General features: G+C 36.5%; 1 non-coding gene across 1 annotated transcript; it reads left to right on the forward strand.

Annotated features, from left to right (window-relative positions):
* Positions 1–39,550: 39,550 nt before the first annotated feature.
* On the forward strand, positions 39,551–39,657 carry LOC128280076 (small nucleolar RNA R71). The gene has a single exon (XR_008270257.1). It is a non-coding gene; the product is annotated as a small nucleolar RNA R71 (small nucleolar RNA).
* The last annotated feature ends 32,432 nt before the right edge of the window (positions 39,658–72,089 follow it).

The following is a 72,089-nucleotide window of genomic DNA, read 5'->3' on the forward strand; positions in this document are numbered from 1 at the left end:
ATGATCTGAAAAAGATGTATTGGTGGCCGGGAATGAAACGAGATATTTCTAAATTTCTATATAAATGTTTGATACTTTAACAAGTAAAAGCTGAACGTCAGGTGCCTTCTAGATTATTACAGTCAGTTATGATACCAGGATGGAAATGGGAAAGAATTACCATGGACTTTGTATTAGGATTACCCCTGTCTCTGAAGAAGAAAGATGTTATTTGGGTAATTGTTGATCGATTAACAAAGTCTGCACACTTTATTCCTGTACGTATGGATTTTTCCTTGGATAGGTTGGCTGAATTATATGTTTCTGAGATTGTCAGGTTACATGGAATGCCAGTCTCTATTATTTCAGATAGAGATCCTTAATTTACATCCCGATTCTGGAATAAACTGCAATAAGCCTTGGGTATAAAGTTACATTTCAGTATCGCATTCCATCCTCAGACTGATGGATAATCCGAACGTGTTATACAAATTTTGGAAGATATGCTTAGGTGTTGTTTGCTAGAATTTGAAGGTAACTGGGAAAAGTATATGCCTTTAGTTTTATTTGCATATAATAATAGTTATCAGTCCAGTATTAAAATAGCACCATATGAGGCTCTGTATGGTCGTAAATGTAGAACTCCATTATATTGGGCAGAGCTCAATGAGAAAAAGATACATGGAGTTGACTTGATCCGTGAAATAGAAGAAAAGGTAAAGGTGAGATAGTTTGAAAGCAGCCTTTGATCGTCAAAAGTCTTATGCCGATCTTAAACGAAAAGAAATAGAGTTTCAGGTCTGTGACACGGTATTTTTAAAAGTATCACCTTGGAAGAAGGTTCTCCGGTTTAGCCATAAAGGAAAACTGAGTCCACAGTTTATCGGGCCATATGAGATTATTGAAAGCATTGGACCTGTTGCTTATCAGTTGGCATTACCCAGAACTTGATAGAATTCATAATGTTTTCCATGTGTCCATGTTACGACGATATAGATCAAATCCTTCACATGTAATTTCTCTGACAGAAGTTAAGATTCAGCATGATATGACTTACAGTGAGGAACTGATTAAAATCCTAGCACGTTAAACAAAAAAGTTAAGAAATAAAAAAGGTAGCATTAGTGAAAGTTATTTGGCAACAACATGAGATTGGAGAAGCTACCTGGAAACTAGAGGATACCATGAGAAAGTAATACCCGAATTTTTTTACTGGTAAGATTTTCGAGGACAAAAATTCTTAAGGGGGAGAGTTATAACAACTTATTTTCAGTGAAATCAGAATAGTGATTGCAGGAGCACAAATCCGAGCTAGAAAAAAAATTATTTTAATATTATTGCATGGTCCGCATTATGATAGGAATGTTATATGAAAATTCTGAAAAAAAATTTACTGATTATGCGTTTAATTAGGGAAAGGACCAAATTGTATAATACAAAAGTTGAGTTCTAATAGTTATAAGTACCAAATAGCTATGGAATTAAAAATTTAAGGTGCTTATATGGTAATTAGACCATTAAAGAAAAGTTAGTAGATATTTTTTATGAATTATCCATGGAAAATTAGAAAAAAGTAAGGACTAAATTGGAAAGTATGGATAATAAATAGTTAAAAAGAAATAATATCATTTTATATCATCCTTATCCCCAAAAATTTCATGGAGACACTACGAGAGAGAAAGGAAACTAATCAAGCTTAATTAGGTATGTTTTCTTGTCCCGTTTTTAGTAATTGTTATATTTTTAAGATCAGGATAGTCTAATCTATTTATTTTGGGGATTTATTTGCAAAGATATCAAAGTATAGAAATTTTTCCATGGATGAATATGCTAAAATTTTAAAATTTATGGTAGAAAATGAAAGGTTGTTGATAGACAAACAACTTTTACAAAGTGAATTTTGATGAAAATATGATTTAGGGATTAAATTGTAAAAATGTAAAAGTTATGGAGGAATTCTGAATTTTGTGACTACATGTGCTGTAAATGTTATTTGAAAATTTTAGTTAGGCCTGGAATAAGGATTAAATTGCATGAATTTCATTTTTCGAGCTTAGGGACGAAATTGAAATTTATGAAAAGTTTAGGGGCAAAATGGTAATTTTGCCTAGGGTGTAAATTGAATCCAATTGAGTATGAAATGGATTAAATTGATGATTAAATTCATTTATATAGATCCAGGCAACTCAAATTCGAAGCTAGATCGAGGAAAAGAAAAATTTCAGATTAGTAGATTTTCATACACAAACAAGTGTCGAGGTAAGTTCCTGTAACTAAATTGTGTTTATTTATATGCTTGAATTGAATATGGTATGTGATTGTACAAATTATATAAATGTAAAAAATTTGAAATAATCATATGTTCAATCATATCCGGAAAATATTAAGTTCCGTTTGAATAATGAAATTCGATGGATATATGTGATTTTTCATATTACATGTGGTCTTGCATATGTTGCAGACAGAATATAGCTCGGATGAGCAATCCTGTTAAACCCCTCTCGAGTATCCTATTAAACAGTTCTTGCAAGCATCCTGATCGGTAGTGATTTTGCATGTGTTGTGCACTACCGTAACTCTTTGTGAGAGTCCTGTTACATAATTCGATCGGTTGTGATCCAGCATATAATGTAGACACAAACGCAGATCTACGTGAGTGTCCTGATATAAACTCTTATGAGCTTCCTGACATGGCTCACTTGAACTTTGTGTTACCTTATCTGGTGCTTCCTGATAATAACTCTTTAGAGTTACCTGGAAAGCTCTATGAGCTCTTTGATTAAAACTCTTATGAGTTTCCTGTTTAGGTTGGATAAGCGTTCTGTTACATGACTCACATGAGTATTCTGATATATGGCTTGAGAGTGTGCTTCTTGATTATGTGCCCTAATGGGTACCCCTGATTATGAATTGACGATTTATAGTTTTGTACACCTTTTGTGTACTACCTGAGTATCCATCGATATTTCAATAATTCAACGGACAAAACTTCTAACATAAGAAAGTATGAAATTAAAAGATGATAACACTTTCTTTCATTTTCTTTTGTTTTGTTTTAAAGTTAACTACAATTATACCATTATCACACATTTTAATCTATTTCCCTTTAATTACCGTCCACCAAAAAATGAAATGGTTTAATTACCATAAAAGTCTTCCTTTCTTTAATAATTAAACCACTTAATCCATACAATTCAACTATGACATGATTTTTTACCTTTTGCAATTTAGTCCTTTTTTTCTTAAATTAACTAGGTAAACATTAAAATTTCTTAACCAAATTTTAATATAACCTCGATTTATAGAAACGATATCCCAATACCTCTTTTTCAAGAACCACTTGACTTTCAAGATTTACCACTTGAACTTAATTACTCATTCAAATAACATAATTCATCAAATCAAATTTATTATAAAACTATATTTGAGTCGTAAATGTTACTAATATTTACGAAATTATTTTTCAAATTTGGGACCCCGAAACCACTATTTCTGACTCTCTGAGAAACAGGCTATTACAAGTGGAGAGAAGATGAAATTTCATCATCTTTTTTCACCGTCCACTTGAAGAATAACAAAGAACCCCTATGGTTGAAGCTTAAAACATTCGTCCACGCATTAGACTAAGGTAATCAAGCATTTTTTTTCTTGTAATTTTTATAAATTTATGATCATGGAAGCTTGATTTAGCTAGCCGATGTATCAACTTGTTCAATTTTTAAGTTTTTAACAAGTTGTCATTATAGAGAAATTGATTAATTAGGCTTGATTTTGATTATTAATAAACATAGATCATGATAAAGACTAAATTGTAAAGCTAATTAAGCTTGTAGATAACTTTGTAACATTAGGGACTAAATTGAAAGCCTATAATGAGATTATGTTATAAATAGAAAATATAGAGTCCTTAATGAAATAATGTGAAATCAAATTTAGATATGATGTTAGATATCGAGAAATATGCTTATCCCGAGTATAAGAACTAAATTGAATAAAATGCAAAATGTGTTTGGCTTTGTATTTGAATTTTAGCTGAACGTAAACTAATATTATTTCTATTATTGAATTATCTAACATAGCTACAAACGACATAAGACCATCATGAGAGAAAGAAAAAGTGAGAGTCGCTGACGAGTGACGAGAGAAATTCATTTTGTATTTTTATAATTCGAGATCATTATATTTATATGTTGAGGTAAGGTTATATTGTCGTATGAAATTATCTGTCTTGAATGATATCAAATGTTGAGAAATTGAACTAAATTGAATATAGTATAATTTGTGATACAAAATGAAAATGAATATTGTATGAACTATGCTATATGGTACCAGATACATATACATATGAGTTGATGATCAGATGAATTGAGAATGATTATATATGGATTGCTTTATATAATGTAATTGGAATATTGGTACCCTATCAACTGTTTGAGAAGAGTTGGATATAGTTGGCATGCCATAGGATTAGATTTGTGTACGAGATTATGCTTCGATTTTACCAATGAGGCACGGAGCGGATTATTACTTCAGAAGCTTTGATGAGGCACTAGGTTTCGTATAGTGTGTTGGTTGGAGGATCTGTGTATCCATCATACTCTGAGTAAGATTAATAGGGATTAAAAAGTAAAAAGTCAATAAATAATAATGAATTGAGATGATATAATGATATGGTACCATAGGTACATATATTAGAATGTGAATTATGACAACATGTGAAAAACCATACGAACAGGTTTATACGAGCCTGGAGGACCGATATTGTAACACCCCTTACTCGAGTTCGACGCTGAAACAGGATACGAAGTGTTACCGGACTTAAACACATACAAACCTTCATTTCCTTGATATGAAATCTCGCTCCAAATTAAAACTTTTCACAATACCTTAATGTCCCTACTACAGGCTTATGAGGCCCTGACACGCTTTGGAATTGATTCGGGACTAATTTGTGCACTCTAGAAAACTTTGTAAAATTTCAAGCTGACAGGGGCACACGTCCGTGTGGAAGGGCAACACGCAAAGTCTGCAATACGATTCTCAAATGCTCGGCATGCTCAGTTTCATCTCTCAAATATATCAATATATCATCACCGAACACAACAACAAATCGATCTAGATATGGTCTGGAAATCTGATTCATTAAATCCATAAAGACAGCAGGTACATTCGTTAGTCCGAAAGGTATAACTAAAAATTCATAATGATAATACCTCGTTCTAAATGCAATCTTTGGAACATCAGAGTCTCCTACTCGTAACTGGTAATAACCCGATCTCAAATCTATTTTTGAAAACACAATAGCCCCTTTCAATTGATCAAACAATTCATCAATTCGTGGTAGAGGATATTTGTTCTTGATCGTCACTTTGTTGAGCTATCTATAATCTATACACATTCTCATAGTACTGTCCTTCTTTTTCACAAACAACACAGGAGCACCCCAAGGCGAGAAAATCTATCGTGCGAATCCTCTATCGGTTAGTTCTTGCAACTGAGCTTTTAATTCTTTTAACTCTGTCGGAGCCATTCTGTACGGAGCTATTGATATCGGCGTTGTACCTGACTTTAACTCAATGCCAAACTTAACCTCTCGGATCGGTGGTAAACCCGATAACTCTTCAGGAAACACATCGGTATACTCACACACAACTGGAACTGATTCAATCTTCTTTGCAGTCACTTTTGTATCAAGCACATAAGCAAAATAAGCTTCACAACCCTTTCTCACATATTTCTGAGCTAATATGAAAGAAATCACTGCTAGCAAACCATTCAGATCATCTGACTCAATTCGAATAATCTTATTATTCTGACATCTCAAATCTATCATCTTTCTTTTGCAATTCACAACAACATCATGCAACGTTAGCCAATCCATACCCAGAATTATATCAAACTCATCAAATGGTAACAACATCAAATCGATGAGAAATCAATTATCTCGAATCAACAATGGACAGTTCTTGCACACTTTATCAACCAAAACACACTTGCCTAAGGGGTTCGATACTCTAATTACAAATTCAGTAGACTCTACAAGCAAAGCCTTACTGTATACTAAATTCACACATATATACGAATGAGTTGATCCTGGATCTATCAATGCAATAACTTTAGTATCATAGAGAGTAAAAGTATCGGTAATGACATCTGGAGATGACGCTTCTTCTCGAGCGCGAATAGTGTAGGCTAGTACAGGTGCTCTAGCATCAGATCTCGCAGTAGTGTCTCATGTCACACCTCTACCACCACTCAGATTTCCAACATTACGAGATGGTCTCCCTCTAACTTTACTGTTACTCTGTCTCGTGTTCTAAGCACTATCTTTTTCAGCTAACCCGGCAATCTTTAATAAAGTGATCTCTTGAACCACAACTAGCAAGTTCTATTATTGTTTTCACCCAGTAATCTCTAAAATACGGTCTTCCACACTGTTGACATTCAGGTTTCATATCTTTTATGTTACCCACACTCAATACCGATGTGGCTTGAGCTTTAGGGTTGGTGTATGATTTCTTGCGATCTCTATTTTGATATCTCGTTGAAACTGTCAATCGGTTAAAATAGTCTCTAGATTTCTTCGACGAAGAATGATAAGATTTATTGATTGATCTCTTCCTCAAATCTATTGCCTCTGAATCAGCTTTTCTCTTTTCTTTGCTGAGATCTTCGGCTTTACAAGCCCTCTCAACCAATACTACAAATTCCTTCAGTTCAAGTATCCCAACTAATAGCTTTATATCTTCATTCAACCCGTCAACAAATCTCTTACACATGATTTCCTCAGTAGACACATACTCCCGAGCATATTTGCTTAACCGTACGAATTCCAAAAACAGTCATTCGGCCCTGCTTCAATTCTAAAAACTCTTTATGTTTCTGATCGAGGAATCTCTAACTTATGTACTTTTTCTAGAACTCGGTCTGAAATAATTCCAGGTAACCCGTTCTCTAGGAACTACCGATGTCAATGTTTTCCACCAGTGATATGCATTATCTCTAAGCAAAGACAATACACATTTAATACATTCATCTGGAGTACAGGAAAATTCATCGAATACTCGGATAGTGTTCTTAAGCCAGAACTCAGCTCTCTCAGCATCATTATCAACTGTTTCTTCAGCGCTGTGTTTATGCATTTTATCCACTAACGGCTTACTCAATCGAGTCAGATCTAACTCTTGTGGCATAACTGGGACTTGTTGAGGAACAGGTGGGGGTGGAGGTTGTTGAGCAACTGGATTCATTCGTATGAATTCCCTGAACCACTCACTCATCATTTAGAAGAAGGCTTGCTTAGCCTCTCCCCATTGACTACTAGATACAAGTCTAGAATCAGACTGCATTGCCCCTTGAGCGGGAGTGGGTGCATTACTTTCAACATCGTCGGCTATTGCTTGTTCGGGATCCATTTGCTATATGAGAAATACATTTTAACTCTCAGGAATCATCACACTATCGCAGTTTATATATATGGCATGTATAGCTAGACTTTCACTCACTATGTTAGTTCTAGAATCCACTAAACCGTAGCTCTGATGCCAATTAAATGTAACACTTCTAACCCATATCTAACGTCAAAATAGGGTTACGAGACATTACCTAATAATTCATCTCATTCACATACATTTATACGTTCATAATCAAAATCCATTCACAATATCACAAGCTTCAAAAGTACCAACAAGATGATCGATAGTGTGATGATGCTTCCCGATGATCCTCAATGTCCGAGCTAGCTTCGATACTCTATAAAACAAAGACAAATATCACAGTAAGCTTTATAGCTTAGTATGTTCATACCAAATATACTCAACAGTTCATATAATATACAAATCATCAATTAATAAACAATTAGTAGTTCTCCTATTATCATTCAAATCTAATCCATGACTCTTTATCATATATATACAAATTCATCAAGCTTCATACACATACTATCAACTACCACATAGGTATCATAAGTACTTGTACTTTTCGTATTTATTTATTACATTCTCACCTCTTTGTTCAACACATTAAATCATTTAGAAATCGTTCAATGCTCAAAGAACTCACACACTTAGTGCATAAATGATTAGCCGAAGCTATAACGATATCACACATTTAGTGCCATTACACTAAACCAAAGCTATCTTGGTATCGCACACTTAGTGCCTCATATAGCCGAAGCTATTCCAATTCGCACACTAAGTGCTATTTATAGCCGAAGCTATTTTGAAATGCACACTAAGTGCCAAACATAGTCGATTTGTCATCGTACACAATCGTAGTCACATATATACAATTTATGCATTATTAAAGTATTAAAAACATAATTGTAACTTCATTTATCACGTACGAACTTACCTCCTACTCGAAATTGACTCTTTTACTCCTCAATTCATTCGATTTCATCCAAAACACACAATTTGGGACATTATACACATTAACCCCTATAATTTCACATTTTCCCAATTTAGTCCCTATTTCATAAAAACATAATTTACAATAATTTCAACTAAACCCAAGCTAGCTGAATATCTATAGGCTCCATATCAACCCATATTGATCATGTAACACCCATTACCCGTATCTAAGGCTGGAATAGGGTACGAGGCATTACCAGACTTAACCATACACATAGGCGAAAATTGGGCCATAAAATTTTAATTAATTCAAAACTTTTCGAACACATGCATAGACTCATATTTAAAGACATATAACATGGCATAAATGAGCACTTACACATCCATAATCATGCAATAACATGTCATTCACTTTAAACATATTTGCTTACCATCCTGTATATAATATACATTCTTACGTTAACTAGAACTAGACATGCTAAATCTTATTCTCATTTTATACCATCATAATGTAGTTACCAATTTGTCTATTAAACATCCATATTCAAGGCAACATTACTCATTTCCATTTAATTCATGATCCACTGGCCTGCATTTAACTTACCTGATGTATTACCAATCATGCATAACAAACAAAGCTAACTATATCATCACATCAAAATATAGGACATGGCATGATTAATTAAACTTATAAACCATAATGGATAAGGACCACATCTCATGATCATATACGATAACCCAATGCAGAATGATACGTATGGTCAAAGTCATAATAATAATACATATCACAAACCAACTTCCTATACATGTTACTCACTTGATATTTCTAATATTTGAATTAATTCTCCCAAAAATGATAGTTTGATAATGTGATTTTGCCTTCGACGATCTCCAACCTCGAGCCAATCTGCCAATACTAAATAAATGGAGAGGATGGGTAAGCTTTACGCTTAGTAAGTCCATATGAAATTAATAAGCAATTACTAACATGCTTTTCAAGATAAAACACTATAATTGTACAATTACACATGTTCAGGTTAAGTTGTTTTATCAAGTTACAGTTACTAAATCATTCATATCTGGAGCTACAAAACTCCAAATTTAGTTTTGTTAATTTTTCTTGAAACTAGACTCATATACCTTTCTCCCATAAAATTTATAGAATTTTTGGTTTAGACAATTAGTACAGTTTATTCATTCAAGTTTCCCCTGTTTCGCTATCCAACAGTTCTGAACTCTCTTCACTAAAAAATATTTTTCTCATATTTCAGGGCTCGGATCATGTTCTTGTCCATTCCTCCTGAAATTAGACTCATTGAGGATTTTATTCATATAAATTATAACGCATAATTATTTTTTTAAAATTTTTAACAATTTTTCCAAGTCAAAACAGGGGATCTCGAATTCATTGTGACACTGTCTCACAAAAATTAGAATATCACATAATATAGAACTCTTTTTCTCCCCCTGTTTCTTTTATATGAAAATAGACTCATTAATATTTAATTTGATAATTTTTTTGAAATTTAATTAAATTTACACAATTTTTGGTGAATTTTCAAAGTCACACAACTGCTGCTGTCCAACACTGTTTTACTACTAAAATTCACTCTTACATAATTTCACTTAATCCATTTTGTCTTATCGAAGTTCACTCAAATATCGAGCACATTACTCATAATTTTCATAAACATATACCTTCCCTTATTCATCATATAATCATGTTCACATGTATTTTTACTTAATCGGTTTTCCCGTTGAACTCTTCGGAATAATAACTGATACCCAGTTGCCTGCACATATTTTCACACTTGTAGACAAGGCTATCTGGTATGCATAGTAGCCTCCACTTAGTACTACACATGCGACCAATTATCCGGCACACGTAGTAGCCTACACTTAATACTACACACGTGACCTAACCATCTGATACACGTAGTAGCCTACACTTAGTACTACACACGTGAACGAATTTATTGGGTACGCATACTAGCCTACACTTAGTACTACACATGCGACCAATTATCCGGTGCACGTAGTAGTTTGCACTTAGTACTACACACGTGACCTCACAATAGATCATTCGTATTATTTCTATTCCGAAGGCTCAACCGAGAAATTCCTCACTTTCCAACATGTTACAAATTTATTCATAGTCCTTTTTCAATTTGCAATTTACAACAAATAATCATTCTATAGGCAGCCACATTTCATATGATAACAAAATATAATCAAATAAAAAGAATTGATAAATTATCTACGTACAAACTTGTCGAAATATCATCATGTACAACCCATGTAATAGTAATTTAACATTCAATTCATGTAACAATAATTTGCCATTCAATTTCACATGACACAACAAGCATCACATGTTCCATATTATACACACCATCCATCAAATTCTCTTAAACATATTAAATCATACAATTTATGCCATAATAATAGAAAATTACAATTCAAGTATGGTATTGCATTATTATTAACACACGAACTTACCTCCTATACGAAAATGGCCATTTTTACCATTTTGTCCACAACTTGGTATTGTACCGATTTTAGCCCAAATTTCAATTTTCCTTGCTCTATCATTACAAATATAGCCTAATTAGGACTCACATTATTCAAATTGACCAGAAATCATATTTTGGAAAAATTACAATTTTGCCCCTAAACTTTGTCAAAATTACATTTTTTCCCTTAGGCTTGTAAATTAAACTTCATACTATTTTCTTGTGTTTTATGACATGCTGATCATTTTTCCCTTCTATAGCAACATCGAATTCACACTCTAACATGTACTTATGAACATTAGATATTTTTAACGATTATGTCGTTTTACTCGTTTTCACATAAAATCGCTTAGTAAAAGTTGTTTAACACAATTTCAAGCTTCATATTCTACAATAAAACATCAAAATAAACACATTTCACCTATTGGTATTTTTCCAAATATAAACCCTGGGTTAAATTATTGCTAGAATAAGCTTAACCAAGTTACCGGGATTTCAAAAATGTAAAGAACTTTAAAAACGGGGCTAATAAGCACTTACAATCGAGCTTGGGAGTTTGAACAAACCTTAGACATGGCTGCTGCTGGTAGAAATGGTTGAATGAAGAAGATGATAGCTAATTTGGCTTATTTCCCTTTTTTACTTCTTTTAATTATTAGTTTACCAAAATACCCCAAACTTAAAAATATTTTATTACACCCATTTCATGTCTATTTTTGTCAAGCAATTAACTAGTGGTATAATTACCATTTAAGGACTCTCAATTTAAAATTTCATAACAATTAGACACCTCTAGTATGTAGAACTCAACTTTTGCACTTTTTACGATTTAGTCCTTTTGACTAAATTAAGTGCCCGAATGTCATAATTTTCAAACGAAATTTTTATGAAATTATTCCGTGAAATTGTAGACCATAAAAATATAATAAAAAATAAAATTTTCATCGTCGAATTTATGGTCTCGAAACCACTGTTCCGACTAGGCCCAAAATTAGGGTGTAACAGATCAATATTTCACACATTTAACCACACATTTGACACTTTTCACAAATTAGTCCTTTTATGCAATTTCACTAAAAATCACTTTACAAAACATGATAATCTATCAACAAATACTCATTTTCCATCATCAAACATTCAAGAACTCAAGCATTCATCAATGGCAACTTTCAAAATCATCAATACTTTCAAAAATGGAAACATGGGCTAGCTAGTACTCAAAGCAACTATCACAAAAAATATAGAAATCATCAAAAACCGAGCAAAATTGGACTTACAATTAAGCTAAGAAATGGTTTAACCTTTCAAACCCTAAAATGGTATTCTTTCCTCTTGAATTTCAGCAATTGATGATGATGATAACAGTTATAGTTTGTTTGTTTTATTTAATATCATAATAATCATCAATTTACCAAAATAACCTTGTTAATAAACTATATAAAACACTTAATATAAGCCCATATTTGTCCACTCATAAATAAAATGGTTTAATTACCATTTAAGGCCATCATATTTAAAAGCCAATGCCAATTGACACCTTTAACTAATAGAATGCAACTTTTGCATTTTTCGCGATTAGATCATTTTTACCAAATTAAGCTATTAAACGATAAAATTAGCTCCCGAAATTTTCACACATATATATTCACATACTATAAACACAAAAATTAATATTAAAATAATTTTACAAACTTGAATTTGTGGTGTCGAAACCACTATTTTGATTTAGCTAAAATCGAGCTGTTACAACTCTCCCCCCTTAGGGATTTTTGTCCTCGAAAATCTTACCAGCGAATAGGTTTGGATAATGCTTTCTCATAGCATCCTTGGTTTCCCACGTGGCTTCTTCTACTCTGTGTCAATGCCATAACACTTTTACTAAGGCAATTTTCTTATTTCTCAGCTCTTTGATCTCATAAGCTAGAATTCGGATCAGTTCTTCATTATACGATAAACCTGACTGAATCTCAACTTCAATCTGGGAAATAACATGTGAAGGATCAGATCTGTATCATCTAAGCATTGATATATGAAATACATTATGAATCTTTTATAACTCAGACGGCAATGCTAGTCGATAAGCCACTAGTCCAACTCGCTCAATAATTTCATACGGCCCGATGAATCTCAGACTCAATTTTCCTTTACAACCGATTGGAAGTATTTTCTTCCACGGAGATACTTTCCAAAACACTTTATCTCCGATCTGAAACTCAATATCTCTTCTTTTTAAATCTTCATACGATTTTTGATGATCCGAAATTACTTTTAGACTATCACAGATTATTTTTACTTTCTATTCAGTATCTCTGATCAGATCAACCCCATGAATCTTATTCTCGGTTAACTCAGTCCAGTATAACGGTGTTCGACACTTCTGACTGTATAAAGCTTCGTACGATACCATCTTAATGCTTGATTGAAAACTATCTTTATGCTCAAATTCAATCAACAACAAATATTTTTCCCACGTACCTTCGAATTCAAGAATGCAACATCTCAACATATCCTCGAGTATCTGAATAACTTGCTCGAATTGACCATCCTTCTGCGGGTGAAATGTGGTACTGAAATATAGCTTTGTACCCATCACATCTTGTAGTTTCTTCCAAAACCTTGATGTGAATCTCGGATCTCTGTCCGATACAATGGAAATAGGTACCCCGTGCAACTCACAACCTCGGAGATATATTACTCAGCTAACTTATCAAGCGAGAAATTCATACGTACAAGAATGAAATGAGCTGATTTCGTTAATCTAGCAACAACAACCCAGATTGCATCTTTATTACTCGGAGATAAGGGCAAATCTGAAACAAAATCCATAGTCACTCTATCCCATTTCCATTCAGGGATCATAATCGGTTGTAATAAACCAGATGGTACCTGATGTTCAGCTTTTACTTGTTGACAAATCAAACACTTAGAAACGAATTCTGAAATGTCACGTTTCATACCATGCTGATGTAATGTCTCGTGATAAGTTTTATATTTATGATTGATCGTACTTGAAAACTAACTATTATCATGATGAAGGCAAGCGCACCTATCGAGCAGTATAATAGTTTATAGCAAGATCGGAATGTCGAACCCAGGAACTAAAAGTACTAGTATTAACTTTCATTTTATTATCTAGCCTAAAAATAAGGGGATTTACTTTATCTAAACTAATTAACTAAACTAAGAATGCACAGGAAGAAAATTGGGGAAATACTTTTGGGAAAAATGATTGATTTGGACAATACCCAAGGAAAAATCCACCTAAACTTCACTTGTTACTTGACTCTGAACTAGACAATTTATTCACTTGACTTGATCCGTAGAAATCCCTAAGTTATATTATTATCTCTCTCGAGACTAACAACGTCTAACCCTAGGTTGATTAATTGAAATCTCCTTCTAATTAAAACCCCTAGTGTTGCATTAACTCAATCTATGGATTCCCTTGTTAGGTTTGACCCTAATCCGGCAGATTTATGTTGCCCTATGTCTAGGGGTGCAATCAATTCCATTTAATTATGCTAGGTCTACTCTTAGATAGGGACTTTTGCTCCTCTGAATAAGCACATCAAAACTTGAATCAATATCTTGGAATATTAAAACAAGAATTAAGAACACATAATTAAGAATAAATCAAGTATTTATCATATAATTTAGAAAATAATAACAAGATCTGTCTTAGGTTTCATTGCCCTTAGGTATTTAGGGGACTCAGTTCATAAGTGTAAAAGGAAACATCTCAGAAGAATAATAATAACAAAACATAAAGAAAACCCAAAAAAACCTAAAGGAAATTGAAGGGAGATCTTCAGTCTCGAAGGAGAATCTGGCTTCTGAGATGGATCAATCGGCTTTCTTCGAGTAATTCCTTGCCTCCTACTCCGTGTGTCTTTTCTGGGTACCTCCTAGGGTGTTTATATAGGCTTTAGAATGCTTCAAAACCCTCAAGAATGGCCTTTTCCGAATAGGACTAGACTTTGGCTCGACAAGGAAATGCCCGTGTGACACGCCCGTGTGAGGTGGCTTAGGCCGTGTTTAGAGTCTGCTAAATAGACACGGGTGTGTGAACTACCCGTGTGAGGATGTCCAGGCCGTGTTGATTTCCCATGTTGACCCATTTTCTCCGTTTTTGGTCCGTTTCTTGCTCTTTTTACTCTCCATTGCTCACTTAAGTATAATACATAAAATTAAAAGATTAGGTGCATCTAATTCCACAAATCTAATGATAATTCATCCAAAAATATACTAAGCATGGGATAAAAATATATATAAATTACAACTTATCAAATACCCCCACACTTAAGCGTTTGCTTGTCCTCAAGCAAAATCCTCAACTCACAATCAAAATAAATTCTTCTCAACTTAAAATTATCATCAATAGTATCTCAAAATAATCCATAAGTAATCATACATTGAAAATTCAACTCGAAGAACATCAAAGTTTCAAACATTCCAAGTTGAGCATTTTATCACGAAAACATAGTTGTCTCCCCTCACCTTTGATTCGAAATATCACAGAGTTTCAGATCCTCACTAAAGATTCACTCAAATCACTCGAGGTGTTTAAGGACAAGAAATTTAGCACTCAACAGTCAATATGAAAAGTTATTACTATAGGCTTGAGTGAAAATCAAATCCCCACCACTATATATTGAGATGATACATCAATCAAAAGGTCTTTAAAGGGTTTAACGTGGCTTTGGTTAGGGGGTGTGGTCACAAGTTGAAAGAAAAGGTTAGAATCGAGATTGAATTGAAAAATTACCTAACTAGAAAAATACTAAAACTGACAAATTACATTCTTAATTAGAAGATCCTAAAATTGAGCTTTTCTTCATGGAATATGGAATTAAATACTCAAAAACAAAAAATTACTACTAATATGTATGTATTTTTTTTTAAGAATAAATCAAAATAACATAGAACTTTGGTAACTATAAAACATAGCTAAGCAATTTATTCAAATCAAATCTCGACAAAAATAGGGATCAAATGAGGGGCTTTCAACAATAATGGGCTATGGGTTAATATTGAGGGTAAATCAATGAATGGCTTGTTAGGCTCAAGGGGTTCACTAAGGGTTAATTATGAGGGTTGACTTTTATGGAGTAAGTGGGTTAAACCTAAGTGCCTTTATCATCTTGACATATCAAATCAAATGGTGTGGTCTTGACATGCATAATCGAAGTAAGTTCTAGAATAACAAATCAATATTGATGCACTCATAGCAACAATAAAAGTGAGCATGAAAGAAATAATATATGCTTTAAAGGCTCAAGATCTCACAAAAATTATGGGTATTTGATGTTAATCCTGTGAATTTCAACTTCAAGATAATACCTAAGCTTGGGGAAACAACCTACAAATTTTTAATTCTCAAAAATCAACTTATCATGCTTGATTCTCTAATTCCTTAAAGTTTAAACAATCAATGCATAAATGCCTATGTTTTAATTCAGGACATATCAATAAAAATCATAAATCAATCAAAATTCATTCTAATAGTGATATGAGTGAGAATAAGGCAAAATTTAGGGATTTTTTTGATAATGATATGAATAACCCCCCCACACTTAAGATATACATTGTCCTCAATGTACAAAGATAAACTTACTGAAAAATATAGATATAAGATCAGAAGATAGGGAAAGAAGTGAAACTTCCTGAATGTTAGATGGAATCCTTGAATTGGAGTTATGGAAAGTAATCGGCTAAGACAAGGCTGAGATTGGAGAAGGATACTCCGGTGGTAGTAGAGGTTGTTAGTCTATAAGTCCTGCGCCAAAAGAATATTATATCTAGTGGTAGCTATGGTCGTAGTCGAGCAGGACATGGCAGTCGTGGAGAACCTTTTCCAATGGAGTTGCAAATTCCTAAGTAATAGTGAGCTTTGGAGCTCTTCATAACTACGATAGAATCATTAACTCTTTAGGAAATATAAAGTAGCATGATTACTCGTAAAGAAATGACCAAAAATATAAATTACTTAATATAAATTATAAAACCTAAAGATGAAGTAAAAATGCTCTTAAAAATAAAATAAAAAGTAATTTAAAAAGGTGAATAAAGATAAAAGTAAAAAAAATAAAAATAAAGTAAAGTCTTTAAAAATCCTCATCGCCGGATGGTTCGCAAGGAGGGGATGGTGATGAGATGTGAAGGTGCTGACAAATCTGATGTAATTTTGCATCAATGTAATCGAAGCGCTGAATACATTGCTGCTCGAATCGAGTGAGGCACTCAGAGATGTCAGAGAGTGAAGCAGCCACATGAACTGGACGATGAATAGGTGGTGGCTGAGATGGTGGATCCTCATGGGGTGGAGGGACATAATCAGTAATGTCCTCTAGGTCCTCCTATTTGGCTGACTGGACGAGGCGGTACTGGGGAGGATCAAATCAATGTCGTCGCTCGATCATCCTATATGGAGCATACTCGAGATGCCCTGTGGGGATATCTGACCGATGAGGGTGAGGGAGGATGCTTACGTCGCCGTGTTGAGGAGACCGAAGTACCGTGCCAAAGTCACATAAGGGCCGGTGGAATGACTCCCTTCTTATGCCATTCTGTTTGATGTCGAATGGCGAGGGTGATGAAATAAGCAAGGTCGAATACGTGCCTATGTGCCATGCTCCATAAAAAATAGGCATCATTAGTGTTGACGATGCTAGTGCTCTCTCGCCGTCCTGTCAGGGTGTAGGCTAGGATGGCGTGTAGGTATCTCAAGGATGGGACAAGAGCTGATGCCTTGGAGCGGCTAGGGTCATAAGTGGTTGAAGTAGGGACTAGGGCCTTCCAGCAATTTGAAGGCGAATAGTGGATGTGGTGATGGAGGCTGTCGAAGTCTTCGTCCTCCATGAATTCCTCCGTGTATAGTCCTAAGGCGACACTGAACTCAGGCACACTCAACTGGTGAACTAAATCGCCGAGACAGAACTGGACCGTTCCAAGATCATCGAACTCTGTCATAACGACTTGAAGATGGAAGTTTGAACAGAGTTCGAGTGTGAGCTCGAGGTACGTCGGCTCGATGATCTCGAAGAAGAGTCCCTACGGGTCAGTAGTTAGGAGAGCCAAGACTACGTCAGTGAGTTGGATCTACTCTAGGGTGGTCCAATCAATGCAACGGCCCACATCTAGGGGTCGGGCCCATAGTATTTGGAATAGTTCCTCCTGGGGTCCCGATGGAAATTGGAGGAATGGGTGCTTGATTTCGGTGGTAGAACCCGAGGAGGATGCTGCTCCTTTTCGCTTTTTCAATGCGGGGACAGCAATCTTCTTGCCTCTAGTGTTTGTCATAGTGTGCATTAAAGATAAAATATTTCAATATCAATAAACTAAAAACAAACACAGCATCAAGCAAACGTATCGAGAAGGTTATAAATAAATTATGTAACTTTTATTTCGGTATGCCCCAACGCTTACAAATGTAAAAAAAAAAACTCACAGTATATGAATCGAAACTAAGTGTATACCAAATTAATTGAAACTATCCAATGCACTTAATGGTGAAGAATAAGAAAGAAAATCCTAACATAATTAACTACTAGCGAAACTAAAAACCATCAGAAGAACCTATTATTTAGGACAGTAAATAAAATAAAAAATCAGAATAAAAATCAAGCTATTCTATACTTGTTACTAGAATGAATGTAATAACAATAGACATAAATAAGAAAGAATACTAATAATAAAACTAAAGTTAAAGGAATAATAATCAAAAGAAAAAGAATAAAAAAATAGGGTAAAGTAGAGAATAAAGAAGTTAAAGAACATGGGAACCAACGGTTGGTGGTGGTCGGAGGGTTGGCTGGCGCTACGAGCATTGGTTGTACGAGGGTGATGTGGGTCGGCCACAGGGCATGGGCATTAAGGCCGTGAGGTGCGCAAGGGTGAGAAGAGAGTAGAGGGGAAAGAGATAGGGGAGAAAATGGAAAAGAAAGGGGAGCTAGAGCGGCCGGTCGGTGGGGGAAAAGAATTGCGGCGACTAGGGTTAGGGTTTTTGAGGAAGGGGATGATGAATAGTGGGGGTTTATATAGATTTTGAGGTACACGGTCGTGCGGCAAGCCTGTGTGCCCTTATTTCAACCTGTGTGTTTCGTGATTTTCAAATTTGGGCGCATCTGAAATTCAGCCCATGCCCATGTTCCTTGGGCGTGTTGGTTCACACGGCCGTGTCGCACGACCGTGTCCTACTTCGTTCGCTTCTCCCACGCCCGTGTTATTTTTACAGTTTTGACCATGGGTGGTTGGCACAGGCATGTCGCATGCCCTTATTAATTTCTCAATTTCTACCACGGCTTATAGACACGGGCGTGTCACACGCCCGTGTTGATTTGGCAAAATTTCCCACGGCCACGTCGCACAGTCGTGGCAATGTATCGAGTTTCGTGTTTTAGGAAAAATTTTACTCTATTTTCACACGGTCATATAGCACGGCCGTGTCACTGCCCGTGGTATGAGCACGGCCTAAGGCACGCCTGTGTGCTCGGCCATATGGATTTGGAAAATCTATGTTCAAGGACTAAGTTAATGATTTAGATGTTAAAAACTAAAATTTTAAAGAAATCAACACTGTTAGTACTCGAGTTGCCTCCCGAGAAGTGCTTATTTATAGTCTAATCTCAACTTACCTCAATTTCATGTGATTACGATGGATTAAGGAGTTGAAACTCCTCACCGCTACTGTCAGTTTTATCAAAATAAGGTCTAAGTCAAGTATTATTTACCTTAAAATTTTCGAATACAGTATGTGTTACCTCGACTGTACTATGTGGGAAGATGTTTATTACCGTGAAGGGAGTCGCTTTGTCCATATTGTGCTTTAAAGTAGCAATTCGGGGGTCATTTTCATCTAAAAATACTTTGTCCCCAACTTTAATTTGCTTTGTTTCATCCCTATGGTCATTGTGGTGTCGCCTTGATTTTTCGTGTGCTTTTAGTTTCTCCTTGATAGGTGTTCACCATTCATCTAGTTCATCAATCTGAAGTCTTCGTTCTTTATAGATAGGTCCTTTGTTGTTACTTGAACATGGCTCATGTATTCTCCTCGAACGTGTTTCCTGCAAAGAAGGTTGCACCACATGATTAGTATTACTAGCATGATTTATACAACCACCTTAATATTCGATGTGTTATTCAAATTACGAGCTTGAAGAGTGATTGTTTCATCACCCACATGAAGTGCGAGTTCACCTATACCAACTGTAACACCCCAAACCCGTGACCGTCACCGGATTCGACCACGAGGTGTTACCGGGCTTACTTCCCTTATTTCCCTCTTGGAAATTATGAAATTTTTGTTTCAGGCAGGCTAGCTAACTGCGTCACTGTTACCTTAAAAATCATATCTCGAGTTCTAGAAATCGAAAACCAATTCCGTAAATTTTTCCTGAAACTATACTCATATATCTATCCATGGATTTATTTCTAGAATTTTTAGTCGGGCCAATTGGTACAGTTTATTAGTTAAAGTCACCCATGTTACAGGGGTCGACTACACTGACCTTCGCGCATTACAACTTGAATATCTCTCTGTACAGGGATTTAATACTGATGTCGTTTGTTTCTAATGAAACTAGACTCAAAATGGAATCTTCACATATAAGGCATGACTTCTAATTCTTTCTGGATAATTTATAGTAAATTTTCAAAGTCGAGACAGGGGATCCAGAAACCGTTCTGGCCCTGTCTCACGAAACTTTAATATCTCTCAGTATACTGCTCATATGGTCGTTTCGTTTTGTCCATATGAAAATAGACCCATCAAGCTTCGAGTACATAATTTTCTTAGCAATTAATTCCACTTCTACTATTTTTGGTGATTTTTCTATCTCATATCACTGCTGCTGCCCGCAACAGTTACTGCAGTAGACTATGCCAATTTCATGAATCTTTCCTTGGCCTTACTAATCATTCATCATACATGGCACAACTATGGCCACCTTATCAAAATTAAGGTTTCTAAGACCCGTGGCTATAGGTTCTAGCATCCCATTCAAACGACCACATAGGCCATTTTCACATGGCTTAAAGTTTACAACCCAAAATTCAACAAAACAAAATAGCCCATACATGCCAAATGTTCTCCTAGGTTGACTAAGAAGACAATACCAAAATTGCTCGCCGGTGTGATGACTTCAACGACGGTTCCAAGCACGCAAACAATATGAGTCCAAGAGACCTAAAAGGGGTGACAAGAAAATACCGAGTGAGTTTATAACTCAGTAAGTCATAAGCATTCAACCACCATCCATTAATAAAGTTGTCACAACATGAAACAATAAACGAGGCTAGGTACTCATCCATACCGAAACTATACCATAATTCCTCGGACCTTTCGGTTCAATCTCATACCAAGTCATACATCCACATTTCATATTCTACACAATAAGATATTTGAGGCATTTTCACACACTAACTCATTTTCACCACAATCATACAATTGCAATCATCACATAGATTTAAAGCTTACCAAGCTCAACCCCGAGCATGAACATATTGCCTATTCGTCATGAGCTCAAGGTACTTACCCGATCCGCTGTCCATACTCAACTCGATGGAGACACACCCTCCATATAATTGTTCGATCGGAGATATTTATATATATATATATATAAATACACTACGATGCTTAATACTCGATTTCGCACACTTAGTGCCATGCGATTTAAGCACGCACACATAGTGCCATACCCTTGAGCTCGCACACTTAGTGCCATATATTTCCAGCATGCACACTTAGTGCCATATATTTCCAAGACGCACACTTAGTGCCAATCTCGTCACCGTACACACGTATTGCCCGCACACTTAGTGCCGAAAGCAAACTTTCTACACATTTCACTATTTCTTTTACATTCAACAATTGTCATCACTCCATACACATACAATTTCATTTATATATATAAAGCATCCCATTAAACACAATTGCATAGATTTTACAATCATTTAAGCAATATCAAACATATGTGCTTAATGACTTACCTCGGATGTTGTCGCACGTCTTCAACGGCTATTCAATTACTTTGTCTTTCCCCTAGTCCAACTTTGATCCTTTGAGTTCTTGAGCTAAATCAAACAAATTTACTTCTCAATCAAACACACACATACGGCAACCATATTTTGCTTTTAACACATTTGATCACTTGGGTGACCTATTTAACTTTCAAGCATTCATTTCAATTCTTAGTTAAATAATGCGAATACCATTAACTACTAATGCCACACACTCACATATGCATAAAATTAACCCTACATGACCTATAGCTCATTCGGTCATTCGTCTTTCAAGCTTATCAAGCTTCATATCATGCTTCCTTGGCGAATATACATATAAGCACAATGTAGCATTTTATTCACTTCATGACACATTCGGCCTTGGCGTAATTTTCATTAAAATCCTATTAGCCACTTTTTAATGCCAATGTTACAAGAAAGGTTACCCAAATTCACATTCGCAACTACACATACACAAGCCAATTTTTCTTCCTATCATCAAATTTAACACGAATCACAAACTTAAACCCTCAATAGCTACTATGGCCGAATAGATCCTTTCTATTCCATTTAACTACCATAAATTTAAAGTATTTAAATCAAGTTCATGAGTTTTTAAAGCAAGAATTAGGCCAACCTACTAACCTTAACACCCACATTCGGCAAGTGACCACATACACACTCGCATAGCCGAATTTCCATATTACCAAAATCCTCAATACACATATTCCCCTTATTCAACTTCAATTTAAGCTCCCTACTCACAAAACACAAGGAATAGAAGTCATCTTCTAAGTTTCCTACCTTAGCCGAATGGCCAAATCACCACAAGGATCTAAATTCACACATGGGCTCAATCAAAGACCTATCCATCAACTAAATTTTTATGAAATCTCAAAGAATTTACTTAAAACTTACCTCAATCAAACAAGTAGAAGACCGAATACCTAGCTTCTCCCCCCTTTTCTCTTCCTTTAGTTCATGGCAAGAAGAACAAAACATAACCAAATTTCTCCTTTCTTTCTTTTATCAATTTCCCTTCTTCTATTCGGCCAAGACACCCAAGGATGAGCAACAAAAATTTTTTTCTTTCTTTCTTTGCTTAGTCACGGCAATGGGGCATCCACACACATTATTTCTTTTTTTTTTTTTCATTTCTTTATTTTCCTTCCATAATGCACTAAGCCAACATGTCTAGGACATGTTTTCTTTGCCCATCATCATGTCATGGCCGGCCACTAACCTTAGGAAATGGGTTATTTGACATGCAACTCCACCTTTGTGTTAACATGCACTAAGAAGCCATTTAAAATTAGCCTATCATATTTCACCATGTTTCACATTGATCCCTATTTAATAATTTCTCATAAAATTGGTAAAATTAGAGAATGAAACTTCCACATATGCATGCACACACATAGTAAGCATAGAATATAACAATTAATTATTTTTATGACTCAGTTTAGTGGTCCCGAAACCACTTTTCGACTAGGGTCAATTTAGGGCTGTCACAACTCTCCCCCACTTAAGAAATTTTCGTCCCGAAAATCTTACCAGTAAATAGGCTCGGGTATCGCTCTCTCATAGAGTCTTCAAGTTCTCAAGTGGCTTCTTCAATTCCATGTTTACGCCACAACACCTTCACTAATGGGATTTTCTTATTGCGCAACTCTTTTACTTGGCGCATCGAATCGAACCTCTTCTTCATAACTCAAATTAGGCTGAACCTCGACCTCAGATGGAGTAATTACGTGTGTCGGGTCAGACCTATATCGTCGAAGCATCGAGACATAGAAAACGTTGTGAACCTTTTCAAGCTTAGGGGGTAACATTAATCGGTACGCTACTGGCCCAACTCGTTCGGATACTTCATACGGACCGATGAACCTCGTACTCAATTTGCCCTTACGGCCAAATCTAAGCACCTTCTTCCAGGGTGAGACTTTGAGAAATACCTTGTCTCCAACCTGATATTCAATGTCTTTTCTTCTCAAATCCGCATACGACTTTTGGCGATCCGAAGCAGCTTTCAAACTTTCACGAATTACTCGAACTTTCTGCTCGGCATCCTTAATCAAATCAACCTCGAAGACTTTACTTTCACTAAGTTTAGTCCAGAATAATGGGGTACGGCATTTACGACCGTATAAAGCCTCGTGAGGCGCCATCTTAATACTTGATTGAAAACTATTGTTGTAAGTGAATTCAATCAAAGGTAATTACCGTTCCCATGAACCACTAAACTCAAGGATGCAACATCTCAACATATCCTCGAGTATTTGAATTATCCGTTCGGATTGACCATCGGTTTGGTCTCTAATTCGACTACTAGCACCTCATCGGGTGGAACGGATAGATGAGCATCCATCGCTCTTAAAGCAAACAGTGCCTTGCGACTTAAAGCATCGGCCACCACGTTGGCCTTTCCCGGGTGATAATCAATGATGAGTTCATAGTCTTTCAACAACTCAAGCCAACGTCTTTGTCGCGAGTTTAAATCTCTCGAGTCATCAAATATTTTAGACTCTTGTGGTCCGAATAAATGTGACACCTTTCTCCAAACAAGTAATGCCGCCATATCTTCAAGGCGAACACTATGGCTGCTAGTTCAAGGTCATGGGTCGGATAGTTTCTCTCATGCGGTTTTAGTTGTCTCGACGCGTAAGCCACAACTCGACCTTCTTGTATCAACACATTACCTAACCCAAGCAAGGATGCATCATCAGATATGACAAACTCTTTCTGGGACTTGGTTGTACTAGTACTGGGGCCTCGGTTAAACAGGTTTTTAGTCGATCGAAACTTTCTTGACACATTTCGACCACTCGAACTTAACATCTTTTGAAGTAGTTTTGTCATCGGTGCAACTATCATCGAAAAACCTTTCACAAATCGTCGATAGTATCCGCAAAGCCCCAAAAGCTCCTAACCTCGGTAACATTCCTTGGAGGTTTCAATCGACTATGGCTGAAATTTTGTTGGGTCCACCACGACACCCGATCACGGACACCACGTGCCCCAAAAAGCTAACCTCTTTCAACCAAAATTCACATTTACTGAACTTTGCGTATAACTGCTTATCTCGTAAAATTTGCAACATTAGCCTCAGGTGCTCAGCATGTTCGGTTTCATCTCTCGAATAGACCAAAATGTCATCGATAAATACAACTACGAACCAATCCAAGTATGGCCTGAAAATTCTATTCATTAAATCCATAAATACCGCAGGGGCATTAGTAAGCCCAAACGGCATCACCAAGAATTCGTAGTGACCGTACCTCGTTCTAAAAGCGATTTTGGGGTATGTCCGATTCTCGGACCCTCAACTGATAGTACCCCGACCTCAAATCTATCTTTGAAAACACTGAGGCTCCCTTTAATTGATCAAACAAATCGTCAATTCGTGGCAATGGATATTTATTCTTTATCGTCACTTTATTGAGTTGACGATAGTCGATGCACAACCTCATGGTTCCGTCCTTCTTTTCACAAACAATACAAAAGCGCCGCATGGAGAAAAACTTCGGTCAGCGAAACCTCTATCCGTCAATTCTTGCAATTGAACCTTCAATTCCTTTAATTCGTTAATGCCATATGATACGGGGCTATTGAAATCGGCGTAGTACCGGTACAACCGATGCGAATTCCACTTCTCGAACCGATGGCAATCCGGTAACTCCTCGGGAAAAACATCGAATACTCGCAAACCACTGGTACCGATTCGAGTTTCCTTTCCGTCTCTTTACTTTCCAACACATACGCAAGGTATGTTTCACACCCCTTTTTCACATACCTCCGAGCGGTCATAGAAGATATTATCACTGGCGCTCCTTTTAAATCGATGACTCGACTCGGACTACCTCATTATTTGCACTCCTCAAATCAATGGTTTTCCTTTTGCGATCCACCATCTGCATCATGTACGATCGACCAATCCATACCAAGAATAACATCGAATTCATTAAATGGTAGAAGCATCGGATCGGTAGGAAAACAGGATTCTCGAATTATTAGGGGCATCTCTTGCACACTTTATCAACGAGCGCGTATTGACCCAAAGGGTTTGACACTCGAATTACGAACTCGAGAGACTCAACGGTAGAGTCTTCTTTGGATGCTAAGGTTTCACATACATATGAATGAGTAGAGCCGGGGTCAATCAATGCAATCACACTAGTATCAAATAGAGTGAAAGTACCAGTGATAACGTCAGGGGAGGTTGCCTCCTTTCGTGTGCGGATAGCATATGCTCTAGCGAGAACACGAGTCTCGGATCGAACAACCGTATCGAGGCCCTCTCGATTACCACCCCTACCTCCTGAAATCCTCGGGGTCTACCTCTAGCCGTCGTCCCACTAGATCTTGCACCTTGCATCTTATTCTTCTCATCTAGCTCCGTGCAATCTCTAATGAAGTGGTCCTTGAACCGCATCCATAACAGCCCTATTAATGACTTACCCCAACATTCACCTATGTGTAGTCTTCCACATTGGGGCATTCGGGCTTTTCTTGACGATTATTGCCCACACTAGCTACCAAGTAGCTCGTGAGTCCATCGATGGTCGTGCTCTAATGGAAATCCCGATCGCCCTCGACTTATTTGTGTCCTCTCGAACTTCTTTACGGTAGAAAATGGAGCTTTACCGTCGATCTTTTACGATAATCTCTAGCTTCAAATTCGGCCTTCTTCTTCTCCTTCCGAGCTCTTCCGCCTTGCGAGCTCGTTCAACTAGTGTTACAAATTCTTTTATCTCCAAAATACCCACCAGTAGCTTTAAATCTTCATTCAATCCCTCTTCAAATCTTTTGCACATAGCAACCTCATCAACCACACACTCCGAGCATACCGACTAAGTCTTACGAACTCATGTTCAGTATTCGAACAAATCATACTGCCTTGCTTAAGTTCCAAGAATTCCTTACGCTTTTGATCGATGAACCGTTGACTAATGTATTTCTTTGAAATTCGTTTGCAAGAAATCCCAAGTAACTTGTTCCTTTGGGACTATGGAAATTAAGGTCCTCCACCAATAGTAGGTGAGTCTCAACAAAGATATAGCACACTTAAGACATCCATCGGGTGTGCATGACGATTCATCAAACACTCTAATGGTGTTATCAAGCCAGAACCTCGGCCCTTTCGGCATCATCAGTAACTATGGCCTTAAACTCCTCGGCCCCACGCTTCCTAATCAAGTCCACAGGTGGTTTACTCAGCCTCACGGATCGATGAATCGGAGGCATTGCGGGCTCTTGGGGTGGAGTATTTAAATTCGGGAATGGTTGGACAGTAGGGTTGGTTCGGGCATATTCGCGACCCACTCATTCATCATGGTGAAGAAGGCTTGTTTCGCCCCTTCATTTTGATTATTCGCGGATGACTGAGGCTCAACAGGCGGTGTCCCTTGTGCGGGAGCAGCCGCTACACTTTCAACGTCATCCACCAAGGGTCTCTCTACCCCGGGTTCCATTGCTAATCAAAACAAAAATTTCAACCGTCAGAAGTCATCACATTATTAAGCACTAACAATTTGGCATGTATAGCTAAACTCACACGCGCTATGGTAGTCCTAGAACCGACTAAACCATGGCTCTGATACCAATTAAATGTAACACCGCAAACCCATGACCGTCACCGGATTCGACCACGAGGTGTTATCGGGCTTACTTCCCTTATTTCCCTCTTGGAAATTATGAAATTTTTGTTTCAGGCAGGCTACCTAACTGCATCACTGTTACCTTAAAAATCATATCTCGAGTTCCAGAACTCGAAAACCAATTCCGTAAATTTTCCCTGAAACTATACTCATATACCTATCCATGGATTTATTTCTAGAATTTTTGGTCGGGCCAATTTGTACAGTTTATTAGTTAAATTCACCCATGTTACAGGGGTCGACTACACTGACCTTCGCGCGTTACAACTTGAATATCTCTCTGTACAGGGCTTTAATACTGGTGTCGTTTGTTTCTAATGAAACTAGACTCAAAATGGAATCTGCACATATAAGGCATGACTTCTAATTCTTTCTGGATAATTTATAGTAAATTTTCAAAGTCGATACAGGGGATCCAGAAACCGTTCTGGCCCTGTCTAACGAGAACTTTAATATCTCTCAGTATACTGCTCATATGGTCGTTTTGTTTCGTCCATATGAAAATAGACCCATCAAGCTTCGAGTACATAATTTTCTTAGCAATTAATTCGACTTCTACTATTTTTGGTGATTTTTCGATCTCATATCACTGCTGCTGCCCGCAACAGTTACTGCAGTAGACTATGCCAATTTCATGAATCTTTCCTTTGCCTTACTAATCATTCATCATACATGGCACAACTATGGCCACCTTATCAAAATTAAGGTTTCTAAGACCCGTGGCTATAGGTTCTAGCATCCCATTCAAACGACCACATAGGCCATTTTCACATGGCTTAAAGTTTACAACCCAAAATTCAACAAAACAAAATAGCCCATACATGCCAAATGTTCTCCTAGGTTGACTAAGAAGACAATACCAAAATTGCTCGCCGGTGTGATGACTTCAACGACGGTTCCGAGCATGCAAACAATACGAGTCCAAGAGACCTAAAAGGGGTGACAAGAAAATACCGAGTGAGTTTATAACTCAGTAAGTCATAAGCATTCAACCACCATCCATTAATAAAGTTGTCACAACATGAAACAATAAACGAGGCTAGGTACTCATCCATACCGAAACTATACCATAATTCCTCGGACCTTTTGGTTCAATCTCATACCAAGTCATACATCCACATTTCATATTCTACACAATAAGATATTTGAGGCATTTTCACACACTAACTCATTTTCACCACAATCATACAATTGCAATCATCACATAGATTTAAAGCTTACCAAGCTCAACCCCGAGCATGAACATATTGCCTATTCGTCATGAGCTCAAGGTACTTACCCGATCCGTTGTCCATACTCAACTCGATGGAGACACACCCTCCATATAATTGTTCGATCGGAGATATTTATATATATATATAGAGTACGCACACACGATTGCTTAATACTCGATTTCGCACACTTAGTGCCATGCGATTTAAGCCCGCACACATAGTGCCATACCCTTGAGCTCGCACACTTTGTGCCATATATTTCAGCATGCACACTTAGTGCCATATATTTCCAACGACGCACACTTAGTGCCAATCTAAATCACCGTACACACGTATTGCCCAAGACACTTAGTGCCGAAAGCAAACTTTCTACACATTTCACTATTTCTTTTACATTCAACAATTGTCATCACTCCATACACATACAATTTCATTTATATATATATAGCATCCCATTAAACACAATTGCATAGATTTTACAATCATTTAAGCAATATCAAACATATGTGCTTAATGACTTACCTCGGATGTTGTCGCACGTCTTCAATGGCTATTCAATTACTTTGTCTTTCCCCTTGTCCAACTTTGATCCTTTGAGTTCTTGAGCTAAATCAAACAAATTTACTTCTCAATCAAACACACACATACGGCAACCATATTTTGCTTTTAACACATTCGATCGCTTGGGTGACCTATTTAACTTTCAAGCATTCATTTCAATTCTTAGTTAAATAATGCCGAATACCATTAACTACTAATGCCACACACTCACATATGCATAAAATTAACCCCTACATGACCTATAGCTCATTCGGTCATTCGTCTTTCAAGCTTATCAAGCTTCATATCATGCTTCCTTGGCGAATATACATATAAGCACAATGTAGCATTTTATTCACTTCATGATACATTCGCCTTGGCGTAATTTTCATTAAAAATCCTATTAGCCACTTTTTAATGCCAATGTTACAAGAAAGGTTACCCAAATTCACATTCGCAACTACACATACACAAGCCAATTTTTCTTCCTATCATCAAATTTAACACGAATCACAAACTTAAACCCTCAATAGCTACTATGGCGAATAGATCCTTTCTATTCCATTTAACTACCATAAATTTAAAGTATTTAAATCAAGTTCATGAGTTTCTAATGCAAGAATTAGGCCAACCTACTAACCTTAACACCCACATTCGCAAGTGACCACATACACACTCTCATGGCAATTTCCATATTACCCAAATCCTCAATACACATATTCCCTTATTCAACTTCAATTTAAGCTCCCTACTCACAAAACACAAGGAATAGAAATCATCTTCTAAGTTTCCTACCTTAGCGAATGGCCAAATCACCACAAGGATCTAAATTCACATGGGCTCAATCAAAGACCTATCCATCAACTAAATTTTTATGAAATCTCAAAGAATTTACTTAAAACTTACCTCAATCAAACAAGTAGAAGACCGAATACCTAGCTTCTTCCCCCCTCCTTTTCTCTTCCTTTAGTTCATGGCAAGAAGAACAAAACATAACCAAATTTCTCCTTTCTTTCTTTTATCAATTTCCTTCTTCTATTCGCCAAGACACCCAAGGATGAGCAACAAAAAATTTTTTCTTTCTTTCTTTGCTTAGTCACGGCAATGGGGCATCCACACACATTATTTCTTTTTTTCTTTTTTCTTTTTTTTTTCATTTCTTTATTTTCCTTCCATAATGCACTAGGCCAACATGTCTAGGACATGTTTTCTTTGCCCATCATCATGTCATGGCCGGCCACTAACCTTAGGAAATGGGTTATTTGACATGCAACTCCACCTTTGTGTTAACATGCACTAAGAAGCCATTTAAAATTAGCCTATCATATTTCACCATGTTTCACATTGATCCCTATTTAATAATTTCTCATAAAATTGGTAAAATTAGAGAATGAAACTTCCACATATGCATGCACACACATAATAAGCATAGAATATAACAATTAATTATTTTTATGACTCGGTTTAGTGGTCCCGAAACCACTTTCCGACTAGGGTCAATTTAGGGCTGTAACAACTCTCCCCCACTTAAGAAATTTTCGTCCCGAAAATCTTACCAGTAAATAGGCTCGGGTATCGCTCTCTCATAGAGTCCTCAAGTTCTCAAGTGGCTTCTTCAATTCCATGTTTATGCCACAACACCTTCACTAATGGGATTTTCTTATTGCGCAACTCTTTTACTTCGCGCATCAGAATGCGAACCGGCTCTTCTTCATAACTCAAATTAGGCTGAACCTCGACCTCAGATGGAGTAATTACGTGTGTCGGGTCAGACCTATATCGTCGAAGCATCGAGACATAGAAAACGTTGTGAATCTTTTCAAGCTCAGAGGGTAACATTAATCGGTACGCTACTGGCCCAACTCGTTCGGATACTTCATACAGACCGATGAACCTCGTACTCAATTTGCCCTTACGGCCAAATCTAAGCACCTTCTTCCAGGGTGAGACTTTGAGAAATACCTTGTCTCCAACCTGATATTCAATGTCTTTTCTTCTCAAATCCGCATCGACTTTTGGCGATCCGGCGACTTTCAAACTTTCACGAATTACTCGAACTTTACGCTCGGCATCCTTAATCAAATCAACCCCGAAGACTTTACTTTCACTAAGTTTAGTCCAGAATAATGGGGTACGGCATTTACGACCGTATAAAGCCTCGTGAGGTGCCATCTTAATACTTGATTGAAAACTATTGTTGTAAGTGAATTCAATCAAAGGTAATTACCGTTCCCATGAACCACTAAACTCAAGGATGCAACATCTCAACATATCCTCGAGTATTTGAATTATCCGTTCGGATTGACCATCGGTTTGGTCTCTAATTTGACTACTAGCACCTCATCGGGTGAAACGGATAGATGAGCATCCATCGCTCTTAAAGCAAACAGTGCCTTGCGACTTAAAGCATCGGCCACCACGTTGGCCTTTCCCGGGTGATAATCAATGATGAGTTCATAGTCTTTCAACAACTCAAGCCAACGTCTTTGTCGCAGGTTTAAATCTCTCTGAGTCATCAAATATTTTAGACTCTTGTGGTCCGAATAAATGTGACACCTTTCTCCAAACAAGTAATGCCGCCATATCTTCAAGGCGAACACTATGGCTACTAGTTCAAGGTCATGGGTCGGATAGTTTCTCTCATGCGGCTTTAGTTGTCTCGACGCGTAAGCCACAACTCGACCTTCTTGCATCAACACACAACCTAACCCAAGCAAGGATGCGTCACTGTATATGACAAACTCTTTACCGGACTCCGGTTGTACTAGTACCGGGGCCTCGGTTAAACAGGTTTTTAGTTGATCGAAACTTTCTTGACAGCATTCCGACCACTCGAACTTAACATCTTTTTGAAGTAGTTTGGTCATCGGTGCAACTATCATCGAAAAACCTTTCACAAATCGTCGATAGTATCCGGCAAGCCCCAAAAAGCTCCTAACCTCGGTAACATTCCTTGGAGGTTTCCAATCGACTATGGCGAAATTTTGCTCGGGTTCACCTCGACACCGATCACGGACACCACGATGCCCCAAAAGCTAACCTCTTTCAACCAAAATTCACATTTACGGAACTTTGCGTATAACTGCTTATCTCGTAAAATTTGCAACATTAGCCTCAGGTGCTCAGCATGTTCGGTTTCATCTCTCGAATAGACCAAAATGTCATCGATAAATACAACTACGAACCGATTCAAGTATGGCCTGAAAATTCTATTCATTAAATCCATAAATACCGCAGGGGCATTAGTAAGCCCAAACGGCATCACCAAGAATTCGTAGTGACCGTACCTCATTCTAAAAGCGGTTTTGGGGTATGTCCGATTCTCGGACCCTCAACTGATAGTACCCCGACCTCATATCTATCTTTGAAAACACTGAGGCTCCCTTTAATTGATCAAACAAATCATCAATTCGTGGCAATGGATATTTATTCTTTATCGTCACTTTATTGAGTTGACGATAGTCGATGCACAACCTCATGGTTCCGTCCTTCTTTTCACAAACAATACAGTGCGCCCCATGGAGAAAAACTTCGGTTCGGCGAAACCTCTATCCGTCAATTCTTGCAATTGAACCTTCAATTCCTTTAATTCCGTTAATGCCATACGATACGGGCTATTAAAATCGGCGTAGTACCGGTACAACCGATGCGAATTCCACTTCTCGAACCGGTGGCAATCCGGTAACTCCTCGGAAAAACATCGAATACTCGCAAACCACGTGTACCGATTCGAGTTTCCTTTCCGTCTCTTTACTTTCCAACACATACGCAAGGTATGTTTCACACCCTTTTCACATACCTCCGGCGGTCATAGAAGATATTATCATTGGCGATCCTTTTAAATCGATGAGACTCGACTCGGACTACCTCATTATTTGCACTCCTCAAATCAATGGTTTTCCTTTTGCGATCCACCACTTGCATCATGTACGATCGACCAATCCATACCAAGAATAACATCGAATTCATTAAATGGTAGAAGCATCGGATCGGTAGGAAAATAGGATTCTCGAATTATTAGGGGCATCTCTTGCACACTTTATCAACGAGCACGTATTGACCCAAAGGGTTTGACACTCGAATTACGAACTCGATAGACTCAACGGTAGAGTCTTCTTTGGATGCTAAGGTTTCACATACATATGAATGAGTAGAGCGAGGTCAATAAATGCAATCACACTAGTATCAAATAGAGTGAAAGTACCGGTGATAACGTCGGGGAGGTTGCCTCCTCTCGTCTGCGGATAGCATATGCTCTAGCAGAGCACGAGTCTCGGATCGAACAACCGTATCGAGGGCCCTCTCGATTACCACCCCTACCTCTTGAAATCCTCGGGGTCTACCTCTAGCCGTCGTCCCACTAGATCTTGCACCTTGCATCTTATTCTTCTCATCTAGCTCGTGCAATCTCTAATGAAGTGGTCCTTGAACCGCATCCATAACAGAGCCCTATTAATGACTTACCCCAACATTCACCTATGTGTAGTCTTCCACATTGGGGCATTAGAATTTCTTGACAATTATTGCCCACACTAGCTACCAAGTAGCTCGTGAGTCCATCGATGGTCGTGCTCTAATGGAAATCCCGCATGCGCCCTCGACTTATTTGTGTCCTCTCGAACTTCTTTACAGCGAAAATGGAGCTTTACCCGTTGATCTTTTACGATAATCTCTAGCTTCAAATTCGGCCTTCTTCTTCTCCCTTCCGAGCTCTTCCGCCTTGCAGGCTCGTTCAACTAGTGTTACAAATTCTTTTATCTCCAAAATACCCACCAGTAGCTTTAAATCTTCATTCAATCCCTCTTCAAATCTTTTGCATATAGCAACCTCATCAACCACACACTCCCGAGCATACCGACTAAGTCTTACGAACTCATGTTCATATTCAGACACCGTCATACGGCCTTGCTTGAGTTCCAAGAATTCCTTACGCTTTTGATCGATGAACCGTTGACTAATGTATTTCTTTGAAATTACATTTGGAAGAAATCCCAAGTAACTTGTTCCTTTGGGACTATGGAAATTAAGGTCCTCCACCAATAGTAGGTGAGTCTCATAACAAAGATATAGCACACTTAAGACATTCATCGGTGTGCATGATAGTTCATCAAACACTCTAATGGTGTTATCAAGCGAACTTCGGCCCTTCGGCATCATCGAGAACTATGGCCTTAAACTCCTCATTACGCTTCCTAATCAAGTCCACGGTGGTTTACTCACCTCACAGGATCGATGCTCGGAGGCATTGCGGGCTCTTGGGGTGGAGTATTTAAATTGGAATGGTTGGACAGCGAGGTTGGTTCGGGCATATTGCGCGACCCACTCATTCATCTTGGTGAAGAAGGCTTGTTTAGCCCCTTCATTTTGATTATTCGCGGATGGCTGAGGCTCAACAGGCGGTGTCCCTTGCGGGAGCAGCCGCTACACTTTCAACGTCATCCGCCAAGGGTCTCTCTACCGGGTTCCATTGCTAATCAAAACAAAAATTTCAACCGTCGAAGTCATCACATTATTAAGCACTAACAATTTGGCATGTATAGCTAGACTCACACGCGCTATGGTAGTCCTAGAACCGACTAAACCATGGCTCGATACCAATTAAATGTAACACCCCAAACCCGTGACCGTTCGGATTCGACCACGAGGTGTTACAGGCTTACTTCCTTATTTCCCTCTTGGAAATTATGAAATTTTGTTTCAGGCAGGCTAGCTAACTGCGTCACTGTTACCTTAAAAATCATATCTCGAGTTCCAGAACTCGAAAACCAATTCTGTAAATTTTCCCTGAAACTATACTCATATATCTATCCATGGATTTATTTCTATAATTTTTGGTCAGGCCAATTGGTACAGTTTATTAGTTAAAGTCACCCATGTTACAGGGGTCGACTACACTGACCTTCGCGCGTTACAACTTGAATATCCCTCTGTACAGGGCTTTAATACTGGTGCCGCTTGTTTCTAATGAAACTAGACTCAAAATGGAATCTTCACATATAAGGCATGACTTCTAATTCTTTCTGGATAATTTATAGTATATTTTCAAAGTCGAGACAGGGGATCCAGAAACCGTTCTGGCCCTGTCTCACGAGAACTTTAATATCTCTCAGTATCCTGCTCATATGGTCGTTTCGTTTCATCCATATGAAAATAGACCCATCAAGCTTCGAGTACATAATTTTCTTAGCAATTAATTCCACTTCTACTATTTTTGGTGATTTTTCGATCTCATATCACTACTGCTGCCCGCAACAGTTACTGCAGTAGACTATGCCAATTTCATGAATCTTTCCTTGGCCTTACTAATCATTCATCATACATGGCACAACTATGGCCACCTTATCAAAATTCTAAGACCCGTGGCTATAGGTTCTAGCATCCCATTCAAACGACCACATAGGCCATTTTCACATGGCTTAAAGTTTACAACCCAAAATTCAACAAAACAAAATAGCCCATACATGCCAAATGTTCTCCTAGGTTGACTAAGAAGACAATACCAAAATTGCTCGCCGGTGTGATGACTTCAACGACGGTTCCGAGCACGCAAACAATACGAGTCCAAGAGACCTAAAAGGGGTGACAAGAAAACACCGAGTGAGTTTATAACTCAGTAAGTCATAAGCATTCAACCACCATCCATTAATAAAGTTGTCACAACATGAAACAATAAACGAGGCTAGGTACTCATCCATACCGAAACTATACCATAATTCCTCGGACCTTTCGGTTCAATCTCATACCAAGTCATACATCCACATTTCATATTCTACACAATAAGATATTTGAGGCATTTTCACACACTAACTCATTTTCACCACAATCATACAATTGCAATCATCACATAGATTTAAAGCTTACCAAGCTCAACCCCGAGCATGAACATATTGCCTATTCGTCATGAGCTCAAGGTACTTACCCGATCTGCTGTCCATACTCAACTCGATGGAGACACACCCTCCATATAATTGTTCGATCGGAGATATTTATATATATATAGAGAGAGAGTACGCACACACAGTGCTTAATACTCGATTTCGCACACTTAGTGCCATGCGATTTAAGCCCGCACACATAGTGCCATACCCTTCGAGCTCGCATACTTAGTGCCATATATTTCCAGCATGCACACTTAGTGCCATATATTTCCAGCACGCACACTTAGTGCCAATCTCGTCACCGTACACACGTATTGCCCACACACTTAGTGCCGAAAGCAAACTTTCTACACATTTCACTATTTCTTTTACATTCAACAATTGTCATCACTCCATACACATACAATTTCATTTATATATATATAGCATCCCATTAAACACAATTGCATAGATTTTACAATCATTTAAGCAATATCAAACATATGTGCTTAATGACTTACCTCGGATGTTGTCGCACGTCTTCAACGGCTATTCAATTACTTTGTCTTTCCCCTTGTCCAACTTTGATCCTTTGAGTTCTTGAGCTAAATCAAACAAATTTACTTCTCAATCAAACACACACATACGGCAACCATATTTTGCTTTTAACACATTCGATCACTTGGGTGACCTATTTAACTTTCAAGCATTCATTTCAATTCTTAGTTAAATAATGCCGAATACCATTAACTACTAATGCCACACACTCACATATGCATAAAATTAACCCCTACATGACCTATAGCTCATTCGGTCATTCGTCTTTCAAGCTTATCAAGCTTCATATCATGCTTCCTTGGCGAATATACATATAAGCACAATGTAGCATTTTATTCACTTCATGATACATTCGCCTTGGCGTAATTTTCATTAAAATCCCTATTAGCCACTTTTTAATGCCAATGTTACAAGAAAGGTTACCCAAATTCACATTAAGCAACTACACATACACAAGCCAATTTTTCTTCCTATCATCAAATTTAACACGAATCACAAACTTAAACCCTCAATAGCTACTATGGCGAATAGATCCTTTCTATTCCATTTAACTACCATAAATTTAAAGTATTTAAATCAAGTTCATGAGTTTCTAATGCAAGAATTAGGCCAACCTACTAACCTTAACACCCACATTCGGTAAGTGACCACATACACACTCTCATAGCCGAATTTCCATATTACCAAAATCCTCAATACACATATTCCCCTTATTCAACTTCAATTTAAGCTCCCTACTCACAAAACACAAGGAATAGAAATCATCTTCTAAGTTTCCTACCTTAGCCGAATGGCCAAATCACCACAAGGATCTAAATTCACACATGGGCTCAATCAAAGACCTATCCATCAACTAAATTTTTATGAAATCTCAAAGAATTTACTTAAAACTTACCTCAATCAAACAAGTAGAAGACCGAATACCTAGCTTCTTCCCCCCCTTTTTCTCTTCCTTTAGTTCATAGCAAGAAGAACAAAACATAACCAAATTTCTCCTTTCTTTCTTTTATCAATTTCCCTTCTTCTATTCGGCCAAGACACCCAAGGATGAGCAACAAAAATTTTTTTCTTTCTTTCTTTGCTTAGTCACGGCAATGGGGCATCCACACACATTATTTCTTTTTTTTTTTTTTTTTTTCATTTCTTTATTTTCCTTCCATAATGCACTAGGCCAACATGTCTAGGACATGTTTTCTTTGCCCATCATCATGTCATGGCCGGCCACTAACCTTAGGAAATGGGTTATTTGACATGCAACTCCACCTTTGTGTTAACATGCACTAAGAAGCCATTTAAAATTAGCCTATCATATTTCACCATGTTTCACATTGATCCCTATTTAATAATTTCTCATAAAATTGGTAAAATTAGAGAATGAAACTTCCACATATGCATGCACACACATAGTAAGCATAGAATATAACAATTAATTATTTTTATGACTCGGTTTAGTGGTCCCGAAACCACTTTCCGACTAGGGTCAATTTAGGGCTGTCACACCAACATGAATAATAGTTTTAGCAGTTGCTAAAAAGGGCCGTCCTAAAATCAAATGTATGTTACTATCCTCTTCCATATCTAGAACAACAAAGTCTACTAGGTATATAAATTTATCGATTTTAACAAGAACATCTCCAATGATACCCCTAGAAAATCTAATGGTTTTATTAGCCAATTGAACGCTCATCCTAGTTTGTTTGGGTTTCTCAAGACCTAGCTGTTTAAACATTTTATAAGGCATAACATTAATGCTCGCCCCTAAATCAGCCAATGCATTATTCACGTTCAAACTACCAATTAAACAAGGAATCGTAAAACTCCTTGGATCTTTCAACTTGTTGGGCAGCTTATTCTATAGAACGGCTGAGCAAACTATGTTCAACTCTACATGTGACGCCTCATCCAACTTCCTTTTATTTGCTAAAAGCTCTTTTAAATATTTAACTGCGTTTGGCATCTGCGAAAGAGCTTCAATAAAAAATAAGTTAATGTGTAATTTCTTTAATAGTTTAATTACCAAATTGTTCGTCCGTTGGTCTTTCCTTGTCGCACTGGGGTATGGCACACGAGGTTTGTACTCTCTTTTTATTGGTTTTTTCTCATTGTGGTCCGTCTCACCTTTACCCTTCCTTATCTCGAACGGTAATTGCATTGAGTTGTTCCCTTGGGTTCGATTCAGTATTACTCGACAAGCTATCTTGTGGTCTTTCAGAAACCAGTTTGGCGAGTTGGCCTATCTGGGTTTCGAGCCCTTGAATCGACGCTTGTTGGTTCTTAAGTGCTATCTCAGTATTCTGAAAATGAGTTTCTGACATCGAGATAAATTTCGTTAGCATCTCCTCAAGGTTCGGTTTCGTTTCCTACTGGTAAGGTGGTTGTTGAAAGCCTGAGGGATGTTGTGGCCTTTGATTTCCTTGGCCACCCCACGAGAAGTTGGGATGGTTCCTCCAACCTGCATTATAAGTGTTACTATATGAGTTATTTTGAGGTCTAGAATTATTATTACCCATATATTGAACTTGTTCCTCCTCGGTGCTAGGGTTGAAAAATTGATATTCTGTGTGCACTCCTCCTCCATTTGCTTCGCACCTCATCACTAGATGTACCTGAGTAGAATCATATAAATCGTCAATCTTTTTATTTAAAAGTTCTACCTGGTTAGATAGCATAGTAACTGCGTCGAGGTTGAAAACACCGACTGCTTTTGTTGGATTTGTTCTCATGACTTGCCACTGATAGTTATTCAGTGACACCTCTTTAATAAATTCATAAGCATCTTTAGGTGTTTTGTTGTTTAAAGTTCCACCAGCGGCTGCGTTGATGAGTTGTCTTGTTGAGGGGTTCACACCGTTGTAAAAAGTCTGAACCTGTAACCATAAAGGTAACCCATGGTGAGGGCACCTTCTCAATAGATCCTTGTATCTTCCGCATGCATCATAGTGTGTTTCTAGATCCATCTGCACAAAAGAAGAGATATCATTCCTCAAATTAGCCGTTTTAGCCGGCGGAAAATATTTAAGTAAGAATTTTTCAGCCATTTGTTCGCAAGTAGTGATTGACCCTCATGGTAACGAGTTCAACCACTGTTTAGCTTTGTTCCTCAGTGAAAAGGGAAACAACCGAAGGCGAATGGCATCGTCAGAAATGGAATCGTCAGAAATGGCATTGATATTAAAAGTGTCGTAAAACTCCAGAAAATTTGCCAAATGAGTGTTTGGATCCTCATCCTGCAAACCATCAAATTGAACAAACTATTGTATCATTTGAATTGTGTTAGGTTTCAGTTCAAAATTATTTGCAGCAATAGCAGGTCTAACTATACTCGATTCGGCTTCTGTTAAAGTAGGTTTAGTATAATCATACATAGTACAAGGAGCATGATTCTAATTTATTTGATCTGCAGCAACCACAGGAGGAAACTGATTATTCTGATTTTCAGCCATCTCCTCGGCTATATTATGGATATCTTCCTCTTGTCCTTCCTCTATGTTTCTTAGGTTTTGCCTTATTTCTCTTCGATTTCTGCGAGCTGTGCTTTCAATCTCACTATCAGAAAGTAATGGTCCTGACGAGTTTCTTCTAGTCATAAACTATAAAAACCTGTCAAAAAAACAAAAGAAAATTTAGTAAAATTAACAAAACTAAGATAAAATTTAAATTGCAATAAAATAAATAGCTAAAGTAATAAAAATTAAGCGTTCCTAATATTTTAGTTCCCTGGCAACGGCGCCAAAAACTTGATGTAATGCTCGTGATACGTTTTATATTTATGATTGACCGTACTTGAAAACTAACTATTATCACGATGAAGGAAAGCGCACCTATCGAATAGTGGAATAGTTTATAGCAAGATCGGAATGTCGAACCCACAAGAACTAAAAGTACTAGTATTAACTTTCTTTTTATTATCTAGCCTAAAAATAAGGGGATTACTTTATCTAAATGAATTAACTAAAATAAGAATGCACAGGAGAAAATTGGGGAAATACTTTTGGGAAAACTGATTGAATTGGACAATACCCAAGGAAAAATCCACCTAGACTTCACTTGTTACTTGACTCTGAACCAGACGATTTATTCACTTGACTTGATCCATAGAAATCCCTAAGTTATATTATTATCTCTCTCGAGACTAACAACGTCTAACCCTAGGTTGATTAATTGAAATCTCTTTCTAATTAAAATCCCTAGTGTTGCATTAACTCGATCTATGGATTCCCTTATTAGGTTTGACCCTAATCCGGCAGATTTATGTCACCCTATGTCTAGGGTAGCAATCAACTCCGTTTAATTATGCTAGATCTACTCTTAGATAGGGACTTTTGCTCCTCTAAATAAGCACATCAAAACTTGAATCAATATCCTGGAATATTAAAACAAGAATTAAGAACACATAATTAAGAACAAATCAACTATTTATCATATAATTTAGAAAATAATAACAAGATTCGTCTTAGGTTTCATTCCCCTTAGGTATTTAGGGGACTTAGTTCATAAGTGTAAAAGGAAACATCTCAGAAGAATAATAATAACAAAACATAAAGAAAACCGAAAAAACCCCTAAAGGAAATTAAAGGGAGATCTTCAGTCTTGAAGGAGAATCCGGATTCTAAGATGGATCAATCGGCTTTTTTCGAGTAATTCCTTGCCTCCTACTCTGTGTGTCTTTTCTAGGTACCTCCTGGGTGTTTATATAGGCTTTAGAATGCTTCAAAACCCTCAAGAGTGGCCTTTTCTGAATAGGACTAGACTTTGGCCTGACAGGGACACGCCAGTGTGAGGTGGCTGAGACCGTGTTTAGAGTTTGCTAAATAGACACGGGCGTATGAACTACCCGTGTGAGGAAGTCTAGGCTGTGTTGATTTCCCATGTTGACCCATTTTCTCCATTTTTGGCCTGTTTCTCGCTCTTTTTACTCTCCATTGCTCACCTAAGTATAAAACATGAAATTAAAGGATTAGGAGCGTCAAATTCCACAAATCTAATGATAATTCATCCAAAAATATGCTAAGCATGGGACAAAAATATGTATAAATTACGACTTATCACATGCCACCAATAAAGCTGTTTCAAATCGTTATACATTTTTGTGCTTCCCGAATGAACAGGTACACAACTACTATGTGCTTCTTTTAAAATCATCAGAATTAACTCTGAATTTCTCAGAACACATATTCAGCCTCTGAATCCTAAACTATCATTAGTATCAACTTGAAACTCTGAATTAGGGTTTGATTCACACTGAGCTCGTTTTGCTAACATTTCATTATCAACTTTCTGAGCTTCATAAATCTGCTGTAAAAACAATGGGCTTGCTTTCAACTCCACTACAATTGAGCCATCATCAGACCAAGCCAACTGAGTATTCATTACACGTAGAGCAAACAAGGATTTCTGGCTTAAAGCATTAGCAACAACATTTGCTTTTCCCAGATGGTAGTCAATTACTAACTCGTAATCTTTTAACGATTCTAGCCATCTCTACTGGCGCAAATTCAAATCTTTCTAAGTCATCAGATATTTCAAACTCTTATGATCTGAATAAACATGGCATTTCTCACCAAACAAATAATGACGCCAAATCTTCAGCGCAAATACAATGGCTGCTAACTCTAAATTGTGCATTGGGTAATTCTTTTAATGCGGCTTCAATTGCGTCGACACATAAGCTATGACTTTGCCTTCCTGCATCAAAATACAACTTAGACCATTCAACGATGCATCACTATAGATTACAAATTCTTTACCCGAAACTTGTTGAACTAACATTAGAGCTTCAGTCAATAAAGCTTTCAGCTGATCAAAACTTTTTTGACAATTCTCGGACCATTCACACTTTACATCTTTTTGAAGCAATCTCGTCAATGGAGTCGCAATTCTTGAAAAGTCTTTCACAAATCGCCTATAATAACCAGCTAGTCCCAGAAAACTACGTGCTTCAGATATATTTCTCAGAGGCTTCCAATCCATAATCACAAAAATCTTGCTTGGATCGACTCGAATACCCGATGCTAACACAATATGCCCCAGAAAACCAACCTCATGCAACTAGAATTCACATTTCTTAAAGTTTGCATATAATTTTTTATCACGCAGAGTCTACAATACGATTTTCAAATGCTCGACATGCTTAGTCCGAAAAAAATCTGATTCATTAAATCCATAAAGACAACAGGTGCATTCATTAGTCCGAAAGGTATTACTAAAAATTCATAATGACCATACCTCATTCTAAATTCAGTCTTTGGCACGTCAGAGTCTCTAACTCATAACTGGTAATAACCCGATCTCAAATCTATTTTTTGAAAACACAGTAAGCCCTTTCAATTGAACAAACAATTCGTCAATTCGTGGTAGAGGATATTTTTTCTTGATTGTCACTTTGTTGAGCTGCCTATAATCTATACACATTTCCATAGTACCATCTTTCTTTTTCACAAACAACACAAGAGCACCCCAGGGCGAGAAACTCGATCGTGCAAATCCTCTATTGGTTAGTTCTTGCAACTGAGCTTTTAATTCTTTTAAATCTGTCAGAGCCATTCTGTACGGAGCTATCGATATCGGTGTTGTACCTGGCATTAACTCAATGCCAAACTCAACCTCTTGGATCAGTGGTAAACCCGGTAACTCTTTAACAAACACGTCTGGATACTCACACACAGCTGACACTGATTCAATCTTCTTTTCAGTCAATTTCGTATCAAGTACATAAGCAAAATAAGCTTCACAACCCTTTCTCACATATTTTTGAGCTAACATCGAAGAAATCACTGCTGGCAAACCATTTAGATCATTTGACTTAATTCGAATAATCTCATTATTCTGACATCTCAAATCTATCGTCTTTCTTTTGCAATTCACAACAACATCATGCAACGTTAGCCAATCCATACCCAGAATTATATCAAACTCATCAAATGGTAACAATATCAAATCGATCGGAAAGCAATTATCCTAAAACATCAATAGACAGTTCTTGCACACTTTATCAACCAAAACACACTTGCCTAAGGGGTTCGATACTCTAATTAAAAATTCAGTAGGCTCTACAGGCAAAGTCTTACTGGTTACTAAATTCACACATATATACGAATGAGTTGATCCTGGATCTATCAATGCAATAACTTTAGTATCGTAGAGAGTAAAAGTACCAGTAATGACATCTGGAGATGACGCTTCTTCTCAAGCGTGAATAGCATAAGCTCGTGTAGGTGCTCTAGCATCAGCTCTTGCGGTAGTGTCTCGTGTCACACCTCTACCACCACTTAGATTTTGAACATTACGAGATGGTCTCCCTCTAACTGCAGTGTTATTCGGTCTCGTGTTCTGAGCACTATCTTTTCAGCTTACCCCGGGCAATCTTTAATAAAGTGATCTCTTGAACCATAACCGTAACAAGTTCTATTATTATTTTTCACCTAGTAATCTCCAAAATGTCGTCTTCCACACTGTTGACATTCAGATTTAACATCTATTACTTTACCCACATTCAATACTGATGTGGCTTGAGCTTTAAGGTTGGTGTATGATTTCCCGTGATCTCTATTCTAATATCTCATTGAAGCTATCAATTAGTTAAAATAGTCTCTAGATTTCTTCAACGAAGAATGATAAGATTTATTCATTGATCTCTTCTTCAAATCTCTTGCCTCTGAATCAGCTTTTCTCTTTCCTTTGCTGAGATCTTCGGCTTTACAAGCCCTCTCAACCAATACTATAAATTCTTTCAGTTCAAGTATCCCAACTAACAGCTTTGTATCTTCATTCAACCCGTCAACAAATCTTTTACACATGATTTCCTCAGTAGACACGTACAACCGGGTATATTTGCTTAACCGTACGAATTCTACTGACAGTCATTCGGCCCTACTTCAATTCTAGAAACTCTTTATGTTTCTGATTGAGAATCTCTGACTTAGGTTTTTTTTCCAGAACTCGGTCTGAAATAATTCCTAGGTAACCCGTTCTCTAGGAACTACCGATGTCAACGTTTTCCACCAGTGATATGCATTATCTCTAAGATAAGATACTACGCATTTAATACATTCATCTGGAGTATAGGACAATTCATCGAATACTCAGATAGTGTTCTCAAGCCAGAACTCAACTCTCTCAGTATCATCATCAACTGTAGCCCGAAATTCTTCGGCCTCGTGTTTACGTATCTTATCCACTAGTGGCTTACTCAATTGACTCGAATCTATCACTTGCAGCATAACTGGGGCATGTTGAGGAACATGTAGGGGTAGAGGTTGTTGAGCAGTCGGATTCATTCGTACGAATTCCATGAACCACTCACTTATCTTTTGGAAGAAGGCTTGTTTAGGCTTTCCCCCTTGACTACTAGATACAAGTCTAGAATCAAACTGCATTGCCCCTTGAGCGGGAGCAGGTGCATTACTTTTAACATCGTCGGCTATTACTCTTTCGAGATCCAGTTGTTATATGAAAAACACATTTTAACTGTCAGGAATCATCATACTGTCACAGTTTATATATATGGCATGTATAGCTAGACTCCCACTCGCTATGTTAGTCCTAGAATTAATTAAACCGTAGCTCTGATACCAATTAAATATAACACCCTTAACCCGTATCTAACGTTGAAATAGAGTTACGAGGCATTACCATATAATTCATCTCATTCACATACATTTATACATTCATAATCAAAATCCATTCACAATATCCCTAATAAGGCTCTACGAGACCTTAAAACATGCTTAAGAATGGTTCGGATCTAAACCGATCACATATAAAAATTTTTGAACACTCAGAAAAATTTTACATTCATAGGTCACACGCTTGTGTAAGCAGACCGTGTGCCTCACATGACTGCCGGACACACCCATGTCCTAGGCCGTGTGAAAATAGAGCATACATACTACTTGCACCACACGGCCGGAGACATGCCCATGTGCCTTGGCTGTAGGAAAACTAGAGGGGTTACTACTTGGGTCACACGGCCAACCCCACGCCCGTGTACCCTTCAAAATGGCCACACACGCCCATATGCCAAAGCTGTGTGCCTCACATTGTCACCAGAGACATCCTTGTGTCTAATCCGTGCTCGAGACTGACTTAAATTCGTAGGGCTATCCCAAGGGACACACAACCATGTAACATGACCATGTGTCGCACACGGCTGAGACATATGCCCGTGTCTTTGCTCATGTGGACAAAAATAGGCCATTTGTAATGCTAATTTTCCACCCTATTCTCAAGTACACAAAGCAACCAAAATAGCATCATTTCGATACATCTTTAAGCAATCAAAAACATGCTAATTCATACTCATGTCATGCCATCTATCATCAACCAATTCAACTACTCATTTCCACATTCAAAACCTATCAAATTATTATGCCAAAATAAGCCAACATAGAACGCATTATATACATCACATACTTATCACTTGACAACATATAAGTCAAGCCAAATTCAACTTCATAAACAGCACCATTTACAAGCCACATCTCATGATTAAATTCATAACTCAAAACCTACTCAAAACTTATACATGCCATATTCATAATATACAAGCTTCAAAAGTACCAACAAGATGATCGATAGTGTTGTAACACCCCTCGCCCGTATCCGACGGTAGGATAGGGTTCGTGGTGCTACCTGACTTAAACTCAACCAACTGTATAAAACTGGGCCGTGAAATCTCAAACAATTTAAAAACTTCTCTTTTTACAAGCAATCAGTCTCATTTACGGGCTTACGAGGCCCAAAACATACATCCGGGTTGGTTCGAAACCCAACCGAGAACTCATGAAAAAACTTAGAAAATTTCATGCATCAAGGCTCCACACGCCCATGTGGGTATAGAACACACGACCGTGTGCTAGGGACACGCCCATGTCCCAAACCCGTGTCTAAAAACCTGGGTATTCTGTTAAAACCACATGACCCAAGAACACGCCCGTGTCCCATAACCGTGTCCTTCCCACGGTCAAGACACATGGCCGTGTCTCTTGTCCGTGTACTACTAGCATGCATACTGACTTTATGACACAGCCTGGGCACATGCCTGTGTGGCCTGCCCGTGTACTAAAATGACTTTAAAGTTTTAAGTGCAGGGGACGCACAGCCATAACACACACCCATGGGCGTGAGCCGTGTGTCACACACGGCCTAGACACACGCCCGTGTGTCTTATCCGTGTGGACAAACTAGGCTATTTCCCAAGCCATTTTGTCACCCATTTTGCACAACCTACACAAGATCATGTCAATATACAAATTTCATCACAATGGACACCAATTCATCCATAGAAAGAACATTATATGCATTCATCAAAATGATTAATAGCCATTTTTTCAGGCTTGATACAAAGTGAAGGGCCTTTGACTTAAGCCAAAAATACATGAATAATTCTCTTAATACAACATCCTAGTCTAGACCTATACATGCCACCTTCAAAAATATAAATCAAACTATACCGAGTGCTGCGGCTGATAGTGTGATCGATATCTCTGACTTTACGAGATCCTTAAGCTAGCCTGGCGATACTGAAAGAAGAGGGAAAGGAAAAAGAGTAAGCATAAAGCTTAGTAAGTTGCATATAAATAAATATGCAACAACAATCTCACCCTTTGCCATCATGCTTATAGCTCAAAGGAAAACATAACTTAACTTACTCGTTATCGTCTACTCGAGTCTCATTTTCTAAATTAAGCTTGTTACTCATGCTTATCATATAGGTACCTGTAACACTCACAACATGACTATCCTTTCTTTATCAAAATTGAACTATAACTTTCACCATTGAACTGTTTGGAATACTACTGGATATTCTATGAACCTTCGACATGGGATAAACTGCCGATGCCATGTCCCAGACATAGTCTTACACTGGCTCTCATATATGCATGCTGATGCATGTCCCAGACATGTCTTACACTAGCACAACTCTTAGCCGATGCGTGTCCCAGACACATCTTACATTGGCTATCTCTGTCGAGGCCAATGCATGTCCCAGACATGTCTTACTCTAGCACTCATAATATGGCTGAAGCATGTCCCAGACATGTCTTACACTAGCCCTCGTCTGGATGCCGATGCCATGTCCCAGACATGGTCTTACACTGGCTCTTATAATGTGGCCGAAGCATGTCCTAGACATCTCTTACACTGGCGCACAAATCACCCAATGTCTTGGCACGAATATCCAGTTCATATCCTACAGTTTCAACGGGATATTTTTACTATCTCAATTATTATAAGGCATTCTCAATTATAACTTAGCAATTCATACAATATCAATTCAATGACAATATGAATACAAGTATTGACAGCGTAGTTGTATTAGTTACATACAACTTACCTCGGTTTACAAAAAGTTCTTGACTAGTCGGCTTATTCGGATTGCTTGGCTTTGCCCTGATCTAGGCTTGGTTTTGGAAAATCTTGATCTATAATAATAATATGCATCCATTTAGTTACTAAACACAACTAGGCATTCATAAATTCACAACTTTGGTAAAATGACCATTTTGCCCCTAGGCCTTAGCAAAATGACCATTTTACCCCTATGCCTGAAAATCGATTTTTATCGAATTTCTTCGTATTTAAAGCCTAGATAAACTCTTTTTACTACTAGAGGAATCCCAAATTCTCACTATTCCACACACTAACCATCTATTTTGCAACTTATGCAAAATAGTCCCTTTAGGTGATTTCATGCTAACATTTTTTACAAAAGTTGTTTATATCACAACTAGGACTCATATTCTTCCATAAAAACTCAGCATATATCACAAATACATCCATGGGAAAATCCTAAACTCTTGACTATTTTGTAAGATATCACCCTCATTTGAAAGCTCATGCTTCAAGGGTCTCAAAAATGTAAAAATTATTAAGAGAAACTATCAAAATCACTTACTTATGAGTGCTTCAAGTTGCTGAAATTTCAAGCTCTTAAACCCAAAATATTTGCTGATATTTTCGGCTAAAAAGGGAGAAATGATGATAGCTCTTTCCTTCTTTTTCTTTTTCTTTTATTAAAAATAAAACTAGTCAAAATTGGTGACCTAAGCTTCACCTAACTTTGATAATTTTGTCTCCCCTCACTCCACGGCCGGCTAACACTATTAAAAAGGGTGTAATTGCCCTTTAAAAGCCCTCAAATTTGATTCTCTAGCTATTTAACATATTTGGGCACTAAAATGCAACTTTTGCCTTTTATGCGATTTAGTCATTTTTCGAAATTAGACTAGAAATCGCTAAAATTAACTTACCAAAATTTACATGCACTTATATAATCATACCATAACCTCATAAAAATAATAAAAAATAATTTTCTAACTTTGGATTTGTGGTCTCGAGACCACTGTTCTGACTAGGCCCTAAATCAGATTGTTACAAGTGTGATGATGTTTCCCAATGATCCCCGATGTTCGAGCTAGCTTTGATACTCTATAATAAAAAGACAAATATCACACAGTAAGCTTCATAGCTTAGTAAGTTCATACCAAATATACTCAACAGTTCATATAATATACAAATCATCAATTAATAAACACTTAGTAGTTTGCCTATTATCATTCAAATCTAATCCATGACTTAGTAGTTCGCCTATTATCATTCAAATCTAATCCATGACTCTTTATCATATATATACAAATTCATCAAGCTTCATACACATAGTATCAACTACCACATAGGTATCATACGTACTTGTACTTTCTCGTATTTATTTATTTCATTTTCACCTCTTTGTTCAACACGTTCAATCGTTCGGAAATCTTTCAATGCTCAAAGAACTCGCACACTTAGTGCATAAATGATTAGCCGAAGCTATAACAATATGGCACACTTAGTGCCATTACATTAAACCAAAGCTATCTTGGTATCATACACTTAGTGCCTTATATAGCCGAAGCTATTCTAATTTGCACACTAAGTGCTATTTATAGCAGAAGCTATTGTGAAAAGCACATTAAGTGCCAAACATAGTCGATTTGTCATCGTACGCAATCGTAGTCACATATATAAAGTTTATGCATTATTAAAGTATTAAAAACATAATTGTAACTTTTAATTTTCCCCGGTCTAAATTCATTCATTTCTTTCTCAATCTATATAAATTCAAAATTAACTCTTTTACTCCTCAATTCATTCGATTTCATCTGAAACACACAATTTGGGACATTTTACACATTAACCCCTATAATTTCACATTTTTCAATTTAGTCCCTATTTCATAAAAACATAATTTACAACAATTTCAACTAAACCCAAGCTATCCGAATATCTATAGGCTCCATATCAGCCCATATTTATCAATATTTCACACATTTATCACACATTTTACACTTTTCACAAATTAGTCCTTTTTATGCAATTTAACTAAAAATCACTTTATAAAACATGATAATCTATCAAAAAATACTCATTTTCCACTATCAAACATTCAAGAACTCAAGCATTCATCAATGGAAACTTTCAAAATCATCAACACTTTCAAAAATTGAAGCATGGGCTAGCTAGTACTCAAAGCAACGGTAACAAAAACATAGAAATCATCAAAAACCGAGCAAAATTGGACTTACAATTAAGCTAAGAAATGGCCGAAGCTTTCAAACCCTAAAATGGTATTCTTTCCTCTTGAATTTCGGCAATTGATGAAGATGATAACAATTATAATTTTTTTTTGTTTTATTTAATATCATAATGATCATCAATTTACCAAAATAACCTTGTTAATAAACTATATAAAACACTTAATATAAGTCCATCTTTGTCCACTCATAAATAAAATGGTTTAATTACCATTTAAGGCCATCATATTTAAAAGCCAAGGCAAATTGACACTTTAACTAATAGAATGCATCTTTTGCATTTTTTGTGATTAGGTCCTTTTTACCAAATTGAGCTATTAAACGATAAAATTAACTCACGAAATTTTCACACATATAGATTCACATACTATAAACATCAAAAATAATATTAAAAAATAATTTTACAACCTCAGATTTGTGGTTCTGAAACCACTGTTTCGGGCTGTTACATTTTTCCAACACTAAATTGAGTTCTTGAATCCTCCTAATCAGTATTTAACCGCATTCCAATTAGGGAAAAATGTTCTTGGTCAATTGGCTGTTCGAATCTCACAATTCGGGAACTATAAGTGCGATTAATTGTAAACTAGTTTATAGTTTTGACAAAGTTGTTGGGAAAAGGTTATGGATTGATTAAATAAGGGACTTTAATCAATATTAGCTATTGATTTTCTAGTATATAATTGTGTTAGGTGCTGACCGGAGCACCCCAAATCAACCATAAAGCCGAAAGTCATTCGCGGTCACAATTCGCAACAAAATAGTGTAAGAAATCTAACTAGTTTGGATTCGTAAAATAGTTATAATTTCAATGATTGGTTTGAACTCATAAGTTGTTGTTTGGGGGGATGGTTTAATGGTAAATTGACGGAATTTATACTGAATGTTTGTTTAGATTCGTTTAAGGATTTATTAAGGAAAATTGGAAGGTTCACTATTGTGCTGCGAGGAAGTGAAAAATAAGGTGTGGGTCCTAAACTCTTAAAATTGTTTGAAAATGTTAAATATCATGTTATATTTGATAAATTATCTTGCTGGTTAGATTGGCTTAATAGTCAAATTATTGATTTTTTGAGTGGTCGAACTAGGTAGGTTTCAAGCCTTAAAAGGTTGACATGTTGGCAAAATTGTTAGTTTGATAGTATGAGTGTTTGATTGAGTTTGTAATTGCATATTTGAGTTATGAGATATGAAAATGTTTGAATGAATGCTATAATGTGTTGAGATATTAAGCTTATGTATAATTTAAACATCTGAGATATTTTTTATAATGTGTACTGAAGAAGGTGCTATTTATGCATAATGAAAATCCATAAAGTATGTGAAATTGAACAATATTTATTGATACGTATGTGAAATTGAACACTATTTATTGATACCAACACAATGGTAATTTGAAGATTGGAACACTGTTTCTATTTACTAAAATTATGTGATTATTGAAGACATGTTGAGCATGTCAAATGAATGTGAAAGTATTGATATATGATTATGTATGAGATTCTGTGAAATATTGCATATGCATTGGGTTGGGATTTTTTTGGTTGACGGAGTTCCATGGAGTACCAATGGCATATTAAGTCCACATTATTCATAGTCAGTGCACTGCACCTGGAGTACCGAGGGGAATGACGATTTATTGCATTTCTACTAGCAGCTTGTCTACATTCTTACTGGCAGAATTTTCTGTATATTGTTATCAGTGGTTTTAACCACAACGGGCTTCAACCCATAATGTTTTGGAGTTCGGATGACGGGTTCTGGGGAACTTGTGGTGTGTAGCGAATGGTATGGGTAGGAACCTTTTTGCATTGTATCGTGCTCATGACAACTTATAAAATTGTTTGAAAATATTAAATATAATGTTATATTTGATAAATTAGCTTGCTGATGGGATTGACTTAATAGCCAAATTATTGATTTTTTGAGTGGTCGAACCAGGTATGTTTTGAGCCTTAAAAGGTTAACATGTTGGCAAAATTTTTAACTTGATAGTATGAATGTTTAATTGAGTTTGTAATTGCATTTTTGAGTTTTGAGATATGGGAATGTTTGACTAAATAGTATAATGTGTTGAGGTATTAAGCTTATGTATGATTTAAACGTATGAGATAGCTGTTATATTGTGTACTAAAAAGGGTAATATTTATGTTTAATGAAAATCCGTAACGTATGTGAAATTGAACAATATTGATTGATACCAACACAATGGTAATTTAAAAGATTGGAACAATGTTTCCTTTTACAAGAAAGTATGTGATTATTGAGGACATGCTAAGCATGTCAAATGAATGTGAAAAGTATTGAGATATGATTATGTTTGAGATTGTGTGACATATTGAATATGCATTGGGTTTGGATTTTTTGGTTGACGGAGGAGTTCAGTAGAGTACGACAGCATATTAAGTCCACATTATTCGTAGTCAGTGCACTGCACCTGGAGTACTGAGGGGAATGGCAATTTATCGCATTTTTACTGGCAACTTGTCTGCATTCTTACTGGTAGAATTTTCTGCATATTGTTATCAATGGTTTTAACCATAATGGGCTTAAGCCCCTAATGTTTTGGAGTTCAAATGACGGGTTCTGGGGAACTCGTGGTGTGTAGCGGATAGTATGGGTAGGAACCTTTTTGCATTACATCATGCTCACGATATATTTGAATGTTATCAATTTATGATATGTTTGTATTTTTTTGTATCGAATGGTATCGAAATTAATGATTGTTCCTTGAATGAATGATGTCCCATGCTCACACACCATTTGACCTCAATTTGATAATGGTTGTGTAATGATATGAAATTCCTATGATGGTCTTATTTTCTTCTGTTAAAGCTAATATATTTCACTGTATTCGATATTTATGTTTGTTGAAGTAATTGTTCTACTAACACTGAGCTTTTCATAAGCTTACCTGCTTTAACTTTTCAGGTAAACCTTGAAATTGGGACCAGACTCGGTATTCGTAGAATCACCTCGGACCTTGAATTATCTTTTTTAATAAGTATTAATCAGTCTCTATTGGTTTCAGTTTGTAATTTTTAATGACTTCTAGACTGTGGCTTGGTAACTTTTCTTTTGGGGATTTTTGCATGCATGGATTACTCAAGCATAATAACCGGATAATGCATGATATCGGGTTAATGTAAAATTTGATATTGTTCCCTAGTTTCTATTGCAATGCGAAGGAATCATTTTTGAAAAACAATTTGATAAGACAATTAAGTTTCCAAAATGACTTGAAAAATGGTTTTTTCGCTGCATTAGTTTAACATCGACATTTTTTTAAATAAGAGCGACAAGCAAACGGTTTTTCAAACAACATTATCAACAATTAAATGAATCCTATATATAAAGACCTAATAAATGTGTGCTTTTAAGCTATCTCAGAGTACAACTACTGTTTTCTCTAAAATGAGTTTATTTAAAGTCCTCAAAAGTAACGTAAGTTAGCTTAGCCATTTCAGCTGTTAATATCGGCTTCTCAATCTAGTCATAACGTCTAGGCCAAGTTTGGGAGGTTACATTACCAAATGAGCAGATAAGCATACTTTACCAAACAGACTTAGCAGAGTACACCACAAAGGTCAAATAGACTACGCCTTAAAGGCATCATAAAAATTCACGTTTTTACTATCCCGACAGGTTTTCACAGAAGGTGCCACGGGTGTCTCTCTCATGGACTTATACATAATTTCATGTATCGTGATCTACCAATTCGATTTATATATTATCGATAGCTACACCATGAACATACATACAAACAAGTCTTGCAATGGGTCTCAACCACATGGACTGATACACATTCATGTATCATGGTCTACCAATCCAGTTTTCAACTAATTGGAGGCTATACCATGAGTGTTATCATACCATACAAGGCCATGAGTCTTAATCTCATGGCCTTACACTTAATTTCATATCATGATCTACCAATTTGGTTATCAATATAACTTCCATATCAGAGGCTTCACAAAAGAATGTTTGCTCAAAATTTACTTACCCAAATTTATCCACATTCTAGACTGAACTCATACTTTTTGTTGATCAAACTTTACCTATATTATTACCCTTAAACATTATTTTTCAATAGAACTTTATACATATCATCATAACTCATATCTCATCTTTACTATACTTAATACACTTACCGCTTTTTATAGATACCATCATCCTTTATATGTATTTCTACTTAAACAGCTTACATAAGAGAGTCAGGATAGAGACTCACTTGATACTCACCTACTGTGATTTAAAGCTTCAGACTCAACCATCCTTCTCGAACCAGCAGTAACAACTACTTACAAAACATAAGATCACCATTAAAACTCATTTACATACAAATTACTATCATCTTAATCACTGATAACACCCATGCAAAATCTTATACTTACAACTTATTGTTCAATTACCACATACAGACTTACTCATTTAGAACTCGACATGAAGATCTGAAATACTTACCTAGAGAGAGAATAACCATCATCTATCATATAGGTATCATACATACCTGAACCTTTCCGTATTTAATCATTTTCATTCTCATCTCTTGTTCAGATATTTTAAGAATTTCTGGAGATTATTCATGCTTTAACATCCGAACACTTAGTGCTTTAAGGGTTAGCCGAAGCTAGAATGATTCTGCACACTTAGTGCCATTTCAATTAACTGAAGCTATCTCGGCATCGCACACTTAGTGCCTCAAATAACCGAAGCTATTTTGAATCGCACACTTAGTGCCAAATACCATTGATTTATCATCGTATTCAACCATAATCAATTATATATACAATCTATGTATAATCCAAGCATCAAAAATATATTTGTAACATCATGTTTTACGTACGAACTTACCTCGTACTCAAAATTGTCGACTCAAATTGTTTACTCTATAATCTTCGAGTTCCCTCTGTCTAAGTCTGAATTCATCTTTTCTTGATCTATATGTATTCAAAATTAATCATTTTTTTCACTAAATCATTCAAACCAATCCATATACACACAATTAGGGCATTTTGCAAACTAACCATCACATTTTCACATTCCGACACTTTAGTCCCTAAATCACAAAATCACAAAATACACATAATTTGGTTGTGCACAAGCTTAGCCGAATTCTCCTAGTACCCATACTATTCCACACATTTCATTTATTTCACATTTTAGTCCCTCAATTTCTCATTTTCACAATTTAGTCAATTTTACTCAAAATCATCAAAAATCCAAAGACAAAACATGTAAACCCAACATCAAACTTTCATTTATTAACAACTAACTTTACAAAGCTCATAATTTCATCAATGGCACATTTCAAAATCATCATCAAAATTAGAAATTGAGGCATGGGTTTGATAGTATACGAAGCAACGATTACAAAAACGTAGAAATTATCAAAAACCGATCAAAACACATACCTTAATCAATGAAAATCAAGGTCGAACCCTAGCTTGTATTTCTTTTCTTTTTCTTTTGATGATTTCAGCAACATAAGCATGAAATGAGCTTATTTTAAGCTTTTGTTTAATTTTAATTAACATATAATCTAAATGACAATTTTGCCCTTTTATTAAACCATTATAAATTCACATATATTAAGGCTATAAATGTCCATTGTACATGTAAATGGCATAATAACCACATAAGGACCTCTTAATTATAAAGCCAAGTCAAATAGGCACTTTTAACATCTAGCACACAACTTTTACATTTTACACGACTAGGTCCTTTTTATAAAATTAAGCACACAAACATTCAAATTTTCATACAAGACTTTCACACATGCTAATTCACACATCATAAACACAGGAAATATTATTTAAACATTTCTCTGATGCAGATTTATGGTCCCAAAACCACTATTTCGACTAGGGTCTAAATCGGACTGTTACAGCCAATGTGGGTCAATTTGCATAACAACAGAAATTAAAACAGTATCTCAATAGTATAACATATCACATATACGTAAATATAAAATCACAGAATCACATTTATCAACATGCATAATGATGATGTTAATGTAATAGTTTTTCAAAAACAGTGCAGATTTTCATAAAATATTTCCTGCCCTTCTTCGCTATACACCATAATGAGTTCCCCAAAACTCGTATATCCAATAACACACCACTAATGTGGTCAAGCCACCAGATAATGTAGTCAACTTGCCAGATATAGAATATTATGGTCAAGCCATAAGATAATGCAGATATACTACCAGATAACGTGATTAAACCACCAGAATGTGCAGATTATTATACTACTAGAATTTTCCTCTGTACAATCATATCTTAATCCATGCATGTGATATGGCATACAAAACATAATTTCAATAGGCATGCTTAACATGCAATTCAGAAATAGTATAGTGGCATGCTTAGCATGCAAATCAAAAACAATTTAATGACATACTTAACATGCGAATCAGAATAAGTAATAATGGCATGCTTAACATGCGAATAAGAATATCAATAGAAACAGTGGCATGATTATTTTTCATGCATATCCAAAAATGGCATTAGTCGAGATACATAAGTGTCAAGAAACCATATAACATCACATTTAATAAATAATCGCAGAAACACATACTTATTATCATAGATCTGAAAGTATATAATCACTTACTTGGAATCGTCCTTTTTAACGGATTTTTAATCCATTTGAATGCAATATGTATTCACCCATTTTTACATTACATAATTTCTTAAATTAATATTTAATATTATTTCATTTATTTAATTAACAACAATTTCAAACATTTTAAGATAAATAAATCCCCAAACCTAATTTTTTGAATTCCAATGTCAATGACTCTATTTCCAGCTATCAAGGAAGAGATCGATCCTTGAATCCTTAGTTTAACCAAACTTCGTATCGTATCATAATAATGTTATTTTAATGAATATTTCTCATTTTAGTGTTTAAGTAAAATACTTACTTAACCGGCTGCCCAAATGCATGCTTCCAAAATATAGAGTATGGATCCGGGAATTACGAATATCACTTCACAAATGCACAATAAACCTTAACGTTAGAATAATCCTAATCAAGTATAAAAGTAAAAGAATCAATTGTGATTAGAGGATCTTCAATACTTACACAATATTGAAAGAATAGAAGCTCTACAATTTCCCACAACGAACCTGTTAGAACTAAGTGACCCAAATCCTTATTTAAATAAAATACAGTGGTAAAATAAAATAAAAGTAAAATCCCTATAGAACTACACTTTTTTTATTTTATTTTAGAATAATGTTTTTTAAACCTTATTAAACTCCATCTATTTGATATTGATTAGAATAAGGTGTTTCAATCTTACTACACTCCTATTAGAATATGGTTTTACAAGTCTATAAATAGAAATAGTCTATTCCTCTTGTAATTAATCCAAATTCGACATAGTGAATTTTCTTCTCCTCTGCCCGTGGTTTTTCCCGAAAGGATTTCCATGTAAAATCTGTGTGTTCTTTAGTTTTATTTCTCTTTTCTTTGTGATATATTGTCATTACCGACGTTCTATTTTTTTTACAAATTGGTATCCGAGCTTCCGAGTTGTTCATCTCGATCACGATAATGACATTTTTGAAGTATGAAATTCTGCTGTTGGATTGCAACACTAGATTTGCATTGTGGCAGATAAAGATGCAGTCAGTTATTGCACTAATAGACTTACAGGAAGCCCTGTTAGGGGTAGATAAGATGCCTTCGACATTAACGGAGGAAGAAAAGAAGCAGAAGGATTGAAAGGCGTTAACACAGTTACATCTACATTTATCTAACAAAATTTTGCAGGAAGTGATAAAGGAGAAGACTATAGCTGGATTATGGAAGAAGCTGGAATAAACATGTATGTCAAAAACTCTAACTAGCAAGCTGCATATGAAGTAGCATAAACTCTAACTAGCAAGCTGCATATAAAGTAGCATCCTTATGCTCATCATTTGAAGAAAGGTGCATCTGTGCACAAACACTTACAGTGTTTAAAGAAATTCTCTCAAACTTGGAGGCCATGGAGGTTTAGTATGATACGGAAGATCTAGGGTTGACTCTACTTTGTTCATTGCCCCCGTCTTATTCAACCTTTAAAGAAACAATTTTATATAGCCGCGAGTCTTTCACAGTTAATGAGGTTTATGATTCTTTGACTTCGTATGATAAGATGAAACATCTTGTGGTTAAAACTAACTCTCAGGGTGAGGGTCTCATTGTTCTTGGGAGACAAGACTGGAATGTTGATGATGATCGTGGAAGGACATAGGAATGGAATCCTCGCGGTAAATCTAGGGGTAGATTGAAGTATTCAAATAGAGGAAAATCTAAGGGTAGATTGAAGTCTTCATATTAAATCTGAGTAATATAAGCTACAGAATAAGATCAAAAGGGAGGCTGTGAATCAAAAGGGAAAACAATTAGAAAATTCTGGTGAAGCTGATGTTGTAGAAGACTATAGCGATGGTGAACTTCTAGTCGCTTTTGTCAACAATTCTAAAGTAAGCGATGAGTGGATCCTTGTTTTGGGGTTTTGAATATTTCCAAAGGTTCCCTTGTTGTGATGAAAGGGTAGAGAAAGATTACCAAGTTATATGTTTTACAGGGTTCTACTGTTACTGGTGATGCAGCTGCCGCTTCCTCTTCCTTGTCAGATGATGATATTACTAAACTTTGGGATATGCACTTAGTGCATATAAGTGAGAATGGCATGGCAGAATTGAGCAAAAGAGGACTTATTAATGGGCAAGGAATTTGCAAACTTAAGTTTTGTGAGCACTGTATTTTTGGGAAGCAAAAGACAGTTCGATTCACCGGAGGAATCCATAACACGAAGGGAACATTGGAGTATATTCATTCTGATCTGTGGGGGCCATCCAGAGTGCCTTCGAGAGGTGGAGCTAATTATATGCTAACTTTTATTGATGATTTTTCCAGAAAATTTTGGGCATTCTTCCTGTAGCAGAAAAGTGATGTGTTTTCCGCATTTAAGTCTTGGAAAACTATGATTGAAAAATAGATGGGAAAACAAATAAAATGCCTCAACATAGATAATGGCTTAGAGTTTTGTTCTGATGAGTTTAACAAACTATGCAAGTCAAAAGGGGTCATAAGACAGTTGACAGTTCGTCATACTCCACCGCAAAAAGGCATTGCAGAATGAATGAATAGAACGATCATGGAGAAGGTTCGATGTATGTTGTCAAATGCCAACTTACCAAAGTCATTTTGGGCCGAAGCAACCTCTACTGCATGTTTTTTAATCAACCGATCTCCATCCGTTGCCATCGAGAAAAAGACTGCACAAGAGGTATGGGCTGGTAATCCTGCTATTTATTCTGATTTAAAGATCTTTCGGTGTCCAGTGTATGCTCATGTTGATAATGTAAAATTAGAACTGAGATCCATTAAATGTGTTTTTCTTGGTTATAAAGCTGGTGTAAAAGAGTATAAGTTATGCTATCTTGAAAATAGAAAAGTTGTGATTAGCAGAGATGTTGTTTTTGATGAAACTTCTATGCTACCTAAATTATCTTTTAAAGACTCTTCCAATAAAGAAAATCAAAAACAGGTGGAGCATCAGTTTAATACAAAATCTACAACAGAGCCGACTCCTCAAGCTAGTACAAAAATTGAGAATAGAGTTGCTTCTTCACCACAATACTCTATCGCCAAAAACAGAACTAGAAGAGAAATTAAACCTCCTAAGAAGTATGTCGAGGTTGATCTAGTTGCTTATGCTTTAAATGTGGCTGAAGATATAGATGCGAACCAAGAGCCATCTAATTATTCTGAGGTGGTTAGCTGTGAACACTTAGAAAAGTGGATGTTTGCTATGTAAGAGGAAATGGAATCACTCCACAAAAATAGGACATGAGATCTTGTGAAACTTCATAAAGGTAAAAAGGTTGTTCTTTGTAAATGGGTGTTTAAAAAGAAAGAAGGGACTCAGGTGTAACACCCCTTACCCGTACCCATGACTGAGACAAGGTACGAGGTGTTACCAGACAAATACTTGGATACTTTCAGAAAATACGGGTTATAAAATTTCATTCTAATTTAAAACTGATCAAACAACATCATAGTATCCCGATTATGGACCTACAAGGTCTAAAACATACATTAAAAGTGATCCAGAACTAAACTGAGAATTATAGAAAATTTTAGTAAAATTCCTAAGGTTATGCCTCACACACCCTTGTGGAGGCAAAGCACACGCCCATGTGTTTGGGGACACGCCCGTGTCCCTCACCTGTGTTGAATTATCTGGAATTATTTTTCATTTTGAACTTACAGGGGCTTTCACATGGCCAAGCACATGCCAGTGTCACTACTCGTGTCCAAAAACCCAGACATTTTGTTTATGACGTCATCATTCATTTTGAGGAACATAGCCAAGGCACACACCCGTGTTCTAAGCCGTGTCCTCCACACGGTTGAGACACACAGCCGTGTGTCTGCCTATGTGTTTATTACCATGCAAACTGACCTAAAATTTTAGGTGCAGGGGACACACGGCCAGGCAACATGCCTATGGAGGCTGACCGTGTGTCACACACGGTCTAGACGCATGCCCCTGAGTCTACCCGTGTGGACCTTTTTGGGCCTATTTTCCAAGCCTTTGGTCACCCTCTAACATCCATACAAACTTAAAGGCTTCAATGGTATTTAACAAGGCCTAATTATACTCTTAAACAACCTTGGCATAACTTATTGCATGTTAACCTCATCTCATCGGTTTAGTACATGCTAAATTATCCTTTTCGTATTAGGGATTAACATATCACATTTTTACATATTACACTTAGGCCATATTATAACCATATACCACGGTATGCTATGACCACTCTCAAATTATTAGGTCCCATTTCAAGCATCCATTCGTGATAAACCTCATCACCATATCTCATGAAACATTTAAACATAAATATGCATCATTAGTAGGTTTACAACCCACATCAATATGAGCCATATCTCATGGCCATATATGTGACAGTCCTAAGTAGACCCTAGTCGAAAAGTGGTTTATTGACCACGAAACCGAGTTTTATAAATAATTGAAAGTTATATTCTATGTTCATGATGTGAGTAAATGCATGTGTAAAAATTTCAAGCATTAATTTTGCCATTTGTATGTGAAATTTTGAAATGGGACTTATGTGAAACATTGGTAAAATAGGTTAGGTAAATATATAAAGTGATCTAATAGAGCATGTATTCAAAAATGTGGGCTTGCATGTCAAATTACCCACTTTTGAGATGGTGGCCGGTCATGATATGGTGTTATATATATAATATGTATTGTGATTTAAGATATTATATTACAAATAAATTAATAAAAGAAAAAAAAAGTGATATTAGATAATAGTTAGTGGGAGGAGAAACCAAAGTTGGTTCATCCTTGTCCTCCATTGCCGTAGCCTAAAGGGAGGGAGAAGAAAGTTTGGTTGCTTTAATTTTTGGCTTAGAAGATGGCTAGAATGAGGTATGTATTGAATGATTCTTGAAAATCTATGCATGTTTGAGATGATTAGTTCAAACTCTACTTATCACATGGATTAAACTTAGAATTTTGAGGTAAGCTTGGTATACGGATGATAGATGTGTTTTGGTTTTGGTTTGATAATGATGTTAATGATGGTGATTTTCGGTCATGTATTAACTTAAATTGTAAGTATGATTTATGGTATAATTTGTGTGATGGAATGGTCTTGAGATTTGGCTTGATTAAATGGGTAAAATGCTAAGTGTATTAAAGATGATGTAATGGTTATTTCGGTTTATGTGAAGTAAATATAGATGATGGTTATAAGCTGTTTTATGATTTGATAATGGTGATTAAATCTTGTAGTTAAGTGTTTAGATATATATATATATATATATTAATAATGAATTTAGTTGTACTTGCTATGTGAGAAATATGCAATGCTATAGGTATTTGATTATTAGATATGGTTATTTTAAGTTGATTTGTAATGGTATGATTGCATTGATGAATTGGTTTGGAAATGGTGGATAATATGTACATGAATATTAGGATAGGGCTTTAAGTTCATATTGATAACTATGCAATATAGGTATTTGGTATGTATATATATTGTTGATGTCGTATGCATTGGTCATTTTTTTTTTATGATTTGTAATGGTAAAAATAAATTTGTATCACTTTGTGTTATTTATATAAGTGGCTGTATGTTCGGCCATGGCAATTGGCTATCTAGGTTCCATTTACAATGGCAAGTAATGTGAATTCTTGTTTGTGCATGTGAATTAGGTATTAGTGAAATAAACATAAAAGTTAGTCATGGTATATTTCATAAACACATTATGCAATGAAGTTATCGATTATCAACTGTGACTATTAAAGAAGTAATGTTGAATAAGTAATGAAACAAATTCATTTGTTTTAATTAAGCTCATGAGCACAGAGGATCTAAATCGAGATAAGGGAAAGAGAAAGCCGTCGAGTAGCCTATCCGCAGTTGCTCAAATAAATAAAGTAAGTTCTTAAGTAATTGAGTTTGATTCCTTTGTAAGTTTTAAGTTTTAAAAAGGGATGAATATGAATTATGTATATACGTTAAGGTCAATGACTTTTCTAAATGACGGCATATATGATATTATGTTTTAAATATGTGAATGAGAACTTTCTGAGTAAATTGTATAAATCTGCTAGGGACAGTAGCGATGGCGTGTTTTGGAAAAATTACCATAAATTGTAGGAGTTGAGTTAAAGGCTGAATAAATTATGTAATTAAATCTTGATGTGTTTAGTTTCAGTATAAAAGAAATCGTGTAAGTAAAGGGGTTGCCGATAATGAGATTTTCAAAGTTGCGTGAGATGAGTCGAACGGCTCCGAAATCCTCTTCAGTATTTTGAAAATCATTATAAATCGTAAAAAATGATTATAAGATAAAATTATATGTTTAGACTCCTTAATGAGTCTAGTTTCAAACAAAATAAACAAAAACATATTTTGAATTCTGTACAATGAGAAATTAAATTCTTAGTGAAGAGTAGTCGAGTAGTCAAGCAGTAAAATAGGGAAACTTTAAGAAAAATCTGGTATTGATTGGCCAAACCAAAAATTCTGAAAATTTTGTGGATAGAGGATATACGAGTCTATTTTCATGGAAAATTAACGGCACATAATTTGGAATTTCGTAGCCCCAGTTACAAATAATTTAACGACTGTTGCGCAGGAAAACAGCTTGTAGAGAATTTGTGGTTATGTTGTAAACATGGATAAAACTTGTTTTAGTTGCTCATAAGCTATTGATTAAACCCATACGTGAATTCTAAATTGTGATATTATAAAATGATATATGAGTGTTAGATGGATCTTTGATATTAAAATTTGTGAAATTGTAAGTTTATAAGTATTCGAATATGAAATGATAGTATGGCTTGAAATTGAATTATTCATTAGAAAATGATAAATGTAGATTCAGCCAAGACAAAGTGTATACATGAAAGTATATGTGGTATGTGAAGTATATTTGGATAATTGTGATGTGAATACATGAAAATTTATATTTTGATTTAGGATTTTATGTGATGAATATGAATGTGTATATATGAGATAAGGCCGAATGAAAAATGTGATGAATGTGAACATGCATATATGAGATAAGGCCGAATGGCCAATGTGATGAATGTGAACATGCATATATGTGATAAAGCCGAATGGCCAATGTGATGAATGTGAACATGCATATGTGTGATAAGGCCGAATGGCCAATGTGATGAATGTGAACATGCATATGTGTGATAAGGCCGAATGGCCAATGTGATGAACATGCATATATGTGATAAGGCAGAATGGCCAATGTGATGAACGTGGAAGTGTATATATGTGGTAAAGCCGAATGGCTAATGCGAAATGTGTATGAGATGGATATGAGGTAAAGCCGAATGGCTAATGCGAAACGTGTATGAGATGGATATGAGGTAAAGCCGAATGGCTAATGCGAAAAGTGTATGAGATGGATATGTGGTAAAGCCAAATGGCTAATGTGAGATATGTATGAGATGTGTATACATATATATTGTGGCCAAATGACAAACGGCAGAAGGTGTGTTTTATTAGATATTTGATGAGGTAAATGAATTACAAATATGATAGTCGATGTGAATGTTGTAACATGTGAATAAATATGCATGAAACTCTATGATGTAAACCCGGATTAAAGACCAGATGACCATATGTGGTGACTATATGCAGGTTAAGACCACTGACTCGTGTGGAGATTTCATCTGAGCTAAAGGTCTCGCCGATAATCCGAGTAGAGTTTAAAGCTATAAGACTTCGCAATAAGAATTGCTTATAAATATATTCAATGCGAAAGGTTAAACAGGTATGTACTCCAAGTTTATATGTGAGCTTGATTTGAACTAAATCATAAGGTAGTTATGTGATGCATACGTGAGCAATCTATAAGACTATTCCTATGATTATGTGACATCGGATCAGTGTGAGAGGTTATGTGAAATTATACAATATATCTATGTCACATGAGCTCACTTTTATGTGAAAGTTTATCTGCCTATTGTATATGATGAGATGTGTATATTCGGTAAAGGAATGGTATGCCCGAAGGAAGAGTGAAATAAAAATACGAACAACTATGTTATAATTTGATTGTTATCTGTTGACACTGCTTAAAACTTACTAAGCATTGTAATGCTTACTCCGTTTACTTTGTTTCCTCTATTTTATAGATCTCATTTGGAAGCTATAGACTCGGGGATCGTCAGCAACTAGTCACACTATCACTATCCACTGCTTGTTACTGTTATGTTTTGAATTATTTTATGGCATGTATAGAATAGACCAGTGGCCGAAGAATATTTTGGTTAATGTATATAAGCCATGCGAAAATGGCATCTTTTGAATGTGTACTTATAGAAGTTTAAATTTGTATCCTTGACTGTCTTTAGTATTTATCTAAAGGAATGTTCTCAAAAAAAAAATTACTGTTCTGATATGAGTTTCAAGTCTGGTAATGCCCTTTCACCTATTCTGGCGACGGATACGGGATAGGGGTGTTACAATATATAAAAGAATAAGTATAAAATTTAAGCCCTTACATTGGCTAGCCAAATGACACATATAACAAAATAACCAAAAGCCCTATACATGCCATTAAACAAAATAAAAGTATCTATATACCAAAACAGGACAAGTAGATAGTGTGTTGATTCTCCAACCATCATCCAAACTTCACGAGTCCACGAGCTCTGTAAGATAGGGAAAAGAGGAGGGGGTAAGCATTTATATGCTTAGTAAGTCCGGATAACTGGAAAGTAATCTTACCGATTAATTATCATACAACCATATTTAGGCAATAATTCCAACAAGTATGAAATAGTTTCCCTATCAAATGCACTCAATCATCAAGTTAGTCTCATAACAAATACATCATGTCGTTAGTCTTAGATGAGCTCATCAATCCAATATTTCCATGTTTTATTTCTCATGTTAATCCCGTTGAATTTCTTGAAAATCTCAATGGATAGCCCAATAACTGTCAAGTCATACATGATCATCTCAAGAACGCACTCCCACGAACCTTACATCTTACGGCGAGATTACCAGTCCAGGCTAAATCCCCCGTAGTAATAACTCATAGAGCAATGTTGGGATTACCAGTCCAGGCTAAATCCCTTTTTATGACAATTGGTCTCATAAGCTCGGATCTGAATTGCCAGTACAGGCTAAATTCAGTCCTCAGTTGGATTACCTGTCCGGGCTAAATCCTTAATGCACCCATATTCTTTGGGAGGCTCAATCACTTAAGGAACACCCATCCAGGCTAGATCCTTTTTATTTTGAGATCATCGGATTACCTGTCCGGGCTAAATCCTTTTCTGCAACACATGCAGGGTCTCATGTCATGTAAGTCATAATTTATCCATCGGAATTCCCTTTCTATTTCAACCGAGACATTTATCATCTTTTCAATTATACTACCACATTTCATGGATTATCAATCAATGAATATCTAAATTTTCCTACATTCAAGATTCTCGAATGACTATAGACATAACTTACTTATTTTCATCCTTACTACTTATATACACAACTCGAGCTCATTCTTATGAGTTTCGTATAGGTACCTATACCACTTGCAACATAATCGTAACTTTTCTCAATCATGATATAATTTTTAAATCACCCATTGAACCAGTTGGAATAATAAATGATACCCGATAAGACTCATACAAAAGGGTAAGATGCCGATGCCATGTCCCAGACATGGTCTTACATTGGCTTTCATATATCAGTGCCGATGCCATGTTCCAAACATGATCTTACACTAGCTCACATATCAAGGCCGATCCCATGTCCCAGACATGGTCTTACACTAGCTCTCATATCAATACCGATGCCATGTTCCAAACATGGTCTTACACTAGCTCACATATCGAGGCCGATGCCATGTCCCAGACATGGTCTTACACTAGCACTCATATCGAGGTCGATGCTATGTCCCATACATGGTCTTACACTAGCTCTCATATCAATGTCGATGCCATGTTCCAAACATGGCCTTACACTAGCTCACAAAACCCTAGTATCACAGAACGGATATCCGATCTATTCTTACGGTTCAATCGGGAGTTTTACCACATCAAATCCCGTCATGCATATTCATAACAAAATCAAACATTTCATCCCATATCAATTATTTAATGCATAATAACAATAGAAATGTGATATTTACGTACAACTTACATTGGTATACAAAATATGGGCGACTAGTTTGATTTAGTCCACAAGCTTGGTTTTCCCCCGGTCTAAGTCCAGATTCCGTATTTCTTGATCTATAATGACAAAATTTTTTTATTTAATCATCAAATTAATCAAGACATTCCAAAATTCCTACTTTGGAAAAATGACCGTTTTGCCCTTAGACTTTCACAAAATTATGATTTTGCCCCTAGGCTCGTAAAACGATTTTCATCAAATTTTCGTATTAACCAAGCCTAGCTGAAACTACTTTAAGCCTATAGCATCTCACAATTTCAATTATTTCACACATTTGCAACCTATTTTATAAACTTCACAAAATGATCATTTTTGGTGTTTTCATGAAAACCACTTCACAAAAGTTGTTTATCTAGCAACCATGATTCATTTTCTTCTATAAAAATTCAGCAAGCAACATGAATACTCTCATGGTAAAACCCTATACTTTCAACCATATTGCAAAATAGTCCCTTCATTAGCTAGATTAAGCTATAAGGGTTCCAAAAACACAAAAATCAACAAAAATGACCATCAAAATCACTTACTTGCAATGGATAGAAGTTGCTGAAATTTTGAGCTCTCAAAACCCCCCCCTCTTTGTTGAAATTTTTGGTGGAGAGAAAGGAAAATGAAAAAGATGATAGCTAGCCTTTAGGTTTATTATTTTATTATCAATTAAGTCACCTAACCTTTGACCATTCCATGAATTAAGGCTCCATGTCCAGCCACTAACATTTTGTTGTTCTATTTACTCAATAAGGACCTCTACTTTAATGTTCCATAGCTATTTGACACCTTTAGCTAGTAAAACAAATCTTTCGCACTTTATGCGATTTAATCCTTTTTCGAAATTAAGTAAGAAATCGCTAAAATTAGTTCACCAAAATTTTCAAACATTCATATAACCATGCTATAACACATAAAATAATATTAAAATAATTTCTTCGACTACGGATTAGTGGTTTTGAAACCACTGTTCTGACTAGGCCCAAAATCGGGCTATAACAGGGTTACGGAGCATTACTGGAAAAATGGAATATTAAACCATTCAAATCATACATTAATACAAATATAATCAAATTTCATTCAAATACATCCACAATGTCCCTTAATCGAGCCCTCGAGGCCTTAAAAATACTATTGAAACAATCTGGGACTAAATCAAAAACATTTGGAAATTTTAGGAAAAATAATGAAAATTTTGGATTATTGGGATGCCATGTGACTCACACGGCCGTGTGGCCAGGCTGTGTGACTTACACGACTGAGATACATGCCTGTACCCCAGGTTGCATGGACATTCGAAATAGGGACACACGGCCATGTCCCAGCCCGTGTCTGTTGTAACAGCCCAAACCCGGCCCAGACGTTATGGCCGGATCCGACGTGTCACATTGAAGTTTTTAAGAAAACCCATGCCTCTTTCAACGTCCTTCTTAGTGTTTTAAAAGATAGTCTTTGCTAAGTTAATAAAGTGAATGGAAGATGTGCACCAGGTAGGTATCCGAAACAGAGGAGGTGAACCTAGAAGGCTGCTTAAGTACCAAGCTCTTGATTGGATCCAATCCTAGACATGCCCACAACCATTGCCACACTTTGGTGCTAGGTTAGGTTTTGAGAAAAACGAGTTGGAATTCATTTAAGTAGATATTTTTGATAAACCAATTAATTGTATCGTTGTGTTATTTTGAAAACAATTATCATTTTGGAAATGAGCCCTAGGTCAAACTCATATTGTTATCAGAAAAATATAGGGTATAAGATAAAATAATCCCAGAAAAATAATTAAAATGGCCTTATTACAACCCAAAACCAAATAAGAATATTAATAAGATAAAACTTATAAAGAAATAAATCGGCTACTTATTGCAATTAAAAGAAAGTAAGCAATGAGTGTGGCCATCTCCGAGTCCCTCGCAGCTCCAAAACATCTAAGCTTAGGGATTACCTGCACAGTTAGAAATGGGGTGAGTTTACGAAAACTCAGTGTGTACAAACAAATAGTAAATAACACGGTATCAGTACAATCTGGGCCAAAGCCCTATTTAGTCTTGACATATACTGGGCCGAAGCCTTTTTATAAATCATATCACTGGGCCGAAGCCATTTCATAAATCATATCACTGGGCCGAAGCCTTTTCATAAATCATATCACTAGGCCGAAGCCTTTTCATAAATCATATCACTAGGCCGAAGCCTTTACTGTAAATGGTATGGCCCTTAGGCCCATTTCAATATCACATGCAATGTCAATGAATGTATGCAAGCCCATTTCAATATCACATGTAATGTCAATGAATGTATGCAAGCCCATTTGGGGAGACTACTCGACCCACCATCTGCTACTCTCCACCCGTACCAACCAAGCTCTCCATGTGGGAATAACTCAACCCACCCAACCAAACTCTCCATCGGCAAAGATAGCTTTATCATATAACTGGAGACCTAGCCTCTTTTAATAATCGGGCAAAGCCCTTTCGATAAACTGGGCGAGCCTTTTTGATGGCAAGCGAGAGCCTTTTAGCACTTCCTACATCAATATAACCCATATCCCATGCAATATGTCATGTATGCGTAATGTCATGCCCATATTTGAATCAAACAATCATAGTCAAGTCATTCATATCACCAACATATATTCACAATCAAATCCACAACCACACAAATCCAAGTCAGTCACTTGCCCACAAGGGCAAAATAGTCATTTTTCATATTATAAGGGTATTTTCGTAATTTTACCAAAAATCAGGGTTTTTCATGTTCATTACAATTTTCAGTATTTTCGAGTGTTTAAACAATGATCTTTAACCCACTTATCAAATTCGGGCTTTTGGGCCCAAAACCCCTAATAGGCCCTACGAATGCTGATTTAGCCCACTAAGCCTACTTAACCCAAATTTTACAACAATACTAACCGTGTTAACATGTAACTTTTCCAAATTCCATTTTCTATCAATTTGACCCAAATGGGCCCAAAAGCCCATTTGGCCTAATTCTAGCCCATTGAGGCCCAACTTACCATCGTGCACAAAATTGAGTTCTTACCCGTTCCATCGATCCAAACACCGATCTTATCATATTTATCGCATCTATACCCACACGCAACATTACAAGTTCCCGAAATGCTGGTATTTTAGCATTTCGGCTTCTCAGCAGATATTAATCTAAACTACTACGAGGGTTAGTACACACCTGTTATGGGTTGAAGTTGAAACGTTTCTATAATCAATCACCTACGATAACCATCACCTGTCACTCAAACTTAACTAATCCAATATCAATATATGTAAATCCTAAGCACATCAGTCATACGGAACATAAGGGCATATTCGTCATTTTACCATACAAGGGTATTACGATCACTTTACCCTACAAGGGCTTTACGGTCTTTTTACCTATTAGGGGTATTTTAGTCATTTCATTCTACAAGGGTGTTTTGGTAAATCTACAAACCAAGGGTATTTTAGTAATTTTGTAAACCAATGGTATTTTTATAATTTTTGAAAAGTCAAGGTATTTCTGTAATTTTTGTAAATCAGGGGTATTTTGGTAATTTTACAAATTGAGGGTATTTCGGTAATTTCACAAACCAGTGGTATTTCGGTAATTTTACAAACTAGGGGTATTTTGGTAATTCTATCCTACAGGGGTATTTCAGTAATTTCACAATCGAGGGTAAAACGGTAATTTTGTAAACTGAGGGTAAAATGGTAATTTTGTAAATCGAGGGTAAAACGATAATTCTATAAATCGAGGGTACTTTGGTAATTTTACAAGTCGAGGGCATTTCAATAATTGGTAAACTAAAGTATTCTAAACAGGGATAACAATACAAGTGGCCCTAAAGCCCATTCTCGACCCAAATGAGCCCACATGCTCGTGTGGCCCTTTTAGCCCAAATCTAGCCACGAATATGAGATTCACCTAGCCTAGTCCAATATTTACTACACAATCAAACAACTTATCCAATTAGGCCCACATGACCCATTTCGGCCCATCGCGGCCCGAAGTAGCCATCCTACAGCTAGAGTAGTGAGAAACACACACCTCATAGGAGACTGGAGTTAATCCATGCTCCGAGCACTCTTAGTCGACGCCCAACCCAAACGAGCACGCCATACAGCGAAAAGGATCAGTTAAGAAAGGTACCTTTACTCTCCTCATGGTTCCCTCTATTTAAAGCCAGCTTCGTAACCACTCTTATGTTAGCTTCCCGATGTGGATCCTCCAACATCGAGTTTAAATTCAACACCAACTCTTGCCGCCCCGTTAGCAAAATAAATGCTCCTTGCTTGCCATGGGATTCAAACCCATGCCTCCCCTCAGATGCTCCACACGCAACTTGCCACTAAGCCACAAGGCTTTTTGTGTCCTATTTTATCCCCAATTAATTATAAGGTCTAAAGGCCAAAGTCTAGGTTCCCTAAAAAAAAACCCAAAATAAATTGCAAGAGCTAAGGCTTGAACCCAGGCTCCCATACAACCTTAATGACGCCACAACCACTAGACTACAAGCTTCCTTGTGTCATTTATTTAACACAATAATTTAAAAGCCCTCATCCAAGCATCCAGGTTTTTTTTTCACTTAATACCAAAATTTTTGCTAAAGCCCAAGTTTGAACCTAAGATTTCTCTAACACTTCTCAGGGCTATTAACCACCAAAGCAGACATTTAATTGTGTCATTTCATTGCACAATTAAATACCTATATACAACCTCCTTACGGACCTACACTCAAGGCCCAATACTTCTAAGCCCAAATTCAAGGTGTTACATCTGTACTCATGTAACTCACTGACTTGGGTCACACGGCCAAGCCACACGCCTGTGTGCCAGGCCGTGTACCCTTCAAAATGATCTCACAGGCCCGTGTGGTAGGCCATGTGCTAAGTCATGTAACTGCCTGACTTGCATGCCTTGAACCTATAGGGGACACACTGCTGTGTTGCACAGTCGTGTACTACACACGGCTGAGACACACGCCCATGTCTCAGGCCGTGTGGCCTTAAAATGAACCTTAATACATACGTTTACCATTTCAAATTGCTTGGACCTTAAGAAACTCAAATACTAACCAAAATACCAAATCAAATCGACATTAATCGGGTCAAA

Source organism: Gossypium arboreum, chromosome 8, assembly GCF_025698485.1.
Source record: "Gossypium arboreum isolate Shixiya-1 chromosome 8, ASM2569848v2, whole genome shotgun sequence".
NCBI classification, from domain to species: Eukaryota; Viridiplantae; Streptophyta; class Magnoliopsida; order Malvales; family Malvaceae; genus Gossypium; species Gossypium arboreum.